Consider the following 72,089-nt stretch of genomic DNA (forward strand, 5'->3'; position numbering starts at 1 on the left):
TATGAGAAAGCAACACACCAACAAATAGGTGTAACCTCCCACGACAGCTTGGAATTGCAACGGTAAAGAACTTATTACATTTTTCAATAGATTTTTTTGCAACTGAGTATTTTATTTACCTTTTGGGGACTAACACAATAAAATAAATTAATCAAAATGTAAATTAAACAATAGATATTAGTCCTCAAAGGGCAAACGAAAAGACACTGTCATTCTTTACTGTATAAGCCTTTATTAGTCAAAAGTCAGTTGTTTGAATGATAACCCTTTTTATACCACATACTTTAACACCTTGTATTTGTAAAAAAACACATTTTGCTCAAACACCTAAAAAAGCTGATTGACACTATAACATTAATTGGCATAGACAAAAAAAGGAAATACGACTTCATATTATAGAAATGTTGATAGAAAACTCATACCCCAAATGAAATAAAACACCTCATTAGATAACTGACCAAAATAAAGCGCTCAATGAGAACAAAACAATTACAGTACAAAAACTAAATCCATTTTACTTCCAGGGCAGGTTGCAAGTAGAAATACATTTTCTTTTTATGAGAAAACCACAACTGCAGTAATAATAACAATCCATAACAAAATGCAACAAAATACAGCCAATTACAAAAAAATATATAAAAAAATAACAATAATAATACTGATTAAAATCTTTGAAATAGATAAGGGTTGTTGGCCTTTAAATCTGTTTAGCCAATTTTTACAGAATTTTTTCCCTAGCTATTTGTTTTGCAAGTATGTTTTCCCTGGTAAAATCTCCTTGAAAAGGGAGGTATACTGATGTATAATTGGGACTCAGCACAACCTCCTGCAAGTATCATCATAATCAGCAGCAGACCAGAACCCCCCAGTCCAGAGGCAACTCATTTAAGAGAGACGGCTGGGAATACCCACTCAGCATGCAATCCCATGGCTTAAATTCAGATGCTACTGGTGAGCTTCCTTTACATCCTTTGTAGCTGGAGGGTGATTGATGTTAGTGCTAAAGCTAAACTTGATAAAACTACAGTTTGTACTTGGTGTATCGATTCCAAATTGTATGTGCTACACATTAAGTAAAAATGATAGATAGGTACATATTGTTCATGTTAACGATGAATCAGATAATGTACATTCTATTTTTTTGTTTTTCTCCAGTTTTATTGAATGTATAGTTTGCTTTACAGTGTTTTGTCAAGCTGGCTGTAAAACAAGTGCAACTAGAGCATGTAAACACTGGGTCCTTCCTTTCCTGGCTGTGAGAATGAAACTGATGAACAGTGTGGAATAGAAAAATACGAAAATAAACCTCTCCAAACTTAGGTCATGCAAAACAAAACCTTTATATTCTCTTCTTAAAATGTAATTTTTTTAGGCTTTGTTTGCAGAAATATGCCAATGCTATAGAAGCTGTCCATGCCATTAGCAGTGAAGCTAGCTGCTATTATGAACTTCCCTGTTTTTTTTTTCATGCATTAAGAAATATTTAGCGAAAGATAACATATTTACAGTACAATTCACATGTAATTACACATATACACAAGAGGCAAGAAAATTCCCATTGGAATGAGTTCAACAGTTTCTTTTTACCTCCACTACTCCTTGTACATTAATGTGTCAACAAAATAGATGTGGCATAACCAAAATAAATCATCACATGAAAAATGTGTTTCCTCACAGCTTTCAAAAAACATGAACGTGGTTTACATTTCCACATATAGTAGGTGTGAGTTCAATGTAATGAGGATATTTACTGCAAGCATGCAAGGGTTTCCATACGGACCAATCATTAGTGCTTTTTGTAAAATTAAGGAAGTTATGTTTTACTGTATGTTACAGGAAAGAATACCTGTCGTTATGTGTGAAAAGAAAGAAATGCATGAGCTATCTAGTGCATTTAAGTAAAATTCAGATCAAATGGATTATTTGGATTATTTCCAATCAAAAGGGCAAAATCTTCTACTTTTACTTGATATGTTCACTATGCCGTTTAAATGCAAATGCTAAACTACTACATCTTCCCCTAAATTGTTTGTTGAGTTGGATAGCTTTATATATTGTCTTCTTGTTTTTCAAAGCTTTGTATAGTATGCTTTTGTAAGACTTGTTTGGCACTTTAAATAATTGAATTCATTGTATTGCTATTGAAAATTTTCACAAAATGTTTTGGTGAACTCCATCTTGAGGCTATGTAGGCCAGGTGGATTTGTTATTTTGCTCAAGACTTACTTGGCCAATTGGGGGTGGGGAAGTTTATCTACACTGAACAAAAATATAAACGTAACATGTAAAGTGTTTGTCCCATGTTTCATGAACTGAAATAAAAGATCCCAGAAATGTTCCATACGCACAAAAAACATATTTCTCTCAAACGTTGTGCACAAATTTGTTTACATCCCTTTTAGTGAGCATTTATTTTTTGCCAAGATAATCCATCCACCTGACAGGTGTAACATATCAAGAAGCTGATTTAACAGCATGATCATTACACAGGTGCACCTTGTGCTGGGGACAATAAAAGGCCACTCTAAAATGTGCAGTTTTATTACACAACACAATGCCACAGATGTCTCAAGTTTTGAGGGAGCGTGCAATTGGCATGCTGACTGCAGGAATGTCCACCAGAGCTTTTGCCAGAGAATGTAATGTTCATTTCTCTACCATAAGCCGCCTCCAACGTTGTTTTAGAGAATTTGGCAGTAGGTCCAACTGGCTGCACAAATGCAGACCACGTGTATGGCGTTGTTTGGGCGAGCAGTTTGCTGATGTTAACATTGTGAACAGAGTGCCCCATAGTGGCGTTGGGGTTATCGTTTGGGCAGGCATAAGCTATGGACAATGAACACATTTGCATTTTACAGATGGCAATTTGAATACACAGAGATACCGTGACGAGATCATTTTTTAAGGTATCTGTGACTAACAGATGTATATCTGTATTTCCAGTAGATAGATTAGGGCCTAATGCATTTATTTCAATTGACTGATTTCCTTATATGAATGTAACTCAGTAAAATTGTAGAAATTGTTGCATGTTGGGTTTATATTTGTGTCCAGTATAGCATGACGTTTGATATCCAGTGGGCTCCATCCATCCAGCCCTTAACACACCATAGGTGGGAAAAATGTGTAGTACTCGTATTGACCACTGAGAGATGAAAATCAACAGAGCTCAACATTTTATTTACAGGCTGTGGACAATAACAAAATAACAAAAACTGCAAGATGGTGCCAGATCTAGATGCTTTCTGTCTAAGATCTGTTTGGACATCTGGGGCTACTCTGACGATATGATCAGATTTTTCGATGTCTCCAATGAGAAATTAAGGACTGAGCGAACAATATCTTACAGTAAATGCAACATGGCACTGGGTTCATTCTGAATTCTGAAGGCTAAAGCCCATATAATGCCATCTTAACCATGACACAATCCATGTTAAAACCATTAATGGGAATCCTAACGACACTATCAAACCTACATCCTTATATGTGACACCACAGGGGTCGTTTGCCAAAAGGAGATGTATGGTTACAACAACAGTTATGTCATGTTTATGAAGTATTATGTAGACTAATCTGACATAGATCAATAGGGTGCAGAAGCTCCTTCAAATCTGACGCCAGGTTCCTGAGTAACGGCGAGTGACGTCATACTTCGGCCCCCTACAGATTAGTATCATCCACTGATTCTGCTTTAGATTAAACAGAAACTCCCCTTTTTAACTTTTAGTCCCAGTAGCTACTCTGTACTGCTTCATTTTCTGCTGTAGTATAACCTGACACTGCAGGTTAGATTTAGTGCAAACTCTGGTTACTTTCTCTCAAATGTGTTGCAAAGGCTAATCGTCATCGGTGGCACAACTACCACTGTGACAGGTAGAATATTGGAGTGTTATCCAACCATATAGATCCTATTAAAGTATTATAATTCCTAATACTATGCATCCAACTTACTGGGGTTAAAAGTGTCAAGATCCAAGATCCAAGATCTGGTCTCTGCTCCATACTACAGATGTAGGATCTTAATTTGATCACTTTGTTGCAGGAGAACTTTCCTGCAGTGCTTGTAGTGTATTTGAGGTTTAACAAGGCTCCTGAAGTTTGTAATTTCAATTTAGAAATTTCAGACTTGATTTTCCCTTCTGAAAAATGTATCAACCCCTACAAAAATGTCCATTAATTATAATCCACATTATAATTCACATTTCCTGTTGCTGCAGGATTCATTTCCTGCTGTAGCAAACAGACTCAAATTAAGATCCTACATCTGTACGGTCTCTCTCTTTTTCTGTATTTTCTGCATCTCTCTCTCTCTCTCTCTCTCTCTCTCTCGGCCCCATGGTGCATCCTGTCCTGTGCTAGCCTTCCATGGGGCTTGGCGCTCCCAATTAGAGGTCCATATCCTGCCTGTCTGGTGCCAGCCCGGCCAGGGGACGGAGACGTTGGAGAGAGAAGCTCTTGGAACTTAGGGGAGCCCATCAGTGAGCTCTGAGGAGATTAGTCACTGCAATGTGCAAGGCAGTAACTGTGATGCTCTCAACCTTTTCTCCTCTCCTATCCTCTGGAATGTCCAAAGGACCCCCCATCTCTTTTTTTTGGCTACCTCTGTATCTGATCTGTGACTTTGCTTCCCTCGGTCATCCAGTGCCATTTGATTATCATGCAAACCCAGTAGGTTCTGATTCAACAATGCACTAGATGTTTCAGTCATAACCACGTTTACAATACAACTTTAATGTCCATAGTTACAGCCAACAATGAAAATGTGTCTTCTGCTCTCTTCATTTAAATCTTGGAGGAATCATAAAGGAATTTGTCATTCCCTAGCATGAATATCAAATGCACTGCACTTCATTGCATTGTTGAATCAAAGCAATACTAGTTTAAACATGGAGATAGTCTGTAAATGCCTGTTTTAATGTATGAATGCATTTGCTCTCCTCTTCACTCTAGACAGAACCAAATAACGAAAAAAAAAGGTATTGTTTTTCTCCTGTAAAGGTACAGTTTGGATCAACATGGCATCAACCCTGCAGTGGACATATCATTGGTTAGTGGATCTGAGCCAATGGAAATGAGTGACTTTAAGAGCAAAATAAAAAAATAAAATGAGGATTACAGGCCTTTTTGGTTGTCTCTTTAGTTCATGGCTATTTATCACACATCTTGTCTTGCCTCTAGAAACTTAAAACCCTTTCTTCAGATTCTAATGATGTTTCTGATCTTCTGGGTTTGATCCTCCGTGACATTTGAAGGGTGGGTGGGTCTGCAGTGTTTTCAGAGGTACTGAGTTTTTTTCTAATCCCGCCCCCCTGCTACAACCCTTAAATAAATAGAGTAAATTTGAATTTAAGACAGGCATGTTTCATAGGAACTATAATATCAGTACCCAACATTCTAAGGGTGATTTTTTTTTTTTTTTTTTTTTACAGTGAGAGAGTAGTACAACAACAGGTCACACAATGCGATGAAATGTTGATTTCAATATCAAACAAATAAACAATGGCGATATCTCTTTTTAATGCACAATATTTTTTCTCTCACATCTTTATAGTTGAATAACTTTAAATAATTCACTATAGTTGTCCTTCCTTCCTTACAGAACACAAAGCTGGATATGAGGCAATGAATACTGTATCTACAGATGAATCAAGCACAGGAAGTTAAAGAAAGAGTACAATTATATTTGCCAACTATGTCCTTGAGGATACTGGATGACAAAATGTTCTGTATATGTCTATTTCTCAAACAATGAGTAATTCATACCTGTGACTCTTTTTATAATAATGCACTAACTCTGGAACAAGTGACACTCTCCCAAAAACACAGTATTTTCAAGAAAAAAAAGAATACAATAATCATCATCTTTGTAACCATAATGAAAACACCCCAAAGAACTGCTCTAAAAACAAACATGAGAAGAGAAATTAAGATAAGTTTGCACTGACTCTGGACAGGAACACAGTGGTCTAACATCCCATCCTGATGGGCCCCAATGTAGACCAGCATTGTACCAGAGCTGATGTCCCATAAAGAGAACAATTTCACTTGAAAAAATCCAAGGAACGACACATAATCCAAACAAGGTTGCTGTACAGAGTAGAACTGGAGAATTCCTGCATGTTATCCATGGGAGATGGGGGGTAAAGCTGGATATAAGGGACTCTGCCGATGCCTGAACACACAATCCACCTCTGATTTGATGAGCTGCAGTAGAGGACGCTGATTACAGAGTATCAATAAAAAGCCAATGAGACTCTGAGACATCTCTTCTCTCAAGACCTTTCGCTTTCTATTTAGCAAAAATATCATGCAGTCTTTAGTTCCAAAATCCCCCAAACGGATTTGATGGTTGTTTGTTAGTTAGTTAGATGGTTCGTTTGTTTGTTTGTTTCAGGAGAAATTTCAAAGGCTTGAAATGTTTCTCTCGCAATTATTCTTAAACATTCAAGTCATTCTAATAATGCTTTATACAGGAGAAAAGTCCTTCAGATTTACACACACACACACGTGTATATAGAAATATAATATATAGAAATATGCATATACATATGTATCAACTTGTACATGTGTATACATATTTTCAACTGTATCAAAGCCAATTTAATGTGCTCTCAAAATATGGCCCATGATTCCTAGTGGGATGCACATCAATTCACATAGTACAACCAGTAGATTAGGTTGAAAAATCCAAACATGATGGGGAAAAGGACCCGGGACCATTTGTCAATGGTGCTGACATCTGCCAGATTAGGGATTTTCAGCTTGAGCTTGGAGGAGCGCCGTCGTAGCCGACAGTTGGCCCTGCTGCGCATGGCGCTGCGGTCCAGTGAGTGGTGGCTGAAGCCATCACGGGGAGCCATGGGCTTCCTGAACTGGACCCCGGAGCTGTCGAATGACATCACTGAATTCCGGGAGTCACTGACACTACTTCCCACGTCTGACGGCATCACCTCGTTATTCATCTCCAATGTGGTGAGAAGGATGTTCCCATAAGCGTCCACCTTGGAGGACAGAGGAGGGGAGAGAGAGAATGTCAAGGTGAAGCAGAACACGGTGACATTACCCCAAACTGGCCTAATAATAATCTACTCCCTCCCACCCACCCACCCATTTCATTTTCATTTCCAATTTTCAAGCTAAAGCAAATGTAATGATGTGGAAGGAAATGTAATCTTTTCATGCCTCTTTAAAGAATTCTGAATTTATGCACTTTTCCCATTTTCTCCCTTATAGCTGATGCCTTACGGTGCTTTTTCACTGAGAGTAAATTGACACAAATTAATTGCCATCACTCTATCAACCATTTTATCAGACCTCTATTAGGCTGCAGTCCCACAGCTCATGTGATTTCTAAATGCATGTACCCCAACTTTTCTTTGCTCCTCGAGGTACAGATTTCTTCTCTGTGTATATGACCTGAGGGTGTTGGTTTGAAACGGCGTGGCAATGGAGTCCTTGCAATGAAAAAAACATTATTCAACATTAAACGCCTATAAAACACTGACAATTAAGCACATCTTAAAAATACAGAATGCATAAACATAAGGTTAACAAGAACAACTTTGCATAAGCATGGCATGTCATATTTCAGACACAGAGACAAGGGGCTTCATTCAGTCAGAGCGTTTTAGCATTTTCCCCTGAATACTAATGTTTCTGCCTGCATACCCATTAAACTTTGTCAAAAGTGGGTGAATGTTGGTAAAAATGCAACTCCCAGGACAGCACAGTGGTAAGACAGAATCAAAACAAAGACAACAACCCGAGAGGAGAATGGGAATGTAGTTCAATGAACAGCTACAGTATATCTCAATGCCAAAAAACAATGTTCATTAAAATCAAAGAGTCAGTGCTGGAGAAAAAGCAATGGAGGATGGCTGTTGTATATGTATCTGGTGGAGGTAGCATCTTCAGGTTTGTGAAAGTACTGTCTTATGTCAAACCAACATAAAGGAATGCGTATTTTGCAGTCTTGTGATGTCTGTGCTAGGGATTCTCAAAAAAACAAACAATGATTGTTTTATGCTAGGATTCTGATTCTGATACAGAGAGAAAGAAGGAAGCTGAAGATGCAAACCTGTTCCCTCAGGCGCTTCTCTTCGTATCGCGGGCGCTCGTTGTTGGTTTTGTTCAGCCGCTCGTGGATTTTCTTCTGTTGCTGGGGGCCCCGGCCAAAGAACACGTAGTTTACGAAGGCATATTCGAGCAGGGCCAGAAACACAAACACAAAACAGCCCATGAGGTAGACGTCGATGGCTTTCACATACGGGATCTTTGGGAGGGTCTCCCTAAGGTGGGTGTTAATGGTTGTCATGGTGAGCACTGTTGTAACACCTGGAAATTGCAAACACAAACATAAATAGATTGTTATTAGATATAAATCAGTAGTCATCACCATTAAAGTAAAATATTTGGTCCAAAGTGCAAGGTAATGATTTTGAGTAGGAGGTTTGTGCGCCTCTAAATATTGTTTGACAAGTTGCCGCTGCTGGGTAGATTTATAGCTTTCTGTTTTCAATGGAAAGTGCAAATTATGAGTGGTAGTAAAGGCTCGTTTTTGTAAGTGGGAGATGGTCACTAATCTGTTTATGGCGATTCAGAATTGTGCTTTGCGTAGCATTTTGTACTGCAACATGTTAGAGCAAACTTGTGAGAAATGTTGAAGACAACCTTGCCCACTGATTTCACTGAAAAAACATTGTGATGCAGAAACACTGCAGTGGAGATGGAGTCTTACCCAGGGCCACCCGAGCTGCAGAGGCATCGTAGTTGATCCAGAAGGAGACCCAGGAGAGGATGGTGATCAGGATGGAGGGCATGTATGTCTGCAGGATGAAGTAGCCTATGTTCCTTTTAATCCTGAAACTCAACGATAGCCTGGGATAGGAACCTTTCACAGTGAACAAGAGAGAAGGAGAGAGGATGGAGTGATGGAGTGATTGAGAGGGGCAGAGGAAAACACATCAGTGCAGAAAAGGAAGAACCGCTGGCACAATTTATGAGTTCCAAAGTCTGCACTTTGACAATGCGCGGGGTAGTCATTTCTCCATTCATTCAGACTGAGCACTTCATTTCCCCAAAGCAATGGATTCCTTTCCAGGGACAAGTTCGATTCCAATTAAACATGGCAGAAAGTCGCAAGCACAGCAGATTTTTCTGCAAGCCCCCCATCTCAGCAGGCAGCTCCAGCATCCCTCTGAGAATTGTCATGGAGAGCTGCTGTGTTTTTCTCTGTTTAGCACTTTCTCTGTCCTCTAAATATCACCAAAATGGGATTTAAAAAGGCCCGTAATTGGAGAGCATGTCTTCTCACTACTTAAGTGAGGAGGAGGAACCCACATGAGACTGTGATATAGCTAGTGGGGTGAACCTATGGCGCTGAACATTAATGCATGTTGCAGAGAAAAATGTCAGCTCGTTATGATGAGACATTAATTGGTTGCATTGAATGTATTGATTATTCAAACAAGCTCAACAACAAGTTGTTAATGAGAAAGATAGATTCCCCTGTGGCTTTGACTTTCCCCTACTTCAGCTAGAGAGAAATGTTTACCGCTATGAATGCATAACTAATTCCCTCAAGGGAGTTTGTATGACCACTTTATCAAAATGAGAGAAAGGGCCTAAGATAGTCATGATGGTTTTAATTTAAAAGGCAATCGACTGTGTGCTACACACAATGAAAAATGACCCTTTCATCTCCCTGGTCTGGTAAATCTTTTAATGAATCAATATCCGGACATACATATTTTATTCCTTTCTGCTATACCTCGTGAATATAAATAAACAAGTGCACACACAAGGGCAAGACTACTTAAAGAATAGACTACTAAATGAACTCAAGTTAACTGTCACATGGAGATTACTTTAAATATTCTGCAGGAGACGTTCTCTGAACTGTTAAGCAGCTAGTTGGAAGTGCTACCCATTGGAATAACATTAATAACACAAAACAGTGAGTGGAACTGGACTGACAGTTTAACTAATCCTACAAGCAAGCCTACATTATATCATTGTTAAGTTGAAAAATAACTAACATGTACATACAGGACCATTAAAATGTATTTCTGCATATGTCTTAGAATGTATTCTTATGGCATTACTACCCCTTCAGCACAGATATGAGGTGTGGAGGCCTTACCTGTGGTAAACCTGACCTCCCTGGACACCAGGCGAAGTGCTACGATGGAGAACTGAGGAAGCTCCAGCTTGTCCACCCCCGTCACTGCAGTGTCACCTCCGTGCCAGTAGAAAACAATGTCGTCTGTGGTGTACCCATCTGTCTCAGGTTACAGAGAATAGGTGGAGAGGATTTGAGGAGAATGAACAGGTTCAGTACTGGTAGAATATCTCACCTTTGACATTAGGGAAGCAGAATGGACCAAAGCAGAGGAGAATAGGCCTTCAGTCCCTTGGTACTGTATATAACATGGTCACCCACTTAGCTAAACTGTATGACAACAACTCAAATCAAAATGTATTTGTCACATGAGCCGAATAGAACAGGTATAGACTCTACTTTGAAATGCTTACTTATGAGCCCGTTCCCAACAATGCAGAGTTGAAAAGCAAGAATAATTTGCTAAAAATAAAAAATGAAATAGTAACACAATAAAATAACAAACACAGGGCTATATACAAGGAGTACCGGTACTGAGTCAATGTGCAGGGTTACAAGGTAGTTGAGGTAATTGAGATAATGTACATGTAGGTAGGGGTAATAGTGACTAGGTAATCAGGATAGATAATAAACAGAGTAGCAGCAGCGTATGTCAAGAGTGTGAAAGAGTAGGAAAGTGTGTCTATGTGTGAGTGTGTTTGTGTGTGGCGTCAATGTGCATGTATGTGTGTGTTTTGTGTGAGCGTATGTAGTGTATGTGTGTGTGCATGTGTGTGTTGGAGTGTTAGTGTAATATGTTGTGAGTGTGTGGGTAGTCCTGTGATTGTGCATAGAGCTGGTGCAAGAGAGTCAGTGCAAATAAAAAGGGGGTCAATGCAAATAGTCAGGGTAGCCAGTTGATTAACTGTTCAGCAGTCTCTGTTTCCTATAGTCCACAATCAGCTCTTTTGTCTTGCTGACGTTGAGGAAGAGGTTGTTGTCCTGGCACCACACTCCCAGGTCTCTGACTTCCTCCCTGTTGGCGGTCTCATTGTCGTTGGTGATCAGGCCTACACACCGTCGTGTCGTCGGCAAACTTAACAATGGTGTTGTATTCGTTTGCAGCCACACAGTCTTGGGTGAACAGAGTGTACAGGAGGGGACTAAGCACGTACCCCTGACGGGCCCACGTGTTGAGGGTTAGCGTGGCACATGTGTTGTTGCCCACCCTCACCACTTGCCTTTCAAAGCATTTTATGGCTACAGATGTGAGTGCTACGGGGCAATAGTCATTTAGACAGGTTACCTTGGCATTCTTGGGCACAGGGACTATGATGGTCTGCTTGAATCATGTAGGTATTAGAGACTGGATCAGGGAGAGGTTGAAAATGCCAGTGAAGACACTTGCCAGCTGGTCAGCGCATGCTCTGAGTATGCGTCCTGGTAATTTGTCTGGCACTGCAGCCTTGTGAATGCTAAATCTGTTTAAAGGTCTTACTCACATTGGCTACTGAGAGCGTGATCACACAGTCATCCGGAACAGCTGGTGCTCTCATGCATGGTTCAGTGTTGCTAGCCTCAAAGCGAGTTTAGCTTGTCTGGTAGCCTCTCATAACTGGGCAGCTCATGGCTGGGATTCCCTAATCCGTGATAGTTTGCAAGCCCTGCCACATCCAATGAGCATCAGAGCTGGAGTAGTAGGATTCGATCTTAGTCATGTATTGATTCTTTTCCTGTTTGATGGTTTGTCGTAGGCGGGACTTCTTATAATCGTCCGGATTAGTGTCTCACTCCTTGAAAGCGGCAGCTCTAGACTTTAGCACAGTGCGGATGTTGCCTGTATCCATGGCTTCTGGTTGGGATGTGTATGTACGGTCACTGTGGGGACGATGTCGTCGAAGCACTTATTAATGTGGTAAACTCCTCAATACCATCGGATGAACCCCAGAACATATTCCAGTTTGTGCAAGCGAAACAATCCTGTAGCTAGGCATTCGCTTCATCGGTCCACTTCCGTATTGAGTAAGTCACTGGTACTTCCTGTTTGAGTTTTTCATTGTAAGCAGCAATCAGGGGGATAAAGTTATGGCCAGATTAGCCCATAGAAACACACTGAATAACAGATTAATCCATGGAAAAACAGACAGTAAAACATTGAATCAAAAGGAAGTATGTTTTGAACTGTGTGTCCTATATCTGAGAGATATAAAAAAGCTCCGATTTTTATGTTTTATTTTTTTACTGTGGAATTACCTGTATAACATTGACGTGGAAATACCCTATTTACTTCCATTCATTTTTTGGCCCAGTAACGGATTACCTCCATCGTGTCCGTGAGAGTCCCATCTTTCCATAGAGTGGTCATATCAATTTCAAGACCGTTTGGACGCTACAGATGTTATCATGAGAAGACTGATTTTTGAGATGTCTCCTGGTATGACAAACACTGTTGTAGCTCTGCCACCTTCCACCGGAGATGTGGAAGGCCGACATTTGTGGATGTGGTGGATTGAGACGCAGCCCATGCAAAACAGATATCTCTAGCTTAAAGAGACAGACTTTGACGTGGATTTATTTTATTTATTATGCCCCGAATGGAGCCTGAAGTTATTTTAACATTTTATATATATATACAGTATCATCAAGGGGCCCAGCTCATAAGGCCCCTTGATGATGTGAGGCCTGAGGCAATTGCCTCTACTGCCTATGGTGAGTCCACCAGTGTCTCCAGGGATCCCTCACAATGCCAGTGGAATCAGTGAGAAGTATGAGATAGCTTTACAGTGCCTTCGGAAGTATTCAGACCCCTTGACTTTTTCCACATTTTGTTACGTTACAGCCTTATTCTAAAATTGATTAAATCGTTTTTCCCCTCATCAATCTACACACAATACTTCATAATGGCAAAGCAAAAATAGTTTTTTAGAAATGTTTGCACATTTATTACCAATAAAAAACAGAAATACCAAATGTAAAAAATAATTCAGACCCTTTACTCAGTACTTTGTTCAAGCACCTTAGGCAGCGATTACAGCATCGAGTCTTCTTGGGTATGATGCTACAAGCTTTGCACACCTGTATTTGGGGAGTTTCTCCCATTCGTCTCTGCACATCGTGTCAAGCTCTGTCAGGTTGAATTGGGAGCATTGCTGCACAGCTATTTTCAGGTCTCTCCAGAGATGTTCGATCGGGTTCAAGTTGGGCCACTCAAGGACATTCAGAGACTTGTCCTGAAGCCACTCCTGCATTGTCTTGGCTGTGCGCTTAGGGTCGTTGTTCTGTTGGAAGGTGAACCTTCGCCCCAGTCTGAGGTCCTGAGCACTCTGGAGCAGGTTTTCATCAAGTATATATCTGTACTTTGCACCTTTCATCTTTGCCTCGATCCTGACTAGTCTCCCAGTCCCTGCCACTGAAAAACATCCCCACAGCATGATGCTGCCACCACCATGCTTCACCATAGGGATGGTGCCAGGTTTCCTCCAGAAGTGATGCTTGGCATTCAGAGAATCTTATTAGTCATGGTCTGAGAGTCTTTAGGTGCCTTTTGACAAACTCCAAGTGGGCTGTCATATGCCTTTTACTGAGGAGTGGTTTCCGTCTGGCCACTCTACAATAACGGTCTGATTGGTGGAGAGCTGCAGAGATGGTTGTCCTTCTGGAAGTTTCTCCCATCTTCACAGAGGAACTCTAGAGCTCTGTCAGAGTGACCATCGGATTTTTGGTCACCTCCCTGACCACGGCCATTCTCCCCCGATTGCTCGGGCGGCCAGCTCTAGGAAGAGCCTTGGAGGCTACTGTGTTCTTGGGGACCTTCAATGCTGCAGACATTTTTTGGTACCATTCCCCAGATCTGTGCCTCGACACAATCCTGTCTCTGAGCTCTACGGACAATTCCTTCAACCTCATGGCTTGGTTTTTGCTCTGACATGCACTGTCAACTGTGGGACCTTATATAGACAGGTGTGTGCCTTTCCAAATCATGTCCAATCAATTGAATGTTCCACATATTTAGAAGCAAACTGAAAATCATATCAACATGGCATGTATTGTGGACCCTTTACCACAGTGAAGTAGGCTATAAACAGCTGTACCGTTATCCTGAATTTTAATTGTATGCCCTCATAATTTGCGTGGATGAAATTTGGAGACCCAAGCTACAGGCTTCTGTATCAGCCACTATCAGGAGTCACCGTAAGTAATACCCACATACATTTATAACTGTCACTTTAGTGTTAGTGGATCATATTAGGTGTATTCTAGTGAGTTTGTTGACAAAATTCTAATAAAAGGTACACTGTATTTAAAGGGATGGCTTAAGATAAATGTACTGAAAACCCTATTGAATGAAAACTACACAAGAAAAGCTACATCAAAATCCCCTGGGAGTCAAAGCTACATCAGAATCACCTGGGAGTCAAAGCTACATCAGAATCACCCGGGAGTCAAAGCTACATCAGAATCACCAGGGAGTCTAAGCTACATCAGAATCACCAGAGAGTCTAAGCTACATCAGAATCACCCAGGAGTCAAAGCTACATCAGAATCACCTGGGAGTCAAAGCTACATCAGAATCACCCGGGAGTCAAAGCTACATCAGAATCACCAGGGAGTCTATGCTACATCAGAATCACCAGAGAGTCTAAGCTACATCAGAATCACCCAGGAGTCAAAGCTACATCACAATCACCGGGGAGACAAAGCTACATCAGAATCACCCGGGAGTCAAAGCTACATCAGAATCACCAGGGAGTCTATGCTAGAGGGTGAAGTTAGACTGTGTGGAGAATTTTGGTCGAATTACTTGGGTTTCATCTCTCAGTAACACCTCAAGCCTGCAGGCATAACACATTATAATGCAGTTAAAATGCATTGTAAGACTTCTCGTTTCAGAAAATATGTGAATTACACATCTGCAACCCATACTGCAAAAGGTTAAATTCCAAATATGTTTTGTAAATATTGACAGAAACAACAAGAAGTAAACAACATGAAATTCAATAGGCTACTAGAGACATACAGTACCGTATGACAGGTCTAAATGTTGGCTTTTATTTTAAATGTACTTGAGATGAATTTGAAAAAAAACTAACTGTCTGGGATCATGGGCTGTCCCTAGCTGTGTTACCCAGTGAAAGTGTCAGGGTGACATTCCTGCTGAGATCCTTGACAAGCCCAGGCAGGCAGTTGTGAGAGGGGGAGGGGGTGTTACTTAGCCAGAGTGGGGAGGAATGGGGGTGAAGACGTTTGTATTAAGTCCACCTACAGCTTTCGATTTCCAGGGTGCAGTTCTGTTCGTCGAGCGGGTACCTCCTCAAGTCCATCATGCAAGCTGCTGTGGTGGTTATTCTGGAAAAAAAGGAGAGCAGAGACATAGAGTGTGAGAGAAAAGGGGGGTAGAGAGAACCACTGTTACCTTGGTAACCTTTGAGAAATGGTAGCTTAGCCTTGACTGCACCATGTGAATCTTTAAATGAGCAATGTTAGGCAGTTGTCTCGTTTTGAAAAAAAGAAAAAAGGAAATGCAATCATTGGCAGTCTAGTGTTGCATACAGACCTGTCCAAGGTCTATTTCTTAGGAGCGAGGGATGAGAAAGGAAGGGGGAAGGAGAGAAAGATACATGTGGGTTCGTTTCTCATAATCTGGCCAACTGTTTGAGACCTTCCATAATAGCCGTGATTTGTGTGTGATAAATTTACCAGTGCAGCACATTTTAATAATTACATCTGCTCTGTTAAATCATACCAGCTTTCACCTGTTTTCAGGCTTCTGGTTTAAATGAAATACGGAGCTCACTGGTTTGCCTGAATGGAAAAAGTAACTGAGTTACAACTCATCACCCCTGTGTGTTAGATGGACTGCCCATTCACAGAGAGAGTTTGATAGGTACACAGTTTGTGTGTTTGTGTGTTTTAGGAGGCAAGGGAGAGTGGTGGGGAAGTTCACCCTTTACAACAGCCTATTTTACATTTGGGATCCATAATTTAAGATGCCTAAGTCCATGCTGTCTTCCAGGTTGCTGGACAATTCAGCATATAGCAAGAGGCTGGTAGTGTGCAGGCTAATACAAGCCACTACAACTACTGTCAAACACAAGTGTATAGAGTGCAAAAGAAAAACAATGTGGAGTGTTTTCTGCAGGGGCTATACAACCATGATGAAAACAGAACACACAGTTCCATACAGTAAGTCACCTTTTGTGATGACGTATTTTTGACTACCTTCACTTTGTTGTGTTAAGGCATGATGCCGTAGCAAAGGTATTCTGACTCTCCCCAAGGCCCAACACACCATAACCTCATCATCACTCCCCTCCGGCTATATCATAGACAAAGGGCATTTCACTCTGCACTGCATATTGTTTTCTATCTCACAGCTTTACTGTACATGACTCCTGTAAAGCAAAGCTGCAACATGTTGGGTGAAGAAACAAAGCCTGTGACCCCTGGGGCTCCGGCTGCTGTGTTGCTTTGAAAGGGCCCCAAGATGCTCCTCTCCCCCCAGCAGCCCCCCAGTCATCTGGGTGGGTCCCTGTGAGAACCTCACTGCAGACTCACTGTCTGGGCTGGTTCATTGATGAAACTGGGACATTGTGATGATGAGGGATTAGAAGGTTTTTTGTTGCCTTTTTCTGGGGCACAGAATTCTGGATGGGAAGTGCGCCGCCTCCTCCTCCTCCTCACATCCCAGCAAAACAAAATAGCCAGGAATAAGTGGTGTGCTATATTTGTTTGTCTCGTGCAGTACAATAGTGACTACTACATTCGTTCTGTTGCACAATAAAAACAATGTTGTGTCACTGTGTCGTGCCTGCTGAAAGCACTCCAGGTTATACTGTAAGAGAAGCTCACATGTCAATCAATCAAATTAACAGGAAAGTATGAATTTTTATGTCTTCCTGTGAATGGTAAAGGGGTCATGGTCTTTACGATAAGTCATAGAGGCTCACCTCACCCCAAATCTAATGGCACAATCTTAAAATCGGTAAAATTATATTTTCACATTAACAAATAACCTTCAATTCATTACATGTTCATCTCTTTTATCAAAATTAAGAGAACCAATAAATACATTTACTCAATAACATTTAATTTTTCAAATTATCTTTCTCAAAAAGTTTGTATATAGTCCCATAAAATAATCTGTACTCTTAATACCTCCCCACCCCACCCCATTTCTTTTGTTGATTTGAATTAAACATTTGGCAATCCCACTTGCAATTCCCCATGACCCCAGCTTTGAATAGCACTGCCCTACAGTCCCTCTGTACTCTACACAGGATTCTGTCCTCACTTTATGATTCTGTCCTCAATTCATTCCTCCACCTTTTCACCAACTCCCTCTGGGCAGCAGGAGAAGCTGCTACCGCTTCCACCCCTCCATCCCTCCCTCCCCTGCACCCACAGCTGATTCCACCAAGAGACATATTAAGTAAGCATTTACCAGCCCATTAGTTCCCCGTCTCACTTCCAAACATCATCAAACTCTCTCATTAATACGAAAGTCCCCACATTAAAAAATACTACAGTTTTATATATATAGAATACAAACAGTACTTACTATAGAATTATGTAGTAAACTGTAGAATACTATAGTAAACACTACAATATACTACAGACCACAAAAACAGTACAGTAAATACTACAGAAATGTCTGCAAAAACACTGTACTCCGCAAAAACACGACAGTAATTACTATAGTACAGTGCCTTCCGAAAGTATTCACACCCCTTGACTTTTTCCACATTTTGTTGTGTTACAGTCTGAATTTAGATTGGATTCAATTTAGATTGAAATTGTCACTAGCCTACACACAATACCCAATAATGCCAAAGTGGAATTATATATATATATAATTTTTTTTACAAATTCATAAAAAATTATAAGTGGAAATGTCTTGAGTCAATAAGTATTCAACCTCTTTGTTATGGCAAGCCTAAATAAGTTCAGGAGTAAAAATGTGCTTAACGAGTCAATAATAAGTTGCATGGTCTCACTCCGTGCGCAGCAACAGTGTTTAACATGATTTTTGAATGACTACCTCATCTCTGTAGCCCACACATACAATTATCTGCAAGGTCACTCAATCAAGCAGTGAATTTCAAACATAGATTCAACCACAAAGACCAGGGAGGTTTTCCAATGCCTTGCAAAGAACCTTTTGGTAGATGGGTAAAAAAAGCAGACATTGAATATGGTGAAGTCATTAATTCAACTTTGGATGGTGTATTCATACAATCAATACACCCAGTCACTACAAAGATACAGGCGTCCTTCCTAAATTGCCGGAGAGGAATTAAACCACTCGGGGATTTCTCCATGAATGAGGCCAATGGTGACTTTAAATCAGTTACAGAGTTCAATGGCTGTGATAGGAGAAAACTGATGATGGATCAACAACACTGTAGTTACTCCCCAATACTAGCCTGAATGACAGATTGAAAATAAGGAAATATTCCAAAACATGCATCCTGTTTGCAATAAGGCACTAAAGTAAAACTGCAAAAAGATATGGCAAAGAAATTAACTTTATGTACTGAAAAGTTTATGTCCTGATTACAAACCTGATTACAAAGACACCTGAAACCCCACCTCTTTAAGGAATACCTGGGATAGGATAAAGTAATCCTTCTACCCCCCCCGAAAAAAAAGATATAGATGTACTATTGTAAAGTGGTTGTTCCACTGGATATCATAAGGTGAATGCACCAATTTGTAAGTCGCTCTGGATAAGAGCGTCTGCTAAATGACGTAAATGTAATGTAAATGTAAATGTTTGGGGCAAATCCAGCACAATACATCACTGAGCACCACTCGTCATATTTTTAAGAATGGTGATGGCTGCATCATGTTATGGGTATACTTGTCATCGGCAAGGACTAGGGAGTTTTTGGGGGGCTAAAAAGAAACAGAATAGAGCTAAGCACAGGCACAATCCTAGAGGAAATGCCTGGTTCACTCTGCTTTCCTACAGACACTGGGAGACAAATTCAACTTTCAGCAGGACAATAACCTAAAACACAAGCCTAAATATACACTGGAGTTGCTTCCCAAAATGTCATTGAATGTTCCTGAGTGGCCTAGTTGCAGTTTGACTTAAATCGGCTTGAAAATCTATGGTAGGCATGAAAATGGCTGTCTAGCAATGATCGACAACCAACTTGACAGAGCATGAAGAATTTTAAAAAGAATAACGTGCAAATATTGTACAATCCAGGTGTGCAAAGCTCTTAGAGATTTACCCAGAAATACTCACAGCTGTAATCGCTGCCAAAGGTGATTCTAACATGTATTGACTCAGGGGGTGAATACTTATGTAATCAAGATATATTAGTGTTTTTCTTTAAATTTTATGTTAGAATTCTTCTTCCACTTTGGCAGTACAGAGTATTTTGTGTAGATCACTGACAGAGAATTACTATTAAATACATTTTCATCCCACCTTGTAACACACATTTTTTGGTAATAAATCAAGGGGTGTGAATACTTTCTGAAGACACTGTATATACTACAGTATTTAATTAGCATATTCCCTGCCTATCCCACTCCCCAATACACCAATTTGTGCCACACATAAGTGAGAATCCTACATGCCAAGTATAGATTGTGTTTGTTACAGGTTATAGAAAAGAGCAGAAGCTCTGAACTATCCGTTCAGACCCCAGTCCTACCTACCTACCTACCTTCCTACCTACAGGTTATGGAAAATTTGCTCTTTTAGTATTTCTTCAGTAAGTTTCCTCAAGGAGAAAGCCTCTACTTCTATGTCAAAGATAATATAACTAAAACACTATAGCAAATACTACAGTGATGTTTGCCAAAAGACTACAATAAATCCAATATTATACCACAGTCCGCAAAAACACTACAGTAAATACTATAGTATAGTACATTCCGCATAAACACTACATTAATTACTACAATATATACTACAGTTTTCTTTTACTACAGTATTTATACAATAGTTAACTGTAAATACTACACTATACTACAGTAAATACTACACTATTCACTATAGTGTTTTTGCTGACTTTAGTAAAGTCTGCAAAAACACTACAGTGAATACTAGAGTATTTATACCATTGTATCCTATAGTATTTGTTCATGTGGGAATGGAGACGACTGCCATATCTTACAGACACTGATAATGCTATCATTATATTTCATATCAATGGGCATGTGCAAAGTCCCCCATTCTTGAAAATAACTAAATCCTTTTCCAGAGGCTTATCTAAGATATATTTAATATTCTAGACAATAAGGAAAGCACATGACAAGAGCTAAATGCCATCTCCACTGATTGTGCAGTGGAATGAGGTAATAGCAGTGGCATAACATAGTCATGTTGCCATTTCAGCAGCATCTGTGCATTTAGCTGTAAGCTTCCTATAATTAACATTTGCAGCTGAATTTGATTTTAGCTTTGAAACATTTCAAAATGGGACTGCCCTGTGGAACAAATCAACAAACATCAGCATTACATAACCCAAAGAGCACTGACTCTCTGTCTTGTCCTCCAAGGCCTCCATTCACCAGAGACAAATGATGCACCAGAAATAGAGTTAATGGAAATTCATTGATTTAAAAAGTCAAACATGTGCACCATATGTACAGTCAGGTCAATAATTATTGACACCCTTAATAAAGATGTGCAAAAAAGACTGTAAAAAATAAAGTATACAAATACTGAGCTATATTGTATGCTCAAAAAAGGGGGATATTATATTATTTTATACTAATACAATTGCTCAGAGAAAGGGATTTTGTTAAACAAGTAATACAAAAAAATCGAAAAAAAGATAAGGGGCAAAATGATTGCTACCCGTTTTCAGTACTCTAGCGTTCTTCCCTTGTGAGGATAACGACACTGAGCCTTTTTCTAAAATGTTTTAGGAGATTGGAGAACACGTTGGGAGGGATCTTAGACCATTCTGCCGTACAGAATCCTTAATATCCTCCATCTGCGCTTATGAACTGCCCTCTTCAATTCTAACCACAGGTTTTCAATGGGGTTCATGTCTGGAGAATGATATGGCCATTGAAAAATTTAGATTTTGTGTTCAATTAACCATTTTGATTACAGCTTGGTGTTATTGTCTTGCTGGAAGATCCGCTTGCGGCCAAGTGTCAGGCTCCTTGCAGAGTCAACCAGGTTTTGGGCTAAAATGTCCTGGTATTTGGCAAAGTTAATGATGCCATTGACCTTAACAAGGGCCCCAGCACCAGTAGAAGAAAAAAAAACATAACATCAAAGATCCACCACCACATTTTACTGCAGGTATGATGTACTTTCTGCGTATGGTTCTGTTTTCAACACCAAACCCACCACTGGTGTGTGGGACCAAAGAGCTACATTTAAATTTCGTCTGACCATAGCACCGGTTCCAATCCAAGTGCCAATGGCATTTATTAAACTCCAGGCAGTGCTATGGTCAGATGACATGAAAAACAGAAGCACATGCAAAAAAGTACCTCATACCTACAGCAAGAGAGCAAACAAAGGATATCAAGGATCTGGAAAGATTCTGTACGGCAGAATGGTCGAAGATCCCTCCCAACGTGTTCTCCAATCTCCTAAAACATTTTAGAAAAAGGCTCAGTGTCGTTATCCTCACAAGGGAAGAACGCTAGAGTACTGAAAACGGGTAGCAATCATTTTGCCCCCTTTATCTTTTTTAGATTTTTTTTGTATTACTTGTTAAGCAAAATCCCTTTCTCTGAGCAATTGTATTAGTATAAAATAATTAAATATGCCAATTTTTTGAGCATACAATATAGCTCAGTATTTGTATAATTTATTTTATACAGTATTTTTTGCTCTTTATGGACCTGACTGTATACACTATGTCAGATATTAGCATGTCATGTCATTGTCAAGGCAGGCTATAACTATTTACAATTGAATTCTGGCTTCAGCACTTCAGCAAAATAATTCAAGTTAGTTGTGTTTTCATCAGTGATTCTCTGGACTGTTAATTTCTTGGAAGGAAGGAAGGAAGGAACGTTAAAAGGCGGGAGGGTCGTGATACTATTTAGACACAGACCCATTTCCTCCCATGCCTCACTGTTCCCAAGGTCTCTTCCAGTCCTGTCTTACAGGCCAGGCTTTAACCACTTTAGGTACAGTAGAATTCCAATGAAAGTTAGCTTTACCTGAGTCCATATAACACGGTGCCATCAGGATGCAGTCGAATCATACGGTTCTTTACTGTCACACCATGCAGAAAGGACTTCTTGTCGTTAAGGAAGTAGGTGTCTGGGAGCCACAGCTGGTCCGCCACGCGGTTATCCAGAGTCAGGTTGAGGGGCAGCTCAGCGTATGCCAAACGCTTGTCTCGCCAACTTTGCTGGAAATACATTGTGATGGTATAATCCTGTGAAAAAGGGGAGACAGCACTGTCAGATTGAGAAGAACTAGTTGTTATGCATGAACAAAAGCTCCAACTATGCGAAGTACAAGTTACCCCTACTGTACTTGCCCTATCCAACTCCATGCTCCAACTATGGGAAGTACAAGTTACCCCTACTGTACTCGCCCTATCCAACTCCATGCTCCAACTATGGGAAGTACAAGTTACCCCTACTGTACTCGCCCTATCCAACTCCATGCTCCAACTATGGGAAGTACAAGTTACTCCTACTGTACTCGCCCTATCCAACTCCAAGCTCCAACTATGGGAAGTACAAGTTACTCCTACTGTACTCGCCCTATCCAACTCCATGCTCCAACTATGGGAAGTACAAGTTACCCCTACTGTACTCGCCCTATCCAACTCCATGCTCCAACTATGGGAAGTACAAGTTACCCCTACTGTACTTGCCCTATCCAACTCCATGCTCCAACTATGGGAAGTACAAGTTACCCCTACTGTACTTGCCCTATCCAACTCCATGCTCCAACTATGGGAAGTACAAGTTACTCCTACTGTACTCGCCCTATCCAACTCCAAGCTCCAACTATGGGAAGTACAAGTTACCCCTACTGTACTCGCCCTATCCAACTCCAAGCTCCAACTATGGGAAGTACAAGTTACCCCTACTGTACTCGCCCTATCCAACTCCAAGCTCCAACTATGGGAAGTACAAGTTACCCCTACTGTACTCGCCCTATCCAACTCCAAGCTCCAACTATGGGAAGTACAAGTTACCCCTACTGTACTCGCCCTATCCAACTCCAAGCTCCAACTATGGGAAGTACAAGTTACCCCTACTGTACTTGCCCTATCCAACTCCAAGCTCCAACTATGGGAAGTACAAGTTACCCCTACTGTACTCGCCCTATCCAACTCCAAGCACCAACTATGGGAAGTACAAGTTACCCCTACTGTACTTGCCCTATCCAACTCCAAGCTCCAACTATGGGAAGTACAAGTTACTCCTACTGTACTTGCCCTATCCAACTCCAAGCTCCAACTATGGGAAGTACAAGTTACTCCTACTGTACTTGCCCTATCCAACTCCAAGCTCCAACTATGGAAAGTACAAGTTACCCCTACTGTACTTGCCCTATCCAACTCCAAGCTCCAACTATGGGAAGTACAAGTTACCCCTACTGTACTCGCCCTATCCAACTCCAAGCTCCAACTATGGGAAGTACAAGTTACCCCTACTGTACTTGCCCTATCCAACTCCATGCTCCAACTATGGGAAGTACAAGTTACCCCTACTGTACTCGCCCTATCCAACTCCATGCTCCAACTATGGGAAGTACAAGTTACCCCTACTGTACTTGCCCTATCCAACTCCAAGCTCCAACTATGGGAAGTACAAGTTACCCCTACTGTACTCGCCCTATCCAACTCCAAGCTCCAACTATGGAAAGTACAAGTTACCCCTACTGTACTTGCCCTATCCAACTCCAAGCTCCAACTATGGGAAGTACAAGTTACCCCTACTGTACTTGCCCTATCCAACTCCAAGCTCCAACTATGGGAAGTACAAGTTACTCCTACTGTACTCGCCCTATCCAACTCCATGCTCCAACTATGGGAAGTACAAGTTACCCCTACTGTACTCGCCCTATCCAACTCCAAGCTCCAACTATGGGAAGTACAAGTTACTCCTACTGTACTCGCCCTATCCAACTCCAAGCTCCAACTATGGGAAGTACAAGTTACCCCTACTGTACTCGCCCTATCCAACTCCATGCTCCAACTATGGGAAGTACAAGTTACCCCTACTGTACTCGCCCTATCCAACTCCAAGCTCCAACTATGGGAAGTACAAGTTACTCCTACTGTACTCGCCCTATCCAACTCCATGCTCCAACTATGGGAAGTACAAGTTACCCCTACTGTACTTGCCCTATCCAACTCCATGCTCCAACTATGGGAAGTACAAGTTACCCCTACTGTACTCGCCCTATCCAACTCCATGCTCCAACTATGGGAAGTACAAGTTACCCCTACTGTACTTGCCCTATCCAACTCCAAGCTCCAACTATGGGAAGTACAAGTTACCCCTACTGTACTCGCCCTATCCAACTCCATGCTCCAACTATGGGAAGTACAAGTTACCCCTACTGTACTTGCCCTATCCAACTCCAAGCTCCAACTATGGGAAGTACAAGTTACCCCTACTGTACTTGCCCTATCCAACTCCATGCTCCAACTATGGGAAGTACAAGTTACCCCTACTGTACTCGCCCTATCCAACTCCATGCTCCAACTATGGGAAGTACAAGTTACCCCTACTGTACTCGCCCTATCCAACTCCAAGCTCCAACTATGGGAAGTACAAGTTACCCCTACTGTACTTGCCCTATCCAACTCCAAGCTCCAACTATGGGAAGTACAAGTTACCCCTACTGTACTTGCCCTATCCAACTCCATGCTCCAACTATGGGAAGTACAAGTTACCCCTACTGTACTCGCCCTATCCAACTCCAAGCTCCAACTATGGGAAGTACAAGTTACCCCTACTGTACTTGCCCTATCCAACTCCAAGCTCCAACTATGGGAAGTACAAGTTACCCCTACTGTACTTGCCCTATCCAACTCCAAGCTCCAACTATGGGAAGTACAAGTTACCCCTACTGTACTCGCCCTATCCAACTCCAAGCTCCAACTATGGGAAGTACAAGTTACCCCTACTGTACTTGCCCTATCCAACTCCAAGCTCCAACTATGGGAAGTACAAGTTACCCCTACTGTACTTGCCCTATCCAACTCCATGCTCCAACTATGGGAAGTACAAGTTACCCCTACTGTACTTGCCCTATCCGACACCATACACATACTACCATTACATGTATTATCATAATCATTATGTGCACAGAATATCAGAAAGCGCTAACAGTGATTTTCTAGGATACAATGGAACCATAATGAAAGGAAAGACTTACAGGGAAGTGATTTAAAGGCCAAGTTAAGATTAATACGTCCTCCGATGACAGTACAGTCCTTCTGAATATTGCATGATAAATGCTGCCAATTATTCTGGGAACCTCAGTGTCCCGAAATCTCAATATAATTGTCTTAAAATACAAGTGAACCATAATGTACGTCACATATTATAAGCGGACTGAGAGCTAATCTGAGTAGTTATTCAGCTGGACATGACCTACATTCTCTCAGTCTTACCCTATGAAAAGGCTAGTCCATATCTTCCATAAGATTATATATATTTGCAGCATCCTGAAAAAATATAATTAAATAAAAAAATCAATTTTCATGAAATATTTGTTTTTACATGGCTTTTGTCTGATTGCAATTTTTTGGGGTGAAATTTGTTATTCTTTTGCTATGACTATGTTGGCTTGCTGACAAAGTACAAAAATGAACAGCTAAAATAGACAAGTTATGGTGTTAGGCATAACACACATGTTGAGATTATCAAGAGTTTTCCAAGTTGACAAATGTCATATTGTTTTCTGTCTGTCTTTGTTCACCAGAAGTTTGTTCAACCTTTTCAGCTTTGAACTTGATGCTGCCTTCTCAAATGTCCAGGGAAACCAAAATAACATACAACATAAGCTAAAACTTGCTGTGTCTTTAAAAACACAGGGGTACAAAATACATCTCTACAATAACTTCAAGATGAATAAATCAAAGGGCCTCACTTGCATGTGCTTAAAAATAAAGAAAACAGCTAGATACATTAGTGACTACCTCTAACAAATTAAACATGATATCTGCTGTCACTTGAAACTGGATGAAAATCCTCTTGTGACCCCAAATGGCACTGTTGTAGGGAGAACAAACCCAAAACCCAACAGCAAAGCTCTTCTGGCTTGTGGGTGGAGTGAACTCTGAGTGTGACTGTGCCACACTAAATACAATTATATTTTTTTAAATACAAGGGAGAGGAGAGCGACAGAATGATGTCATTGCTGAGACACCAGCCATATTGTCTTCTTTAAGGATGCACAAGACTGTGCCTGATTTCTCACTGCTCTCTAATGAACACAAGTTAAGGCGTAATATAATCAAGCAAAACAGATGCACAACATGTCTATGGTTATCTAATGTTGGCAAGGGCAAATATGACTGATTGAAATGGTATTGCGTTGCAAACACTCAAAGACCCTTGGATCCTTTCTTGATTTCTTGATACTGTAACACGGCTATAGTCTCTTGCACATTGTTAGATCATCTTTATGTGGTCAGATGATATTATTATATTATTTTGTGAATAATCAAGAAATCAGGAAAGGGTCCAAGGGTCATTTAATTAGTTCAATTTGAGTGTTTGCAACTAGGTACCTGTAAGGTTCAGCTTTTCTTTTCTTAGTCAACCTTGTGTCCTTTTTCTTTGTGTTTTTAAACGTAGCCCTGTTTCTTTGTGTTTTTAAACGTAGCCCTGTTTCTTTGTGTTTTTAAACGTAGCCCTGTTTCTTTGTGTTTTTAAACGTAGCCCTGTTTCTTTGTGTTTTTAAACGTAGCCCTGTTTCTTTGTGTTTTTAAACGTAGCCCTGTTTCTTTGTGTTTTTAAACGTAGCCCTGTTTCTTTGTGTTTTTAAACGTAGCCCTGTTTCTTTGTGTTTTTAAACGTAGCCCTGTTTCTTTGTGTTTTTAAACGTAGCCCTGTTTCTTTGTGTTTTTAAACGTAGCCCTGTTTCTTTGTGTTCTAGAACGTAGCCCTGTTTCTTTGTGTTCTAGAACGTAGCCCTGTTTCTTTGTGTTCTAGAACATAGCCCTGTCTTTCATTTTTGTTCATTTATTTCACCTGAGTTCGTTTCTCACCTGGTCTCATCAGCTCCCTATTTAGTTCAGTTCTTTCTGTTTATATGGTTGTGAGGTACTGTTTGTTTTTGACTGCCTACCTGTGTTTGACTATTGCCCGCCTGTGACCATGATTCCTGCCTTCTGCGAAGGCTTAATAAACATCTGCCGCGCTCTGCGTGTGAATCTACACCTCTTTCTCCTGAGTATTCATTACAGTACCCTTATAAATAAGAATTGACACATTGAGTTGATGTTCTGTATGGACAGTGCTACTGTAAGAGAAGGTTTTGTAACTCACCATGTTCACTTCTGAGATGGAGTCAATGCTAGCGATGTTGATGCTCATTCCTACGATGACTGGGGCACCTGAGGGAACACAGGAGGCCGTGCAGTCACACACAAACTCACACAGATTATTTACACTGAGCCAGAAATACACTTTTGGCCTCTGTTTTAAAAATAACGTAGGAAAACAAATTCTCTTCACATGGTGGGTTATCTCAGTGAATTATCATGATATTACTGCATGTACCATGATATAACTATTTTTTGGGTGATGCATTATGCATGAAACTAGAACTGGACATTTATGATGTGGGAGAGAGTATCAGTGAATCAAACATTCTCTGAAACCTGTGGGAACAAGCCTCATATGAGCAGGAGTAGGCCATTGATGGTAGCGAGATAGACAAGAGGAGACACAGGAAGAAAGCATGAAGGAAACAGACCAGCATTACTTAAACCTTGAACCCATTTACCTTTCTCATACAGTATGTGCAAAGTGACCAAAAGGGCGGCAGAATAAAGTGCCACAAAAAGACTAAAATGCAGAGGCAAATGAATCGTAACATCCAATTTTTGGGAGGAAAGAGTGTCTCTTTAGGGTCATTGTGTTTAAACAGCCATATAAAATCGGACTAAATCTTTCTTTAATCTTCATAAAATTTGAATCTATATGACATTCAGGTACACCATGCTAATTTCACGCTCAATATTCTCGCCCCCCTCAAATCATGTAATCGTATTATCTCATCCTACCGCTTTCTCCTTACAAGAAACTGAAACATTAAAGTGAAAGGGATGTCAAAGTGTGTTGATATTCAGCAATGTCAAAGAGAATAATTAAAGGAAATGTTCCTTCAGTTTTAGTTACATTCAGATATAACTGGCCTTCAGTATAAAGTGGCCTGGATTCTATAACGGACTGTAGATCTGTGTTGAGTCGGTTAAAATAACAAATTAAAACGGCATTATGTGCGTGCACCTGTGGGCCTAGTCATAGTACTAGCAAGGCTTACAATTATCCACATATACTGTATACTCAACTACTGTGTATGACTCATTTACTCAATTTGGCCTTTGTCTTAGTAGTGAGGAGTTAGTCAGCCCTGTACAGAGCCTTGCCCCGAGGAGTGCTTTAACCTTCGTTAAAATCAAGGATATTAGAAGAAACCGGTTGAGAGACCTTTGCTCCCATAACAAATAGCAGTTGTCATTGTGTATTCGTTAAAGCTAATGTTGAATCTTTGGGTTTAAGAAGTGCTGTGCTGAACATGTGACTGCAGGGCGTGAGAAGAGTGCACATCTTGTGTATAATCTTGTGTTCAATTAATAATTGATTTGAAAATGTGTGCATATTTAACATAAATTCAGATAGCCTAGCGGTTAAGAGCTCTTGGGCCAAAAGGTCACTGGTTCGAATCCCCGAGCTGACTAGGTGAAAAGTCTGTCAATGTATGCTTAAGCAAGGCACTTAACCCTAATTTCTCTGGATAAGTGTGTCTGCTAAATGACTAAATTGTACTTTAAGAGCTCTCTGTCTAGAAGATGAGGGCATGTGTAGGCAATTGTTTTGGAAAACTGCAGAAACATACTGACAGTACTCACACTAAAAATATATTCTGAATGTCACTTAACTTGTGAATATCTCTGGATAGGAGCATCTGCTTAATCAATGAACATACATGAGGATACAGTTTATCTACATACAGTAAGTTGGTGTTAGAAACAGAATGTAGCTAAATCTGTAACCTGACCTTAAAATGGATAGGCCTACATGTAAAAAATGTAAATAAAGAAGGCATTTTAAACGTTCTAGAAGTTGGGCTATTTCATACTGTAGGTTTTTCACGTTCATGACATCTGGCGATAACTCATGCAGCGCCAACTTTGGAGCTCAAAGCAAGGACACCCCCCTCCCCTCACCCCAAATGTTCACTCCTTGATCTGTAAAAAACCCAAAATCTCTGCACAAGGGAAATGTGCCACCCTCAAAATGAATTCAGTAGCCATTTCCCAATTGGCAGAACACTGAATCATGATGATCAGGTGAAAGAGAAATGAAGTGTAAGCACAAAAACAATGACCAGATGCACACATAAAAAGCTGAGAGTAACATCCAAACTTTAGTTGCGGGACTTCTCCAAAGCTTCCCCTTTTTTCTAGTAGTGGCCAGGGAAGAACCATCTCAACCACTGGGTTCAATGCAAGTTATTACAACAGTATGATTTAGGTAAACTACTATTTCCTTGAGCTAAGAGTGATGTAAGTAAAAGAGGTATACAGCTAGCGTGTGTAGCTATGTAAATGTCATGTACCGTGCACTAACAAATAAGCAGATAAGCTGTTACAGTAAGGACCTAAACAATCAATTGAAAAACATGTTTTACTTCAACATCTGTTTCAATGATCTTTCGTTATCGTTCACACAATTGAGAGCTTCCAAAGTAGCCAATATGGTCCAGTAAATTAATTATTTGATATAAGAAAAAATCTGCACAGACCAGTGCTTGGGAGAGTTGCTTGAACAGTTACCTGGGCATTGTCTACTTCATCAGGTGTGTTTTGCTCACAGAGTCACAGATTTGCTTATGAGAAACAAGCTCCCTGCAGGCTTTTGAAATGGCTGGCTTGCCACCAACAGCAATGTTTTTTTAGTTGCATTAATATTTCAGAGGGGGTTTAGACACAACAGGACAAGTGCTGCAACGTTGGGCATTGAACAAAATAATCTCTCAAACTACACCAGGCAAAGGAGACCCATCCAGCAAAAGGTGTTCCATCTTCCCTCCAGAGAAACGACACACAGACAAAGAAACAGAGAGAGGACTGTGGGAAAGATGTACCTAAGAATATGGCTACTGTAACTGCATCTCAGAATGCCTTTCAATTCATTTCCTTTCAATTTGTGCTCATTTTTCAAGGGAGTGAAATTAATCTTGAAAACAGGGATTTTCAGAGTCTGTGTAAAATCCCTTATTGTTGTTTATGTGTACTCTCTTTCCTTCCTTCAAATAATCTGCAGATGACTCCCGGTCCAGCCTACTCAGGAACGATCTGACAATTACCATGTTTCTCAAAATACTGGCACTGAAATATTAACCAGCACAGCACTTGACTTAGAGTGCACATCTCTCCTCTTTTTTTGTAATCCTATTTTCTTTCCCCCTCTTCTCCAACTCCAGCTGCCATGACAAGGCAGTCCACATCTCTCTTCAATGCCCTGCAGCTTTGTCATATTCCCTGACCCATCTCTTTCTGAGAAAAAAAAACAGAAAATGTGGGGCCATTTTCCATTGCGCTTTGTGAAGGCAACCAGTAACAATTTTCCCCAGAGATGTCAAAGTACATTCGTTTGCTGGTTGTAAACAGAAAGCACCAGGATCTCTCTCTCTCTTACTGCATATGTTGTACTCTGCTTCAACGAAACAGAGGGATCCACTTTGCCACAGTGGCTTTCTCAAAATAAAAGCACTTACCTGCAGATGCACTTTTGCGAGCTGTAAGGAAATATCGCTTCAGCAACAGCAGCCTGAGCGGCTCAGATATGTCTGCTTTTATCAATTCACGTGTTCTCATTGGAACACATTTCAGAAAATGTGGTATCTGAAAATAGAACAAGCAGGATATTAAATCAGATAATTATGTGTTAGTGTGTGGGTGTGTGCATCCATTTGTTCGTGCTTGTGTGTCTGTGTGTGCTAATGTGTGTGTGTGAGTGAGATGGGGATATAGCAATGTCCAGAGCCAAACCCAAACTACTATTAGCAATTATCCCAGCAGAGTGTGTCAGCACTTTCCACTGCTTTCCCAATAAGCCGCATCTAAGCCACTGACTGCTGTGACCTGATGCTGTTCGCCGACATCAAACTCTGACCTGATCTCCCAGAGTAGGGACTACTTCCAGCTGAGTCTCATAACTAGCCGGGTATTGACGTGGCACATTAAAGGAATGTGGAGTATAGAAAAGAGCCTTTAAAAAAAGTCAGGCTTGAATCCAACTCCGCGTCCAGCATCCAGGCACTTCATCTCCTGATCTTTGATTGTCTGCCAGTCTCCTCTCTCCCCTCTGATCTCAGCACATTCCCCCTGCCAAGGAGGGCACAGCCCTCTTAGGAACCAAACAAATTCTACCACTTGGCCATAGTCTTAAATTAAATCTTGAACAGAAGAAGAATGGATATTCTTAATCCATGGTTTACAGTTGTTTATCCCAGAGTCTTTGATAGTGGCTGTGAGTATCTGATGCAGCTATTGGCATAGGTGGGTGTGGTCCCTATGGCAAGAAGCATAGTAAGTGCACTGCCTGTAACTCAGTTTAAATTCGTCACCACTGAGGTTAGTATCGATGCGAATGCAGACACAGACAACAACATTAAAATGTTTAGCAATCCTGTCAGCAACATTGAAAAAAGCATGAGTACTTTTAAAAATGTGTCTATTTTCACTAACATACAATGATAAAACAGGAAGAAAACATTAGCACTAAATTCCTGTGTCTGCCACTGAACAGGAATCATCTATGGACAGCACCAGTGAATGAGAAAAACCTGTTTGTTTGTCAATGGAGCTGCTGCATTGTAGACCCCTCCAAGCCCTAGCACACAGATTCCTCACACCTCTCTGCCTTTCTCTGTTTGACATTTTGCCTCTACTCTCTCTACTTATGTTGTGCTCTTGGGCTTCTCTGAGCAGATCCACTGCTTCCTCAAAACTTCAGTTATTTTCCTCAATTTTTACACTCAGCAGCCTGATGGCCCCATCATCTGTGTCCATATTTAAATGTCAAAGGTGAAGCAGGTGGCATCATGGAGTGCCTGGGCTTTATTAACCCTTTACTCTCGTGGGAATTGACCTATATGGATAGGGCTAAATTGAAATGTTTCTTATGGAAGAAATGTGCAAAACATATGCACAACCACAGTAGCAATTGAAAGGAAAGAGTTTAGAGATAATGGGAAAAGTATTAGACTAAAGGTGAGGACACAACAGTTCACCTGACACAAGACTGAATCCAAACATTACACAGTTGATTTTATTAGCATTGGGATACATTTTGCCACATTTGTCGATAACAAAATCTGAAAAGACTCTGGATACATTTGGTAACTTGATGAGACTATTCCTGGAAAATATGGGGTAGGTGACAAAGACAAATAAAATGGATTGTGGCCACACTGTTCCTAAGTAATTTCAATGCACTTTTATGACTAAAAGAAGAGTCTTCAACTATAAAGTGCTTTTTTTTAGCTTTCCTAGCTGTGCTGTTGAGAAACTAGAGCAAGCACACTTATAGTTGTTTAATTTGGAATACAACCCTGTATCCCCGCCATCACACAATTACTGTTGTTGTTTACACAATCCAAAAACGGACCATTATAAATCACAATCTGGGTCAGGTGGGCATCATTTGAAAGCTTGTTCTATTGCCAACATGACGAGCTAAGTCACTTTAATAACTCTACCTACATGTACATATTACCTCGTCTAACCGGTGCCCCCCCCCACATTGACTCTGTACCGTTACCCCCTGGTATATAGTCTCGCTATTGTTATTTTACTGCTGCTCTTTAATTACTTGTTAGTTTAATTCCTTATTCTTATCCATATTTTTTTTTTAACTGCATTGTTGGTTAGAGGCTCGTAAGTAAGCATTTCACTGTAAGGTCTACACCTGTTGTATTCGGCGCATGTGACGAACACCATTTGATTTGAAGTTATAAAATATGATCTGACAGTGTTAGTCTTTCACAAGGCAATTCAGAGCAACAGATCATAGTTGTGGTGCATTCAGGTCTGTGTACAACGGCAAATAAACAAACATAGTCTCATTCTGTTCAGAACAAGCTAGACTATGACGCCATGTCATCTTGTAACTAAACTGTACATCAAACACAGTGATCAATAATAGTTGACACTGTATATGACATGAGTTTCATGATTTGGAAATGTGAAGTGCACATTTGGACTCACGGGAGGGATGGAGGCAACTTCTTGTCGTGCGCGGTGTTCAAGTTCAGAACAGCTGTCAGTCAATATCCATACAGAGCTGTGAAGCACAGAGCCAGAGCTCTGACGTCATGTATAGGATGATACTGTACAGCCACAACGTTCCAATTTAGGATATTATCAGTGCCCAAATCTAACATTTTCAACCTGCATATGGGTAGGAATGTAAAGGGTTAAACAGAGGGCTCTGTCCCTGGAATACCTCAGGTGGATGGGGCCGTTTAGACTGGCTCCCTCTTCAGGGACAACAATCCCTTCTCAGTATGTTTTTATCCCTGATGCGGCAGTGTTTTCTGTCATACAGGTAAGGACAATAATAATGATCTGAAATTGCACAACAGTAGGAGGTTGGGGACGGAGAAGGAATCCCTTGCCGTAGGTACAGTATATCTGCATGCTAGAAAAAGAGCTGGTTTCGCAGTAGCTCAGGTAAGATTTATGATCCTAATTATCTAAGTAGGGCTGGGGCCAGTGGTGGAGCTGGAATGCATGTTGGTGATACGAAATTAGAACCTCAGGACCTACACGTGTCAGTACAAAGCCCACACCTCCCACTACACCCTGAATACACTCACAACGTTCATTTGCTTTGACTCCATTTGTAGGCCGATATGTGCATTTGCGAGGCACAACAAAAAAGAAACCAAGCCAAGCGTCAAGCAGTGCTGCTCCCTAAATTCCCTTTCTCCTCTGTGTCTCACTCACTCAATTGCATTCTGACCGCTCCCTCTACAACGAGTGTGCACACAAGCTCCCATTAGGCCTACAGAAATAAAGGCCTATAAAACATATCTAACTGATGGGATACACAAGCTCCCATTAGGCCTACAGAAATAAAGGCCTATAAAACATATCTAACTGATGAAATACACAAGCTCCCATTAGGCCTACAGAAATAAATGCCTATAAAAACATATCTATCTGATGAGATACACAACTACATTACTTGCCAAATGACGACAGTTCATGACAAATGCAAAATGGACTGGTAGATTGAAGTAGGGAATTATTGGATCCCGTCTATTTTCCGCTAAGGCTACTTTGCGAACTGCTAGTGCCATTTAGAATTGGTTAGCCTAGGGCTAGGCTATAACCCTCCTAAACATAGACACTAGCAGTTCGCAAAGTTCACTGAATATAGGAAAAAACATTTGCTTGATAAAGATGAAGAGCTTATTTTCATTAGAATCATGAAGCCTAGGCCTAGTCACCAAACAGATGTTGTGGCCATAATTCATCATCATGCAGTGTCCAATGTGGAATTATCCATTTAGACAATTCCAAAGAATAGGCAGAATAAACTAAATGAAACGTCTGTATATGGAAAATAACCCTGAAAACATTGTCTTTCAACTCGCCAAATTGAGCCACGTTTCAAATGATCACTCTTTGGGAATAACTGTTCCACTAGCAACGTTGAAATGTTCTGATATATTTTATTCTGTTATATTACATCACGTTTTTTAATATAAAATAGGAGTGTCTTGACTGTGATAGGGGCTCAGGAAATAAGAGTGTCTTGTCTGCAAAATGAACAAAACAAGGATATGCCATTACATAGACATAGGCTTTAAGCAAAATCCACTGCCTTTTTGAAGACTGTGTTCTATAATATAACCAGTTGATATTACAGTTTCAATGAATCAATCTTAAATTACACAAAACAAATTATTGCGTGAATATACTGTATATGGGGCAATTTAGCAATTAGGATTTGTTATCTGTAATGGTTATGATAAATTAGGCATTGTTGTGCACTGTTAGCATATAGATAAATGTGCCATTTTTTTTCTGGCCTTGTGTGCAAAAATGATTGTGGCATAACCAAAAATATAAATTCCGTGTGAAGAAACAGTGTAGAATTGAAGGAAATGGTTAAAAATATATAAATAATTACTGTATATATATATATATATATATATATATATATAAATATCTTTTTTTTGGCACCCCCACTTTCAGACAAAGTCAGGAGCCCATGGGTACATACACATACAGTACACATACAGTACACATACAGTACACATACAGTACACACCCATGAAGTGCCTTCTACTGGCTTCTCTCTGCCTTTCTACCATCTGTTTTTCTGTTGATCACCAGAAAAGAACTGTGTTGTATAATGCCTTACAAGGAATACAACTATACATAGCGGATTACTTTGAAAGGTGTCATCTCACTGCTATTTGTCAGGTGGTGTCTGCAGTAGTAGTCTTTCTAGATGATCAGGATGTTGATGTTGTTGCCCTTTGGCTTTGTGCCCATTTCATGTTACTCTGGTGTAATTGCATTACTTGTGAGGTTTGTGTCGATCATGTTATTCCATGGATGCAGTCAATTAAACACTGAAAACACATTTGCTGGATAACGCCATTGCACAAAAAATACCACTCTGCCTCTGATATAAAAAACGAATAATTGACTCATTGCTTAGCAACAGAGGGTTCCATGGCAACTGCGAAGCATTCTCACTATAACATTACAAGGGAAGCACGGTGCTTTACATACATTGTGTTGAATTTGCACTCACTTTTGTGTTCAATGGCCACTGCTGTCATGAAAGCTCCTTCTTGAGACAATAAACCAATAAACCTGCATGCTGTGTTGCCATGCAATGCTTTTTATGCATCAAATGTATGACTTTGTAGTTGTGTGCCAACATGCATACCAGTGGAGGCTGCTGAGGGGAGGAATGGCTCATAATAACGGCTGGAATGGAGTCAACGGAAAGGTATCAACCACATGGAAACCACGTGTTTGATGAGTTTGATGCCATTCTATTGACTCCATTCCAGCCATTATTATGAGCCGTCCTCCCCTCAGCAGCCTCCACTGATGCATACTCTTCCCGAGACATAGGCCAAGGGATTGAATATCCATCATACCTGATATTTGTCATCCTCAATAGATTGTTGACATTTCCAACATGTGTAGCTGGAAGCTATGAGTCATAATTAAGGGTTGGCTCATTACGCTTTAATAGTCATCAGAAACAGCCACACTATCAAGAGTACTGTGGAGACGAACAATGGAATCGTATATAATTAGTCCACATCGTCATTTGTCATTGTGGTTATTATCATGATATATTGGTTAATATTATTAGTAGTAGCAGTAGTGACAGTCGATGCAGTAGTGGAAGCAGAGGTGTATTGGTATTGACAGCTGTGCTACATAAGTGGAGTTCTCAATGTATACCTATTTACACGCTGGAAAGCATGTCTTCAAATGACTCTCCCTCATACAATGTTCATTGCTTTCCTCAACCACTTATGGTAACAGAACCTCCCATCACCAACACACCTGTCGTTGAGAAGCCCCTGATTGGCAAGCTACAGGTGTAGGATCTTAATTAGATTACCCTGTTGTTTCAGGAAAGTTCCTGCACAACAGGCCAAATTAAGATCCTGCATCTGTAGTTTAATCTGGGTCTGGGAAAGCCGACCAATGACTGCATTAGTAAACCAAAATACTTCATTGTCTCATCAGAGCCACAGAGATCAGACATACAATTAACGTTACTAATGCTAATGAAATAGCCTTCTGAGTTGACATGATCGTGGATGGATGAAGGGAAATCATTCCACTAGTTATATAGTGACGTCAGACATAGAGGGCACAGTGAAGACAGAGTACATAAGAAAGAGAGAGGGAGAGGGAGAAAGAGGGACAGAGCATGCAGAAGGACACCGGCCCCATCCAACAAAACTATCCAATGACTCCAGAAAGCTGAGTTTCAGTAATGAGATGGGCTTTTGAACATGCTTCCTGGAATTGGGGCTGGTGGCATCAATCTCTGGGTGCCGTAAATGGCATTTCTTTCCTTGTTTATCTATCTAAACAATTGGATAGCCGCATCCTGCCCTTGGCCGGTCCCTCCCGACCCGCTCAAGTACACATCTCCCATCAATCACTGGGGGTGCAAAAAGGGCGTCACTGGGGGCATGAGGAGGGGAGTCGAAAAGGAGAAAAATGCCCTGCGTGCAAGATGCCTTGACAGTGTGCGACTTTTGGTTTCTGTACTTCGCAGTCCGCTGGGATGCATTTGGGTGTAATTTCCATCAGCGCTTCTTTTCTCTCTCCAGTTCAAAGTTGCTGAAATTGAAGATGAAGCAACTTTCATCGCCTGCATGCCATCCCTCACACCCTGCCCCCCATCCCTGCCCCCTACACCCTGGCCCCATCCCTGCTCCCCACCCATGCCCCCCATCAATGCCCCCCACCCATGCCCCCCACCCATGCCCCCCATGCCCCCCACCCATGCCCCCATCAATGCCCCCCATCCCTGCCCCCCCATCCCTGCCCCCCCAGCCATGCCCCCCACATCCCTTTTCACCTTCTACTCCCTCTGCAATAAATCATTTGCTGTTCTCTCTTCAACAGGATAGATATCAATCCTGTACACCCGAACGTCCATCCTGCTGTTCTGACAACTCACTCCTGTTTTGTGCTGAATGGGAATTCATTCTGCACTGTTACAGTCGGCCCATCATTTAACATGTGGAGACACACCAAGAACAGATAGCCTCCAACATGCTAGAGGTGTTGGGTGAAATTTAGATCGGAGCATCATGGGAAAATCTGTATAAAACATTTACGGGCTGTTACCGATATATGAAGTTTGTACGGATGGGCTCGTATGCATTAAATACGAGTCATGTTTATAATGGACACCCTGCAAAGCACAGGAATCACTCTCTCTCCACACTGTATGTAAAGAGTAAGTGTTCTGTGTGAGCCATTCTGCTTTCATAAACAGACTTGAGGGGGCGTGTTTTATGTGATACTGCTACAGATAATTTAGCAAAGAAGATGAACAACAGCTATTATGATAGCTAGGCCTCGCCTTCTCAGATGGAAGACACGATTGAATCTCATGAACAACTTTTGCATTCGGTCAGTGAGATGTACATAAATACTGTACTGTACTGAGCATCAACGTCACTGCAATGACTGTGCTGTTTCATGACTACATTTACTGCTCTGCCATTACAAATGAGATCAGGCTGCAGCTGGGACTCATTTGGGCTCAATGGGGAATGAGATCAGTAAAAAGAGGGTTGCGTGAGAAGGAGGGGGACTGACTGGTGGCCGTGCTCTGATGCCATGGCTGAGGGGTGAACTGGCACTGAGAGTGTTAGAGTGTTGGAGTGTGTGCCTGGGTCACCCATAGTGGGAGCCCAGGTGCTTATGGTTATGGCTGAATGACGCATCTCAGACTCCTACTCCACATGGCTGGAGGCCCTAACTGTACTCCACACTGTACAGGATCCTGGAACTCGTCCTTGGACTGGAACCAATAACACTAATGGCCAGGAGCTTTACAGTAGACTGAGACCAACCCCCAATTCAGGAGCATTACAGTAGACTGAGACCAACCCCCAATTCAGGAGCTTTACAGTAGACTGAGACCAACCCCCAATTCAGGAGCTTTACAGTAGACTGGGACCACCCCCCAATTCAGGAGCTTTACAGAGACTGAGACCAACCCCCAATTCAGGAGCTTTACAGTAGACTGAGACCAACCCCCAATTCAGGAGCTTTACAGTAGACTGAGACCAACCCCCAATTCAGGAGCTTTACAGTAGACTGAGACCAACCCCCAATTCAGGAGACAGTAGACTGAGACCAACCCCAAATTCAGGAGCTTTACAGTAGACTGGGACCACCCCCCAATTCAGGAGCTTTACAGTAGACTGAGACCAACCCCCAATTCAGGAGCTTTACAGTAGACTGAGACCAACCCCCAATTCAGGAGCTTTACAGTAGACTGGGACCAACCCCCAATTCAGGAGCTTTACAGTAGACTGGGACCAACCCCCAATTCAAGAGCTTTACAGTAGACTGAGACCAACCCCCAATTCAGAAGCTTTACAGTAGACTGGGACCACCCCCCAATTCAGGAGCTTTACAGTAGACTGGGCCCACCCCCCAGGACAGGAGCTTTACAGTAGACTGGGACCAACCCCCAATTCAGGAGCTTTACAGTAGACTGAGACCAACCCCCAATTCAAGAGCTTTACAGTAGACTGAGACCAACCCCCAATTCAGAAGCTTTACAGTAGACTGGGACCACCCCCCAATTCAGGAGCTTTACAGTAGACTGGGCCCACCCCCCAGGACAGGAGCTTTACAGTAGACTGGGACCAACCCCCAATTCAGGAGCTTTACAGTAGACAGACCTACCCCCAGGACAGGAGCTTTACAGTAGACTGAGACCAACCCCCAATTCAGGAGCTTTACAGTAGACTGAGACCAACCCCCAATTCAGGAGCTTTACAGTAGACTGGGACCAACCCCCAATTCAGGAGCTTTACAGTAGACTGGGACCAACCCCCAATTCAGGAGCTTTCCAGTAGATTGAGACCAACCCCCAGGACAGGAGCTTTACAGTAGACTGAGACCAACCCCCAATTCAGGAGCTTTACAGTAGACTGAGACCAACCCCTAATTCAGGAGCTTTACAGTAGACTGGGACCAACACCCAATTCAGGAGCTTTACAGTAGACTGGGACCACCCCCCAATTCAGGAGCTTTACAGTAGACTGAGACCAACCCCCAATTCAGGAGCTTTACAGTAGACTGAGACCAACCCCCAATTCTGGAGCTTTACAGTAGACTGGGACCAACCCCCAATTCAGGAGCTTTACAGTAGACTGGGACCAATCCCCAATTCAAGAGCTTTACAGTAGACTGAGACCAACCCCCAATTCAGAAGCTTTACAGTAGACTGGGACCACCCCCCAATTCAGGAGCTTTACAGTAGACTGGGCCCACCTCCCAGGACAGGAGCTTTACAGTAGACTGGGACCAACCCCCAATTCAGGAGCTTTACAGTAGACTGGGACCAACCCCCAATTCAAGAGCTTTACAGTAGACTGAGACCAACCCCCAATTCAGAAGCTTTACAGTAGACTGGGACCACCCCCCAATTCAGGAGCTTTACAGTAGACTGGGCCCACCCCCCAGGACAGGAGCTTTACAGTAGACTGGGACCAACCCCCAATTCAGGAGCTTTACAGTAGACTGAGACCAACCCCCAGGACAGGAGCTTTACAGTAGACTGAGACCAACCCCCAATTCAGGAGCTTTACAGTAGACTGAGACCAACCCCCAATTCAGGAGCTTTACAGTAGACTGAGACCAACCCCCAATTCAGGAGCTTTACAGTAGACTGGGACCAACCCCCAATACAGGAGCTTTACAGTAGACTGAGACCAACCCCCAATTCAGGAGCTTTACAGTAGACTGGGACCAACCCCCAATTCAGGAGCTTTACAGTAGACTGGGACCAACCCCCAATTCAAGAGCTTTACAGTAGACTGGGACCACCCCCCAATTCAGGAGCTTTACAGTAGACTGGGCCCACCCCCCAGGACATCAGCTTTACAGTAGACTGGGACCAACCCCCAATTCAGGAGCTTTACAGTAGACTGAGACCAACCCCCAGGACAGGAGCTTTACAGTAGACTGGGACCACCCCCCAGGACAGGAGCTTTACAGTAGACTGGGACCACCCCCCAGGACAGGAGCTTTACAGTAGACTGGGACCAACCCCCAGGACAGGAGCTTTACAGTAGACTGAGACCAACCCCCAGGACAGGAGCGTTACAGTAGACTGAGACCAACCCCCAGAACATCAGCTTTACAGTAGACTGAGACCAACCCCCAGGACATCAGCTTTACAGTAGACTGAGACCAACCCCCAGGACATCAGCTTTACAGTAGACTGAGACCAACCCCCAGGACATCAGCTTTACAGTAGACTGAGACCAACCCCCAGGAGATCAGCTTTACAGTAGACTGAGACCAACCCCCAGGACATCAGCTTTACAGTAGACTGGGACCAACCCCCAGGACAGGAGCTTTACAGTAGACTGAGACCAACCCCCAGGACATCAGCTTTACAGTAGACTGGGACCAACCCCCAGGACATCAGCTTTACAGTAGACTGGGACCAACCCCCAGGACAGGAGCTTTACAGTAGACTGAGACCAACCCCCAGGACAGGAGCTTTACAGTAGACTGAGACCAACCCCCAGGACATCAGCTTTACAGTAGACTGAGACCAACCCCCAGGACATCAGCTTTACAGTAGACTGAGACCAACCCCCAGGACATCAGCTTTACAGTAGACTGAGACCAACCCCCAGGACATCAGCTTTACAGTAGACTGAGACCAACCCCCAGGACATCAGCTTTACAGTAGACTGAGACCAACCCCCAGGACATCAGCTTTACAGTAGACTGAGACCAACCCCCAGGACAGGTTTCGGGGAGTCATCGAAGAAGGTTTGTTACATGGCAGCTTGTGAATCTGGCTCCACAGGAGGGCCAGCCGGGCAACAGAGGCACCTACACAGGAAGAGAGCGTGTCATCCCCACAACCTTTCAGTTGTAGGGATGAAAACTAAGAATGGGCATGCTGACAAATACGACATAGTAACCCCCTTGGGCCTGTACTGAACTTCCACTAAATATCACAGTCTTTCATGCCATATTGTCATTATTTGTCTAAAGACAATGCATCTCCATTTTATATAACTTTCATTCCAATGTCTGCTCTCATATATGAAGGTAACCTACCTACCTCCCCCACCAACACACACACACACACACACACACACACACACACACACACACACACACACACACACACACACACACACACACACACACACACACACACACACACACACACACACACACACACACACACACACACACACACACACACACACACACACACAGGGATGCCTAGCTCTGGGCCCAGGGGTGAGAGGGGCATGTTCACAGCACCAGTGATATGTCACCTCCATTTCAAGCATTGTTAGCGGTGGAATCCTAGACGAGCGGTGATGACAGCTAGATTTAAAGTACGTTCTCCTGGGGGGAGGGGTGTGGGACGAAGGGGACTGCTAAGCTGGGCACTCTCGCCGCTTGGCACTGACTCGGCCGGGGCTTCGCTTTTTGTTTTGCGACTCTTGTGAGAGATCATTACACTGAATTCCCCTCTGTAAGATCCAGAGCACCGCACACCTACCAAATCAATGGCGGTGGGAGAGACAAGAGGCAGAGACACAGGCAGAGGCAGAGCCATGCTCCGGTCTCCCCGCCCCCTCATCCACAGCCAAGCACCAACACGGCCCACAGAAAGGACATCCAACAGCATCATTACACAGCTGTAGAGAACAAACTAGCACTCTAAACAGAGATTCACAACAGAAAGAGATAACACAACATGAGAGAGACAATTTATCTCGAAGCAACCCACAATATCCATGTGTGGCAGCATAGCAGCATGGTCTTTAACAAAATCAAGTATTCACTGAGAGGTCAACTATTAGCAAAGTGATAAAGAAAATGACTTATTGAAAGTACAGTATTGGAAGAACAGGTATTGTGGTTTAGTTAACCCACGAAACAACAATCACCAGAGGATAGAGAACAATGTGTGATGCCCTCATACTACAAAACAGGGCTCATTGTAGCAGTCATCTCCCTTACTATGACAGCATTACACAATACCTTCCATTTTGTTACATTTTATAATATAAATGCTATATAGGTTGCATTTGGCATGTATAATGCGCAATAACTATTAATACAATACGAATACATCCATGTGCTTTATACTGCCTAATAAATGATTCATGCTTTATAAAGGTGTCTCATATGTCTTACAGATGCATGGTGGGAAGGGACCAGGAGGACCCAGAAGCCCTGGGTCAGTGTTGTTCTGTGGACTGGCCACCCCTGTCTGTGGCTAGGGCTGTTAAATCACATCTCTAACGAGTTCTGCTCCCCTCAGGCTGCCATTTGTCTGAGACAGGTCCATCCCACTTATATATAGGTCCTGCAATGGAAATTGCCATATAAATCAGATGCGTATGGCCCACCTTGTTTAAGTTCTTAATTCAACCTTGAGATAATAGTACACAGTTGTCTACAGTATATGGAAGCATGAAGTATAGTACGGCAACACATTTCTATAAACACACACATATTACTACAACAGACTAAGCTGCTCAACAACCTCCAGCTAAACCCTGCAGCAGAATCAAGTTGACAAAACATGCTACAGCAGAGAAATGCCATATCCATTCCTACATACAATTACACAGAAGGCTGTCAGCATGTAATGATATTGAAGATGGACATGTAGACAGAGTGAGATACAACTGCGATAATTCCCCCTTTTAAAAACAAATTTGCCTATAAATTACTTGACAAAGCTTTTAAAAGTAACTGCCAATGGCGCTCAAATGGTAGAGGATGTAGCTAACATAGAGAAAAACACTTACTGGTACATTTACAGACCACTGGTTTTTATTAGATTTCACACAGTCCGTTGAGGCCACTTAAAACTCCCAATGGTGAGCAGCTCAAAGATAATGTAATTAGGGGTTTTCAGTTCATGGTGTCATTTCTATGGGCTCTCCCTATTTAACCATCGCCTTAATTATTCAGCACTTATTTCCTGATATGACCACCTGACCACTGTGATCACATGATGGTTTGGCAGACTGGACAACCTTGTTTGGAATTTTTTTCAAGACAAAATGATTATAATGAACTAATAAGTGGTCATCATGTTATAATTGACTATGAGACAATGTCAAGCTTTCGAATTTGGATGGACTTTGAATTATGATTTTATTTTTTGGTCCTGTCCTCAATGAAGATCACAACATTTAAAAAATACTACAGGTCTAATGGTTTGTCAGAAGTCATGGCTGCCTAACAGTATTGAACTTGCATTGTGTGTCTTATCATAACATATTTTAAAACCACCAAAAGACAACATGTACTGTACTTCAGCAGCTACAGTAGCATTCTATCCCCATGATTAAGGTGGACTGAAAAGTGAGATATAGCCATCTGGGATGTACTCTTTAGATTCCAATCTTGGTGGTAGCCGACTAGGATAGAGATCTCAGTACAAAATGATCCTCTGATGCAAAGAGATAGGCAGCCTCTCATTCAGTCGGAGCTTGCTTGTGAGTGCGTACGTGAGTGTGCGTGCATGCGTGCGTATGTGTATGTGTGTGTGTCTGTGTGTGTCTGTGTGCTTGTGTGCGTACGTGTATGCATGTTCTGTTCTTCCCTGCATGAGTGGCGTGTGTGTGACGGAGAGAGTGGTCAGGAGTGTGTATGAGGGAGTGTGTATGCATGCATGTATTTATGTGAGAGAGGGAAAGAGACGGAATGGTGACTAAGATGGGGATGAAAAGGGTTAGAATTAGACTGTTAGTTCTGTGTGTGTGTGTGAGAGAGAGAGAGAGAGAGAGAGAGAGAGAGAGAGAGAGAGAGAGAGAGAGAGAGAGGGAGGGAGGGAGGGAGGGAGAGAGAGAGAGAGAGAGAGAGAGAGAGAGAGAGAGAGAGAGAGAGAGAGAGAGAGAGAGAGAGAGAGAGAAAGCGTGCCTGCATTTATGTGGGAGGGGCTTTAGTACTGTCCACATGCTCCCAGCGCTGTGACTTCCCTACATTGACAGAGGGATGGTGACGTGTCCTCACATCGTTGAAATTAAAACAAATTAAAGTGCAACACATTAGTCACTGTTGAAACCATACCACATCTTTCTTACAGACCCTATTTTCAAACCACAAAACTAAAGGGGCGAAAATCCCACTTGTGTATCCTGGCCTTGGGTTTTCATATCCTGGCCTTGCGTATCCAGGAAACTGCTTCCCTTTTCTGTTTTACTAAGTAAACTTTGGGACATGTTCTGTATGAGATGACCTTAAATGGTCTCTGTCATCATGAGACCGCCCATGTGTGGGGTCACATGGGGCTGTCTTTGTTGAAAGGCCTGGCTCCAAATGAGAAACCACAATCTCGTAAAAATCAAGGTTGTTGAAAGCTGACATGATAATAGAGGTTGTAAATCAAGCCTTTATAGAAGGTAATCACTTTAGTGGCAGCAACGCTGAGACAATAGCTGATTCCATTTCATTTTTATAGTGGGAATTTTATATAAATCCATACAATATCTGTCCATAAGTGCATAAAAACATGTGTTCAATTAGAGATGGCAGTGTACTTTATGATTTAAGAGATTCTTGTCTAAATGTAAAACAGCAGTTGACAATGGCCTACATTTGCATATTGACTACACAACAGCATTTACGGGTGAGTGAAAACAAACAGCCCATGGGCTTGGTAGCATTTTAAAAGGCAATGAAGAGGCTTGAAACAACACAAATAAACAACATTTCTAAAATGCACTTCACTTTCTACTCTAAGAAGAGACAGAGACAAGAGATGATTACCATCATAAACTCTCTCTCTCTATCACGTTATTTCATTTCCTTCTCTACATATTTCTTCCTATTGTCAAGTAACATTAGCCAAAGCCAAATCAAGAAATGTTTACAGAAATATAGCATTACAATGAATTTAATGCCATCTATAAACCAACCACTGACCTTACCACCATGGCCATCATCAAGCACTTTGATGTATTATTTTCCTGTGCTGTTTGTCTGTCTAGTTACCTCAATGCATAATCAGATTCAACAGAGCACCAGGGTGGTTTGGATTCTGCTTAGCAAAGGCTCTTTCTCAGTCAGACAGTACATGACATCCATGGGCTATTTGTTGAGAAGTAAGAGCCAAAGCCAATCATCTACACAAAAAAAATTAAAGGAGTACAATTGTTTTATTTATTTAGGAAAGTCAGTTAAGAACAAATTCTTATTTACAATGACGGCCTACAGCTGCCAAACCCTCCCCTAATCCGGACGACGCTGGGCCAATTGTGAGTCTCCCGATGGGACTCCCGATCACAGCCAGCTGTGACACAGCCTGGGATTGAACCAAGGTCTGTAGTGACACCTCTAGCACTGTTGTGCTGTGCCTTAGACCGCTGCACCACTCGGGAAGTCAGATGAGAAAAATACAAGGCATCACCATCAGCAACTAACCCAACACTGAATACTACAGGAACATATCAGAGGAGAGTACAGTGAGTTGGAAAAGCTGTCTTTATTGTTTCATTACAGATGTACAATATCATCCGTATGATTTTTCTAGGCTGTGTCACAATACTATTTTAGCATACTGTGGTCTCACCATTTTGCTTACCTTGCTAATCATACTCTGGACTGTATGTAAATAAACTGCAAAATTGGACCCAGATACGGATAGAGAAAAGTCACAGTAGCCCTTCAGCCCTACAGTTGTCATTCACACTACAACATAAAGGTTTACTAGTTTGTCCTTAAACAAAAGCATAGAGAATGAAATCCCATTGATATGATCCCCCTGAGTAGTGGAGGGAGGTGGTTGTTGGGGTGGTGGTGGGGGGATAGTGTGTGAAAGCCTGGCGTTGGGTTGTGTTGACCATTTTAGGGCTCTGTCAGTTGAATTCCAGTTTGGCTCAGAGATCAATGAAGAGGAGAGAGGACAGGGGGCTGTGTGGAGCGAGTGCCGCCTGGGCTTTTCATACGGAGCTACCAGAGTTAAGGCCACCACACATCTACTGGTTCCCACGGCAGCACCCTGGGCAACCGTTTAAACTACAGCCTCAAACCTCAACAAGGATAGTGTTCTAGGCCAATTTACTCTATTCTGGTTTGGGCTTGGAGTTCTCTATTCTGGTTCAGACTTACAGCACAATAGCCACACTGTCAGAGTCCAGCATGGGGCACCAGTTAAAAGGCAGGCCAAGTTCTTTTGGCTCTCCGGAGATGAAGTTGATCAGCAGTTCTGTCAGAAAAGAAGTGGCTGACTGATGATGGAGTTATCAGGATGTGATGGACTACAGCTCCCTGGCCTGAGGCAGCCGTGGCTGGAGGAAGAGGCGCTGCCACTGCCTGCCCGGGACACTCAGACTAACAACTTAGTGTACCAAAGTGTGGAGGAGCAATAGGAACTGACTAGGGCTGCAAAGCAGGGATAGAGCTGGACGAGAAAAAGCTTCCTGCACTGTTTTTATGGTGATCTCAAGTGTAGACCATTAAGCAAAGCATCATTCAAAGGTTCTGCTCCCACTAATGACCAGCAGGCTAAATGAGAGAGAGAGAGAGAGAGAGAGAGAGAGAGAGAGAGAGAGAGAGAGAGAGAGAGAGAGAGAGAGATGAGAGAGAGAGAATGAGAGAGAATGAGAGAGAGAGAGAGAGAGAGAGGGAGAAAGGGAGAGGGTGAAGGAGAGAGAGAGAGAGGGAGTGAGCGATTGAGTGAAAGAGGGAGCGAGCGAGAGAGAGAGAGGGAGAAAGGAGAGAGAGAAGAGAGGAGAGAGAGAGACTAGTGTTTCAACCCATTATGTTGTTCTCTATGGTTATAACAGTATACTAGACCCTACTATTAATTGCTTTTGGCACAAGCTGCATCAAAGCCTCTTTCTGAAGTTTGTTGTCATTTTCTATTCCAAAGACTTTGTGTACATGCACAACCCTTGGTTCACAATCCTTCAATATAGAAACATAGTGTTAGACTGGTTCTCTATGCGTGTGCCCCACTTCTAGAGAAGTATCCATCTTCCATATGTGGTGATGAATAGATGCATAGCAATGAGATGGTTGCAGTCACCTCAAAGCATCTGCCTTTGCTGTTCCAAAGGCTAACATTTCAACTGGGTTCAGGAAAATAACGACCAATAGCCTACATCGTTGATGAAGGGGAGTGGGTATTCAGTTTCAAGCACAGCACAGGTACAGTATATCTCACATACCTCCAAAATCAGGCCTTAGACGGATGTCATACCCCTTCAGCAACTTGTCCACGGTGGCCTTGGCCACAGATATTCCAGTTTGTCCAGTGGAGGTGCTGAGGAAAGACATCACAGTTTTAAGACCCTGTCAGGAGCCTTGAGTGGAAACTCAACTTGAAGCTCAGTTAGCCGACTTTTGAATATGTTTCAAAATACACTTGCAGCCTTCAACGTGCTCAATATTCAATACCAAACCTAAAAGATGATTTCAACATTTCTAATTGGTAAGCCTGTTGTCTTGAGGGGATCTGAATTAGGCTACACCTGACTGCTAAAGATTCCCTTCTTATTCACCTCTATCATATCTAAATGCATGTCAGTGTCAGTAGGACCATGAGAAAACAGAAGTATTTTGAGATAATAGCTCTAATTAAACGAAAGGCCTGATATGTTAGTTGTTAACACTGAATAACATGAGATGTTAGTTGTTAACACTGAATAACAATGTAATTAACCACACGATTAATGAGGCAATAACAAGTATGAAATCAAAGAGCAGATTTTGTCGATGCTTGTATGCGCGTGTGAAGTGTAATTAATGCGAACTTCCAGTATATTACCTGTCACGAAAGGCCTCTATGAAATCGAAATGGCAAAATGGAAGACCCAGTTTGGGGCCCCCTCTACTTGATTAGCGGGTGAATGTTGTCAGTCTCTTTAAAAATAATGCATTGTAGCCCAGCTGGGAATATACCATGATAACGTGGTGAATATAGAGCTTATTTTTATCGGCCTACATGTATGTGTTCATTTACACTGAACATGATAAAGCCTATATTGGTCAAGAAATCGTCCATCTATAGCTAAGCCTACTTCACCATCTCCCCTAGGGCGGTTACAGGTGCTCAAAATACGCAATATTGAAGAACTGAAGAGTAGTATGAATATTGAATTTAAAAGGTTTAATCTAATTTAAAAACTCCTTATGTGTTGAAGTGATGATGACCTAATTTAAATGACTGACAGGCGTTTTGGTTTGATTTACTCCTGCTGATCAATTATGAATCGGTAGTAAGCCTATACAGTCTATAGTTAATATTCATGTCTTACATGAAGGTAAGGACGTGGCTTACATTCCTATGGCAACATCCATTAAACAGCTAGTCATGCTGATTGATCAATGATATGGCTAATTTAATGGACCCAGCCTTAATACTGCCTAATTATCGGGTATGTTCAGTATGACTATCTATTTAATAGGATTGATACTCGCCCCAGCCAATTAGCCGCTATTTACCATTTGGATCAAGGAGTGCATTTTACAATAGACAGCATGCACGCGCACCTTTTGCTCCCACACACAGGCGCGTGCGCCGCAGAAAAGGGTTTCGTATAAGTGCAATATGAGTAATGTCGCCTTAATGTCGGTGCCGTGAAAAACTGGTTTCAGTGTGTTTTTAGCTTCCTATACGGCAGCTTTATGATAAGCCTTTGCTCTTATGGAAATACATCTTAGAATGCTATCTTACCTTTGAGCAAAGCAAACGAAGGACAGAGCCGCCAAAGCAGAGAAAATTCCACATAATTTATCTTCTTGAGGACCCAACATTTCCACAAATCCTTATATAGTTTCAATAATCCAACCGCCTGTGGTCCAAAGAAAAATGTGAAAATAAAGTTTTAAAAAAGCAATTCAAAGAAATTGCTGAAAAAAAAGATATGATACATTTGGTCATGTAATGGCTTTATAAAAAAACATGCGTGTGTTTAAACCTCGTAATTGGTACCAGCTGTTTTCCCAAGCTATGGAAATCCGTGCAGGTCACAGACCCCCTCAACCAACACCAGAAGATCCGACATCTTGCTCAAAACTGCCAACAGAAGACTTTCAAAAAAGTGATAACAAGTCGTCTTCCTTAAAAACTAAAAAGTCCGGCAAAAATGAGAGACGATTGATAAAGAACAGCAGCGCCTTGTTGATTAAATTGGCAGTTGCAATTTCCCAGTCCAAACATGCGGAATTAACATGATTCCAGCGGTGCTACGGCTCTAGAGATTGTTCCACAATATAGGCTATGATGTGTTTAAGGATTTGTTTTAGCTGTAAACGTTGCGGGGTGAGGGGCAGCGGAGGGTAAAAAAAATGACAAATGAAATCTTCATTCCCTTTTTGTTGCTGATGATGATGTAGAGTTGCTTCTCTCAACTCAAAGTCACTGAAGAAAAAAAAATGCACAGAAAAAATGCACTGGGCAATATCTAATGCAGACGTCAGGGCAAGCTATATCACCCCTCTGGTGAAAAAAAATAGATCCCGAGAAATATGGATGACCCGTCATATATATCGGCCAATGCATGTATCACAACATCGGATTTAATGTCAAATAGGAAAACCCATTGAAAAGCCCAGTCACCTCCGTTGTCCAACCTTATCTCTCGATTGAATACCTTAACATGTTTCGCTCATCTTCTCCCCGAAGCGGAGAGCAAATAATGACACAGATCGAGAAACACCCGCAAGAGCATTGTTGGTGAAAACAAGTGTTGAAATTCCCTTGTAGCCTACACTATTTCGTGGGAAATAAGTTCTGCCTAATGCATTGTATAAAATGCTCATGTTTAATGAAATAAAACAAATCTAAAATCGAAGGAGAAATTTCAGCAGCAGCCTATCCACTGAATCGCCAATGAATGAAGAGATATGATGCCCATATGATTATATTCCCCCTGCAACCCATTAGGATGCTGCGAGTGTGTCCCGATGCGTTTTCATGCATTTATACCACTTTACCACATATTTGAACACACAGCAACACTCATAGGCTACTCACTGAAGGAAACACACACACATACACACTCGTGCAGCCACTTGAGCATCAATACTTTTAATAGCATGAAACAATTGTATAAAGTATTTATTTGAATGATAATCATATCATTACTCATATGCACATCACATGCTACAATCGGACAATATGTATTTTATACAGAATAGTAGGCTTTCTGCAGGGATCTTATGTGCTGTCCAGTTGCTAAGCAACCCAGCAACCACTGATGCAGTTGTGGTGTTTTGAAGGCTATGTGCAAAGGCTCATTTAAAGGACCACTGCCACTACGGTGTGGTCTCTGGGACAGAGGGGGAGACTTTGACTGATGTATAGGCCCATGTGTGAACCATACTTCCAAATATTAACATATTTCTGAACTAACAATTAGGGTTCAGTGATGTGATGGGTCAGGAATACCTTATGAATGATATTTTCATTTAATTACATCTTGTTATCTTTGTCAGTGTTTTAACAGAGACAAACTTGTTTTCCCACTGCGCAGTAATTCACTTATTTGGCCTCCCCTGCGTTTTAGAGATGACTGAACTCGCTGCGATGGCTACAGTTTCAGTCACCTTTTTGTCTCAGCTTGTTTTCAAACCTCACCACACTCTTGTGTTTTGTCAGAGTTTTAACAGAGACAAACTCATTTTTTGACTGCACAATAACTAAACTAGTTGGCCTCCCCTGTTATGGCTACCAAACAGTTTATAACTCCCCACCTCATCATCATCATCATCATCAACATCATCATGACAGTAACATGGTGTAATACATGGGGGGAGCGTTGAAATAGAACAAAAATAATAGAACAAACGTACTGTAACTTATTGTGCACACCAAGTAGGACAAGAGTTTGTATTGAACCTCTGTGCTAGCGAGACACTCTGTCAGTGGTGCTGGATTGACTGATATTGAGGTCAAACCAGCAACTATTTGGGCTTTCTAGGCATCATCAACTTGATTGGTGATGATAAAGTACACATGTTAAAACAGCTAAACAATATCAGTGGACAGCTCAGGTGGCTGGTGGCACCTTCATTGGGGAGAACGAGCTCGTGGTAATGACTGGAGTGGAATCAGTGGAATGGTATCAAATACATCAAACACATGGTTTCCAGGTGTTTGATGTCATTCCATTTGCTCCGTTTCGGACATTATTATGAGACGTCCTCCCCTCAGCAGCCTCCTGTGGTGGACTGCGCATTGTCAGATGTGTCAATAGCTGACGCAGATCTTAATTAGCAGCAAAGCCTTTGTACACTTAGGCCGCCCTTAATCCATTGGCAATATATCTGGAAACATTTCAGTCATTTTTCATTTCAGCCTCTACATTTACATTTTAAAAGTTAATTATATTTGTTGCATGAACAATTTCATTCAACTATACAGTCTTGAAGAGACCAAGATGTTGAATATGTATATTGTTTATAATTCCATTTAATTTATTCATTTTCCTATATGATTGTAAAAATATCAACTTAAGAGTCACTCTTGAAGAAAAAGAGAGAGAGAGAGAGAGAGAGAGCGAAAGAAGGCAAGGTAGTTATTTTTCCTGACCCAACGAACAAAGCCAAGCCTGCTGTTTAGACATGCATCACTGAAATGCATTGTTGGCAACACACTTTTACATTGTAAAACATCACACATTTTGGTTGTTGAATCTCAACATTTTTGTGTCAAACATTTTCAACAAGTGTTTTATTACATTTAGGCCTATGAGTTTCTTACTACTGTATGTGCTGGTATATGGTTAGGGTTGGCATATAGTAGACTAGATGCGTTAAAAATAAAATATTCTTGTCACTTTGTTACACACTATTCCATGATATCTTGCAAGGAGATGATTAGTTCATTGAACATTATATTTTTCCTGAACCAACAAAAAATATGAAAAGGTGGAAAATAACTATTTAAAATTCATTTAAATTGATTTTCATTTTATGTCCTTTCAGACAACCCTTAACAGGTCTTCAGCAGGCTGGGTTGTGTTGTGGCAGAGGAAGGTCGAGGGTCAGCATCGCTGGAGTGCTAGAATGTGGAAAGAGTGAGAGAGCATCTCACACAATGTGGCAGACGGATCCCCCTGGGCAACGTCTCTGGGGGACACAAAATCAACGCTTCTGTCCACTTGTCTTTTCTCGCAAGCCCATCCATGCAGGCTGGAACCCTGGGCTCCGGGGTCACCTGACCACAGCACCTGGCTCTTATTGGCTTCTGTGGTAGGGCCATCCAAGCCTCGAGATATGTATGCTCTCTGCTCTTTTTCTCCTTCTCTCACATGTTGCATAAGGCATGTGAGTTACTGGGTCACCCCAGTCCTCCGATATAAATAGTATCACATTCTTAATGCATTGCGGCCTTCCAGTTACTTGCTCTCTCTTTTTCTCTTGTTATTCATCTGTTCCAAACATTCAAATCACACCAAAACAACACAAACAAGATCTTAATGAAATATTGAAGCTGTGGAATCACCTAACTACTGTAGGTAGATTATGTGTGGTTTTCTGCTTTACCACCCTGTGGAGAGAGGAATAACGTAATATTCCTCTCTCTGTGTTTTGCTAATTGCACTTAAAATTTAGCCTAGGCATAATGACATACATAAAACCACGTTGCACTTCTCTCTCAACATCTCCTTTACTGTGGTGTGTTCATCTAGAAACTATTAAATTGCAATGTTTCCATGGGATTAGCGGTGGTGACTTTGTCACAAGAGAAAAAGGTCCGATGGTGCTGAAGAGAACAAACAATTTATGGCGGCGATCAGAGATTCAGCACCATGGACGGCGCCACAATGGGACTCCCGAAGTTCAGCACCACAAGATAATGGACAGCGATGCCTAAGCCCAGCCAAGAATCCCTGGAAATAAATACAGGAACACCTAATCAGGAAGGAAGAAGCAAGAAGAACGAAGGGGAAGGCATCCCATGAACTTTGATCTGTTTTCTAGCCTGTGTCATCCATATTGCTTTCCAACGTTAATCTTTTGAATGGTAAAGAATAGGGAAAACATTTCCTCCATCATTTTTTAAAGGCCCAATGCAGCCGTTTTCATGTCAATATCAAATAATTTCTGGGTAACAATAATGTACCTTACCTTAATAGTACCTTAATAGTTTTACATTAAAATGGTCAAATGGCAAGAACAATTGCTTTCTAGTAAAAACAATTTCTCATTAAGAATTTTGCTAGGACTGTCTGGGTGTGGTCTGAGTGAGGGACCTAATTGGAGGGGAATAACTGGAGGGATGGTAACCTGAAAACTAGATGTTATCTCTTTGTTATTGGTCTATTAACTTATACCACCTGGTGGTATGTCACCTGGCAAGCCAAAACACCACCCATGCAAAACCTGCTGATTAGAAGGTCCTGTAAACTAAATTGTATTTTCAACCAGCAACTATGAGGAAATAACACTGTACAGTATGATACATAACACAGGCAAAACTGAATTTTGACTGCACTGTGTCTTTAACTAGGCAACATCTACATGCTACTCCATCTCATTCCTTACAGAGAGGTCCCTTGATCATGCTTGATAAAAAATAGGGGGCATTTCTACAGACTGTCTTTGATTAGCTAAAAAGCTATAATTTTCTTCTATTTACAAAAAACAGCCCAGATAAACTTGTGTTCATCTTCTCTTTCAAGCCACTCAATGGTTCCTGTGATACATCTGTTTTAGCAGGGTCACATTGGCCCGATAAAGGTATAGGCAGGGTGACATTGGCCCGATAGAGGTATAGGCAGGGTGACATTGGCCCGATAGAGGTATAGGCAGGGTGACATTGGCCCGATAAAGGTATAGGCAGGGTGACATTGGCCCGATAAAGGTATAGGCAGGGTGACATTGGCCCGATAGAGGTATAGGCAGGGTGACATTGGCCCGATAGAGCGATAGATAGATGAATAGGCAGGGTCACATTGACCTGATAGAGGTATAGGCAGGGTGACATTGGCCCGATAGAGGAATAGGCAGGGTGACATTGGCCCGATAAAGGTATAGGCAGGGTGACATTGGCCAGATAAAGGTATAGGCAGGGTGACATTGGCCCGATAGAGGAATAGGTAGGGTGACATTGGCCAGATAGCGGGATAGGCAGGGTGACATTGGCCCAATAGAGGGATAGGCAAGGTCACATTGTTGTGTAAAGGGCTCTAGTCCATCTCTCCAGGGTTAGACCGTCATTTGTCTTACTGTTTTCTCTCCTCCATAAGGAACAGAGAGTTCCAGTAGACCTCTATGGAGCAACAGGGATTGAAACAGGGATTGAAAAACACTGCTTTTTCTCAAGTCACACCTGACAACTAGCGCCTGGGCGGAAGAAAGAGAGTAATGTGAAAATCAATGGTTGTATAATTGATGTATGCTCTGGGCTTTCTGCTCAGGGTATTATCTCACTGATGAGTTTCCACATGCACTCACTGACCCCGCTAGTCTCTCCCTGGTCCCTGTTGCAAGGCCTGATGGGACATGAGGGGTTCAGTTCACTTTATTTAGATAGAACAGAAATCGTAAAGGCCAGAAATAAACAATGTGTTGTACTGTAGGCCAACCCTGTGACAGCCACAGCCAGCTGAATCCCCCCATAGGGGTCTTCTGCTCTAAAGGGGACTTCATTGTAACTGTGACCTTAAAACATGCTTTGAAGAGGTTTCGAATCAGGTCATTTGTTTGAGTGCTATAAATGCAATGGTACGGCAAAATGTGTAGTGCAAATAAAGAGGAACTGAAGCAAAATGATAGAGAGAAATTACTTTAGACTTGATCTTGTCTGTATGTACTTTGACTGCTGCAAAATGAAATGCCTTTTGAGGACTGAGTCTGAATAATAACATTACAATTCAAAATAAATGACCACAGTGACACATTTCCACAGTGTATTTTAACAGTGTTATTTAATACATGCTATGAGATGCTACTTGGACATCAAATGTCATGTACAGTACTGTGAATAGTCTTAATGAGCCAAACAATGTCACTCGTTTGGGGGTTCCCATCCACGTATATCCACTGCCATTAAAAGCTGCACTGACAAACATTTAACACAGCCATTTAGGTCACATCATTGGATTACATATAGTTATAGTCGGTACGCTGTTACTGTCATTACGTTAGGCTAATGTTGGTCAGAGAGAGAGAGAGAGAGAGAGGGAGTTAAGGGGCAGATGAAAGAAAATACAGTAGATCGGAACCAAATGGATGAGCAAGTTTTGACAAAGCATGAACAGAAAGGGTAATGAACGAAATCGCCAGGGAGAACAACAAATAAAAACGCTGGGTGCATCCAATCATGCGTTATGAGGCCTTCAGATCTCACCGCATTAGTTTGTGCAACTACCATGGTAACTAACTCATTAGTTTGTTCAATTACCATGCTATCTAACTCATTAGTTTGTTCAATTACCATGCTATCTAACTCATTAGTTTGTTCGATTACCATGCTATCTAACTCATTAGTTTGTTCAATTACCATGCTATCTAACTCATTAGTTTGTTCAATTACCATGCTATCTAACTCATTAGTTTGTTCAATTACCATGCTATCTAACTCATTAGTTTGTTCGATTACCATGCTATCTAACTCATTAGTTTGTTCAATTACCATGCTATCTAACTCATTAGTTTGTTCAATTACCATGCTATCTAACTCATTAGTTTGTTCAATTACCATGCTATCTAACTCATTAGTTTGTTCAATTACCATGCTATCGCACTCATTAGTTTGTTCAATTACCATGCTATCGCACTCATTAGTTTGTTCAATTACCATGCTATCGCACTCATTAGTTTGTTCAATTACCATGCTATCGCACTCATTAGTTTGTTCAATTACCATGCTATCTAACTCATTAGTTTGTTCAATTACCATGCTATCTAACTCATTAGTTTGTTCAATTACCATGCTATCGCCCTCATTAGTTTGTTCAATTACCATGCTATCGCACTCATTAGTTTGTTCAATTACCATGCTATCGCACTCATTAGTTTGTTCAATTACCATGCTATCTAACTCATTAGTTTGTTCAATTACCATGCTATTGCACTCATTAGTTCGTTCAATTACCATGCTATCTAACTCATTAGTTTGTTCAATTACCATGCTATCTAACTCATTAGTTTGTTCAATTACCATGCTATCTAACTCATTAGTTTGTTCAATTACCATGCTATCTAACTCATTAGTTTGTTCAATTACCATGCTATCTAACTCATTAGTTTGTTCAATTACCATGCTATCTAACTCATTAGTTTGTTCAATTACCATGCTATCTAACTCATTTGTTTGTTCAATTACCATGCTATCTAACTCATTAGTTTGTTCAACTAACATGCTAACTAACATGCTATCTAACTCATTAGTTTGTTCAATTACCATGCTATCTAACTCATTAGTTTGTTCAATTACCATGCTATCTAACTCATTAGTTTGTTCAATTACCATGCTATCTAACTCATTAGTTTGTTCAATTACCATGCTATTGCACTCATTAGTTTGTTCAATTACCATGCTATCTAACTCATTAGTTTGTTCAATTACCATGCTATCTAACTCATTAGTTTGTTCAACTAACATGCTAACTAACATGCTATCTAACTCATTGGGAGGCTCCTGGGTGGCGCAGTGGTCTAAGGCACTGCATCTCAGTGCAAGAGGTGACACTTCAGTCCAGGCTGAATCACATCCAGCCGTGATTAGGAGTCCCATAGGGCGGCGCACAATTGGTCCGTGTTGGCCGAGGTAGGCCGTCATTGTAAATAAGAATTTGTTCTTAACTGACTTGCCTAGTTAAAGAAAGGTTAAACAGTTATTAGTTTGTTGAACTACCATGCTATATAACTCATATATTTATTTAACTACCATGTTATCTAACTCATTAATTTATAAAACTACCATGCTAACTCATTAATTTATTCAACTACCATGCTATCTAATTAATTTGTTGAACTACCATGCTATCTCACTCATTAGTTTGTTGAACTACCATGCTATCTAACTATTTTCAATAGGCTCCAAATGGGAGCACAAAAAACATGCAGTCATTAAAAATGATATTTTTATATACTTTTTGATTGTGTAACATTTCGTCCTTACAAATACTGGAACAGCAATGAGGCCAATACATTGCAATGTTGTCAATGGGGTGGCAGGGTAGCCTAGTGGTTAGAGCGTTGGACTAATAATTGAAAGGTTGCAAGTTCAAATCCCCAAGCTGACAAGCTACAAACCTGTCATTAACCCAGGCATTTAGCAGTCATTGAAAATAAGAATTTGTTCTTAACTGACATGCCTAGTTAAATGAAGGAAAACTGAAGAAACATACAGTATATGTCAGGCACACAGAATACCTAAAGTATGTGCTGGTGCCACCACAGGCTCCCTCCAGACACCATTTAGTCTACCTGTACTTCCCCATACCTGCCTGACCCACAGGCCCAGCTCCCTCCAGACACCATTTAGTCTACCTGTACTTCCCCATACCTGCCTGACCCACAGGCCCAGCTCCCTCCAGACACCATTTAGTCTACCTGAACTTCCCCATACCTGCTTGACCACAGGCCCAGCTCCCTCCAGACACCATTTAGTCTACCTGTACTTCCCCATACCTGCCTGACCCACAGGCCCAGCTCCCTCCAGACACCATTTAGTCTACCTGTACTTCCCCATACCTGCCTGACCCACAGGCCCAGCTCCCTCCAGACACCATTTAGTCTACCTGAACTTCCCCATACCTGCCTGACCCACAGGCCCAGCTCCCCTCCAGACACCATTTAGTCTACCTGTACTTCCCCATACCTGCCTGACCCACAGGCCCAGCTCCCCTCCAGACACCATTTAGTCTACCTGTACTTCCCCATACCTGCCTGACCCACAGGCCCAGCTCCCTCCAGACACCATTTAGTCTACCTGTACTTCCCCCATACCTGCCTTACCCACAGGCCCAGCTCCCTCCAGACACCATTTAGTCTACCTGTACTTCCCCATACCTGCCTGACCCACAGGCCCAGCTCCCCTCCAGACACCATTTAGTCTACCTGTACTTCCCCATACCTGCCTGACCCACAGGCCCAGCTCCCTCCAGACACCATTTAGTCTACTTGTACTTCCCCATACCTGCCTGACCCACAGGCCCAGCTCCCTCCAGACACCATTTAGTCTACCTGTACTTCCCCATACCTGCCTGACCCACAGGCCCAGCTCCCTCCAGACACCATTTAGTCTACCTGTACTTCCCCATACCTGCCTGACCCACAGGCCCAGCTCCCCTCCAGACACCATTTAGTCTACCTGTACTTCCCCATACCTGCCTGACCCACAGGCCCAGCTCCCCTCCAGACACCATTTAGTCTACCTGTACTTCCCCATACCTGCCTGACCCACAGGCCCAGCTCCCTCCAGACACCATTTAGTCTACCTGTACTTCCCCATACCTGCCTGACCCACAGGCCCAGCTCCCTCCAGACACCATTTAGTCTACCTGTACTTCCCCATACCTGCCTGACCCACAGGCCCAGCTCCCCTCCAGACACCATTTAGTCTACCTGTACTTCCCCATACCTGCCTGACCCACAGGCCCAGCTCCCTCCAGACACCATTTAGTCTACCTGTACTTCCCCATACCTGCCTGACCCACAGGCCCAGCTCCCTCCAAGCAGCTCACTACCTGGCCTCAAACACTCAGCTGTCCTCTGTGCCAGGACACTGCACATCTCACAGCATCACATGACATGTGACCTACTCCAGAAATGAGCTAGGACAGCCTAACATTTGATTCTTGTTAGTGACAGAGAATGAGTAAGACAATGCAAACGTGCAGAATGGTATGTCTGTGGGGTCTTCCCTTTACTCAACCCGTTCCCTATCAATTTATTAACCTTTCATTATACAGACATGACACCCATTAACTCAAAATACATAAATAATTAAGTGTTTGTAAAGGGCAAACAGAAGGAAAATCTTTGCAATGGTCCATCATTATTTAACCATGTTCAGAGAAGTCAATGTGGTGTCGATGGAGCAAATTTTTTGCACAATGGTATAAGTACAAAGTCAAGTAATGTTAAGTTACTTCACACACATGCGCACAGGCTCAAGCGCCAAATCTCATGTGTACACACACACACACCTCACTGGCTATTGACCCAGATGAACAGGCAGGGGACTGCTGCACAATCATCAGTGAAGTGACAGGTGTGTGTGTGGGTACATACCTATCTGCGTGGGTGCCTGTGATTTCTTTGGAAATATTTTTCTCTCCCTCGCTCTCTCAGTCTCTCTCTCCTCTCTCCTCTCTCTCTCTCTCTCTCTGTCTCACTCCTCTCTCTCTCTGCTTCTCTCTTCTCTCAATTCAATTTAAGGGCTTTACTCTCTCTGTCTCTCTCCCTCTCGCTCTCTGTCTCTCTCCTCTCTCTCTCAGTCTCTCTCCCTCTCTCTCTCAGTCTCTCCCTCTCTTTCCCTCTCTCTCCTTCTCTCTCCCTCTCTCTGTCTCTATCCCTCTCTCCCTCTCTTTCCCTCTCTCTCTCCTTCTCTCTCCCTCTCTGTCTCTATCCCTCTCTCTCAGTCTCTCCTCTTTCTCTCTCAGTCTTTCTCCATCTCTCCTCTCAGTCTCTCCTCTCTCTCTCTCGGACTCTCTCCTCTCAGTCCCTCTCCATCTCTCTCCCTCTCAGTCTCTCTCCTCTCTCTCTGTCTCTCTCCTATCTCTCTGTCTCTCTCCCTCTCTCAGTCTCTCTCTCTCTCTCTCAGTCTCTCTCCCTCTCTGTCTCAGTCTCTCTCTCTCTGTCTCTCTCTCTGTCTCTCTCCTCTCTCTCTCTGCTTCTCTCTTCTCTCAATTCAATTTAAGGGCTTTACTCTCTCTCAGTCTCTCTCCCTCTCTCTCTCTCTCTCTTTCAGTCTTTCTCCCTCTCTCTCTCAGTCTCTCCCTCTCTCTCCCTCTCTCTCTCCTTCTCTCTCGCAGTCTCTATCCCTCTCTCTCTGTCTCTCCTCTTTCTCTCTGTCTTTCTCCCTCTCTCCTCTCAGTCTCTCCTCTCTCTCTCGGACTCTCTCCTCTCAGTCCCTCTCTCTCTCTCTCCTATCTCTCTCTCTCCTCCCTCTCTCAGTCTCTCACCCCTCTCTCTCTGTCTCACTCCTCTCTCTCTGTTTCTCTCTTCTCTCAATTCAATTCAATTTAAGGGCTTTACTCTCTCTCAGTCTCTCTCCTCTCTCTCTCTCTTGCTAAGTCCCTCTTTCTTGCTAAGTCTCTCTATCTCCCTCTCTCTCTCAGTCTCTCTCCTCTCTCTGTCTTTCTCCCTCTATCTCTCAGTCTCTTTCCTCTCTCTCTCTCAGTCTCACTCCTCTCTCTCTCAGTTCTCTCTCTGTCTCTTTCTCAGTCTCTCTTCTCTTGCTCTCGTTGACAAGCTGAATTTCAGCCAGCCCTTGTTTAGTATACATGCTGAGCTCTAACTGTGATGTGAACCTGACTTAAAGGGGCAATGAGCTACATCTGGACACCCTCTTAACCCTCTGTTCACAGCTGGCATGTTTAACACACTGTTGGTCTTGATGCACATTTCACAAGGGATGGATCAGCCATGTTAAATAAAGACAATTCTAATGGATTTCCTTTCAATCACATTTAGACTAAAGATAGTTATCATACTCTCATTCCAGCTCAAGCTTGATTTTGAACAAATTCATCAAGGTGTTTATATGCTAATATAATGTAAATTGATGAAAACAATGGAAATCAGCAATGTGTCATGTCCAAAAATTAAGCATGTATCAAATGTACTAGAATGTATCAAATGTACTAGAATGTATCAAATGTACAAGAATGTATCAAATGTACTAGAATATATCAAATGTGAGAAGGCTTCTGTAAATAGAACCTTCCCTGCCTATTGTTTGCCTAACTGTATTCTTGCAAGAAAGGGTTAATGAATTCCTCTCACAGATAGATATTGCCATGGAAACAGCTGCTGACTGCTTGCAGCTTGTATTCGGTACACACAGGAGGAAAAAAACAATGGTGCTGGAGGTATTTTAAAATTCAGTGAGCATAGGCTTTCCAGCAGACATAACTGCATTTAAGAAGAAGAAAAAAACTCAGAAGCATCAGCCACATGAGTGACTACCTCCCCCCCCTCTCCATTTCTGTCTCGTTCAGATTCAGAGGTGTGCGACTGCGACTGGAGCTGCATGTGGGGATAACCATGGAGATACCCAAAGTGCATTCACAATACGAGGTCCAGGCAGTGGAGAAGTAGGTGGGACATAATGCTTTGTTCTATATTCTGTGGGCATACTATAGGCTGTGGAATTACAGCGTTCATACACATGGCCAATAATAACAGAATACTTGATAGATAAATGAATTCACGGGCTATGAGGGAGACGTTAGGGAATGTGCCTGGCGGTCAGAGTGAGTGAAGAGGGGCGGAGAGATGGGGCGGAGAGATGGAGGGCTGTGATGACGTTCACACCCTCTCTCTCCCCCCCTCTCTCTCCCCCTCCCTCTCTCCCCCTCTCTCCCCCTCTCTCTCCCCCCTCTCTCTCCCCCTCTCTCTTCCCCCCCTCTATCCCCCCTCTCTCCCCCCCCTCTCTCCCTTCTTCTCTCTCACACTCATGCATGCACACACGCACGGGCACACACACACAGACACATTTTTTGTTGTTATTCTTTACTTTGATGGATACTCCTAATGGTTCCATTATAAATAAACAATAGTGGCTACATAAATCTCATCTGAATAAAAAGAGTCCAGAGTTGACAGTCCTGAGTGGATTTTGAAAGTCTTGAATGTGTGTTTCCTGTGCCATAGATCACATCAAGTGAATACAAAAGAAACATGAGGACTGTACAATGGAGATGAGAGACAGAAATCAGACCTGCACATAACCATCTAACCTGGTACAGGCAGAAGAACACATGTTTTCAACTTTAAGTGCCAAAGGCATGTTAATCATATCTAGTGCTTCCCAAATGGACTTTTATGCTTCAATCTGCAAATCTGGCCCTATAGTTTTTACAGCATTCAACGTTGGTACAGTACTTACAGCAATATAAATGTATTTGGAATCATAAATATTTTGAGATGAATTTAAAAGCTTTTTAGGTCCATAGGGACTGGTACTGTCGTGCAAAGCATGGGTTTGTGGGTGAGGGGACAGAGCACAGTGTGTGTAAAAACCCATCCCTCTGGTGAATTGCAGAACTCCATGAGACAGGGCTTTCTGTCCATAAGTGAGGACTGAAGGTGTTGGGGTTAGCGTCCGCACCTTACTATCCCCTATTCTAACCCTGACCCACGGAATTCCCTCTGTGGCCCAAACACGTTCCTAACATTCCACCACATTCCTAACATTCCACCACATTCCTAACCATTCTCCACGTTCCTAACATTCCACCACATTCCTAACATTCCACCACATTCCTAACCATTCTCCACTTTCCTAACATTCCACCACATTCCTAACATTCCTCCACTTTCCTAACATTCCACCACATTCCTGACATTCCCCCACTTTCCTAACCTTCCACCACATTCCTAACCTTCCACCACATTCCTAAACTTCCTCCACTTTCCTAACATTCCACCACATTCCTGACATTCCACCACATTCCTAACATTCCTCCACTTTCCTAACATTCCTCCACTTTCCTAACATTCCACCACATTCCTGATATTCCCCCACTTTCCTAACCTTCCACCACATTCCTAACCTTCCACCACATTCCTAACCTTCAACCACCTCTCTTTCTAAAATGATCATCCAAAATTGTTGCAACCCCTATTCTATTACTAGCGTATTCAAACTCTCTTTCGCATCATCTGAGATCCACAAAGATTGGAAAGCTGCCACAGTCATCCTCTTCAAAGGGGGAGGCACTCTAGATCCAAACTGTTATAGACCTATATCCATTCTACCCTTTCTTTCAAAAATCTTCGAAAGCCAAGTTAACTTCTTTGGGATAGGGGGCAGCATTTTCACGGCCGGATAAAAAACGTACCCGATTTAATCTGGTTACTACCCAGAAACTAGAATATGCATATAATTAGTAGATTTGGATAGAAAACACTCTAAAGTTTCTAGAACTGTTTCAATGGTGTCTGTGAGTATAACAGAACTCATATGGCAGGCCAAAACCTGAGAAGATTCCATGCAGGAAGTGCCCTGTCTGACAATTTGTTGTCCTTCTGTTGCATCTCTATCGAAAATACAGCATCTGTGCTCTAACATGACACTTTCTAAGGCTTCCATTGGCTCTCTGAAGCCGCCAGAAAGTGGAATGGGGTGTCTGCTGTCTCTGGGCAAAATATAGGAGCAGAGTTTGTAAGTGGTCAGCCTGGGGACAGTGAGACTGGAGATGCGCGGTCACAAGAACTCGCCATGTTTTTCTTTCTCTCTTTGAATGAATACAACGTTGCCCGGTTGGAATATTATCTCTATTTTATGAGAAAAATAGCATAAAAATTGATTTTAAACAGCGTTTGACATGCTTCTAAGTACGGTAATGGAATATTTTGAATTTTTTTGTCACGAAATGCGCTCGCACGTTACCCTTCGGATAGTGACCTGAACGCAGAGTGCATTCTGACGAAGAACAGCAAAGGTAATCCAATTTTTCTAATAGTAATTATGAGTTTAGGTGACCCCGAAGTTGGCGGATGTCAAAATAACTAGTCGTGATGGCCGAGCTATCTACTCAGAATATTGCAAAATGTGCTTTCGCCGAAAAGCTATTTTAAAATCGGACATAGCGATTGCATAAATGAGTTCTTAAAATAATTGTTATGTATTTTGTCAATGTAAAAAGCTGTTTTGCTAATGTAAAAAGCTGTTTTTTGATATAAATATGAACTTGATTGAACAAAACATGCATGTATTGTATAACATAATGTCCTAGGGGTGTCATCTGATGAAGATCATCAAAGGTTAGTGCTGCATTTAGCTGTGGTTTGGGTTTATGTGACATATATGCTTGCTTGGAAAATGGCTGTGTGATGATTTGTGTCTATGTACTCTCCTAACATAATCTAATGTTTTGCTTTCGCTGTAAAGCCTTTTTGAAATCGGACAATGTGGTTAGATTAACGAGAGTCTTATCTTTAAAATGGTGTAAAATAGTTGATTGTTTGAGAAAATTGAATTGTGGTATTTTAGTTGGTTTTGTATTTTGCGCCGTGGATGCCATTGGCTGTTGGCTAGGGGTTCCGCAGGCGGAACGGGGTTCCGCTAGCGGAACGTCTGTCCTCAAAAGGTTAACAAACAGATCACCGACCATTTCGAATCCCACCGTACCTTCTCCACTATGCACTCTGGTTTCCGAGCTGGTCATGGGTGCACCTCAGCCGCGCTCAAGGTCCTAAATTATATCATAACCGCCATCAATAAAAGACAGTACTGTGCAGCCGTCTTCATTGACCTGGCCAAGGCTTTCAACTCTGTCAATCACCACATTTTTATCGGCAGACTTAATAGACTTAGCTTCTCAAATGACTGCCTCGCCTGGTTCACCAACTACTTCTCAGATAGAGTTTAGTGTGTCAAATCGGAGGGCCTGTTGTCCGGACCTCTGGAAGTCTCTATGGGGGTGCCACAGGGTTCAACTCTTGGGCCAACTCTTTTCTCTGTATATATCAATGATGTCGCTCTTGCTGCTGGTGATTCTCTGATCCACCTCTACTCAGATGACACCATTCTGTATACATCTGGCCCTTCTTTGGACACTGTGCTAACAAACCTCCAAACGAGCTTCAATGCCATACAACACTCCTTCCGTGGCTTCCAACTGCTTTTAAATGCTAGTAAAACTAAGTGCATGCTCTTGAGTCGATTGCTGCCTGCACCCTCCCGCCCAACAAGCATCACTACTCTGGACGGTTCTGACATAGAATATGTGGACAAATACCTAAGTGTCCAATCCAAAATTAAATCTAGAATCGGCTTCCTATTTCGCAACAAAGCCTCCTTCACTCATGCTGCTAAACATACCCTCGTAAAACTGACTACCCTACCGATCCTTGACTTTGGCAATGTAATTTACAAAATAGCCTCCAACACTCTACTCAGCAAACTGGATGTAGTCTATCACAGTGCCATCTGTTTTGTCACCAAAGCCCCATATACTACCCACCACTCGACCTGTATGCTCTCATTGGCTGGCCCTCACTACATAGTCATTGCCAAACCCACTGGCTCCAGATCATCTATAAGTCTTTGGTAGGTAAAGCCCCACCTTAGCTCACTGGTCACCATAGCAACACCCACCCGTAGCATGCGCTCCAGCAAGTATATTTCACTAGTCATCCCCAAAGCCAACACTTCCTTTGGCCGCCTTTCCTTCCAGTTCTCTGCTGCCAATGACTGGAACGAATTGCAAAAATCACTGAAGCTGGAGTCTTATATCTCCTTCTCTAACTTCAAGCATCAGCTGTCAGAGCAGCTTACCAATCACTGTACCTGTACACAGTCAATCTGTAAATAGCACACCCAACTACCTCATCCCCATATTGTTACTTATCCTCTTGCTCTTTTGCACCCCAGTATCTCTGCTTGCACATCATCATCTGCACATCTATCATTCCAGTGTTAATGCTAAATTGTAATTATTTCACCTTTGTGGCCTATTTATTGCCTTACCTCCCAACTCTTCTACATTTGCACACACTGTACATAGATTTTACTATTGTGTTACTGACTGTATGTTTGTTTATCCCATGTGTAACTCTGTGTTGTTGTTTTTGTCACACTACTTTGCTTTATCTGGCCAGGTCACAGTTGTAAATGAGAACTTGTTCTCAACTGGCCACCTGGTTAAATAAAATAAAATTCCACCACATTCCTAACCTTCCTCCAGTTTCTAACATTCAACCACATTCCTAACATTCCACCACATTCCTAACCTTCCACCTGATTCTTTGTGACAATTAAGCCTGCTATGTCAAAATGAGTAGGTGAGAATACATGGTGTACATGTACACAGACATGCATCCACGCACGCACAGAGATAAATTACCCGAAAGATGTCGCTATCATAAATATTGTTCATCTTTCTTTCTTTAGAAAGAAAGTATCAAATATTGATTGCAATCAGCAAAGAAATGTCACAATTTCACTGCGGATCAGTCGATTCATGACTTGAGCCCAGGCCAGCGCGTCCATTACATCTGTTTCTGAGCCGTGTCAGCCAAGGTTAATTAGGAAGGGATGGATTTCAGCATCTGCCTCCGACACACATTAGGAGAGAACTCTAGGAAGGCGTAATTACAGCTCTGCAGGCAGGTCACAATGGGTTAATCATTCGCTAGAGTTCCTTTTGGGATCCCATCCTCATGTGGGAATTTCTAATTGACGAGATCGCTCATTGCTGCCCCGTGTTACAAGATTAGGTTGCTATTGTGGCTTATCGTGGAGGTGCTGTAAACAGAGCAGTGCATCAAATGAGAGAGATGCTCTGTGACATTGTTGGGCAGGTACAGTAGGCCTACACTATTAGAGAAAATGGTTACAAAATGGTTCTTCGGCTGTCCCCATAGGAACACCCTTTTTGGTTCCAGGTAGAGCCCTTTTTGGTTCCATGTAGAACCCTCTGTGTAAAGGGTCCTATGGGGAAGAACCCTTTAAGAATCTAGATAGCCCCTTTGTTTCTAAGAGTGTATGATGTGATAACCACTAGCCATTATCATAGGGTCCAGAGAAACAAGGGGACCCAAGGCTCCTCCTATTAGTCTGTAGAGAGCTGACAGTCTACTGTAGTTTGTAAAGACCATACAGTGGCTCGTACTGTCATGATGATGTATGAGTGTGTTTCATGTATGGAAACCATTATGGGACAATTAGGTGATGGTCGGTAGGGGAAGGTGGGGGTAAGATCGGTTCTCTGTACAATGAACATCGTTCACGTTGTTAATTTGACGGTTGACAGTGCTACAGTAGAAAACCTCCGTGTGCCTTCAGTTTATGATCATGTAGGAGAGGGAAATTGAATCGTCATACGTGCAACCAAGCATGCATCCCCTGATCAGACATCTGTTGTGCTACGCATGGTCATCCCTCAGGGCAGCCATCAAGAGGTCACAGAGGTCAACAAGAATTACAATCACAATCATACAGTATATATCGACAAACATATTAGTCAGAGTGCGAATTATAATGTGACATTCAGGGGGTCTCAATTTTGCACTTGCACCCAAAAAATAATGTGCATTATAGTATTTTTTTAATTACCTTTTAATCTGCCATGATCACAGCCAGTCATGATGTTTTCATCTGATTGTCAAACAAACTACCGTAAATTCCGGACTATAAGCCGCAACTTTTTTCCCAGCTTTGAACCTTGCGGCTTAAACAATGACGCGGCTAATATATGGATTTTTCCCGCTTTAAATTTTTTGTTGTTGTAAAAAAACACATTCTGTGACGTGCTCAGTTTTTTGGCGGCATGAAGCTTTCATTAGACCAATGAAATTGCCGAACGGGTTAAAGTCTAACAACTTTTTGGTTTACTGTTTAGATTAAATCGAGCGCTCTCAAACTTCCCATCATTCTGATTACGGTAGTCATTTTGTCACCCTCATCATGGCAAAAACACGGAGAAATGCATATGATGCAGCTTTTAAGTTGAAGGCGATTGATCTGGCTGTTGGAAAAGGAAATAGAGCTGCTGCACGGGAGCTTGGTCTTAATGAGTCGATGATAAGACGTTGGAAACAGCAGCGTGAGGAATTGACTCAGTGCAAAAAGACAACTAAAGCTTACTGCTCATTTTTAATTTTTTGTTATAAGCCGTGTTTCGTTAAAGCCAATTTATTTTTGTTACAAGCCGTGTTTCGTTAAAGCCTATTTATTTTTGTTACAAGCCGTGTTTCGTTAAAGCCTGTGTAAAGTTAATTTGTTTCAATGTACCGGTAGGCACCTGCGGCTTATAGACATGTGCGGCTTATTTATGTTCAAAATAATATATATTTTTTAATTCAGTGGGTGCGGCTTATATTCATGTGCGCTTAATAGTCCGGAAATTAAGGTACTTTAAAAAAAACGACTTCAAAAAGTAGGCTACCTGCGCATGTTTGTCCACTCCAAAATAATTCTAGCAACCAAACAGTGCACTGTGCACCTGATGAATGGAAAGAGACACCTGTTACAAAACACCAACAAGCGTAATGGCATTCAGCGATAGTCTTTGGGTCTGCACTCTTGAGTCTTGCTGACAAAATGAGCTTTTTTGTAGAAATAAAAGTTGGGACTCCTGAAAAAGGGCTGAGACACGGGACTGTCCTGGGATGACAAGTGCAGCAACATGGATCTAAAAAAAAATAAACCTAACACAGAGGTGGGGGTGTAAGGGAGTGCATAACTGGCGGCAGGGAAGTCAGGCGCAGGAGAGCAAAACTGGGTAATCAGCAGAACAGTTTGATTCATAAAACCACAACAACAAACAAATGGGTACAAAACCCGTCGCGCACCAGAGAAAACGTGCACATGCACTTACAATAAACAATTCCGCACAAAGACATGGGGGGAATAGAGGGTTAAATACACAACATGTAATGAGGGAAATTGAGACCAGGTGTGTGAGAAGACAAGACAAAACAAATGGAAAATGAAAAGTGGATCGATGATGGCTAGAAGACCGCTGAGCGCCGCCCGAACAAGGAGAGGAACCGACTTCGGCGGAAGTCGTGACAGGGGGTGTTTGTTTGGAATAAGCTTTAATTTTTATATTTACCACCGCAGCAGTACAAATCACATTTTGAACCAATAGAACAATGATTAAATTAGCATTATTTAGAGACCCCCCCCCCCAAAGTTTGACTTTGTTGCATTTATGGGGACTCATGTCTCATTCAGGGGGTCTGAGACCCCCCTGGGCCCCCCATAATTCGCACTCTGATTTTAGTGTTCGCTAAATGACTTAGGACAAGATCATTTTGATTGGAATAAACTATGAAACGAGAGAGGGGAGACTTAATTGTCCTAGCCATACATTTCAAACAGACACCACCATATTAGCTGTATACTAAACGCAGCCTGTTTTGTTGTTTAGTAATGAATCACCTTGTACATTTACAGCTCAGCAAGGTTACCCCGACACAAAAGTAATCTCATAATTTGTTATGACCTCGCCAGAAATTGTAGATCAGGATATTATTCCATTTTCTTCCAGGAAGGCTGTTGTAAATTGCCATCATCATAAAATATCCATCTGGACTTATTTGTTGGTAGATGAAAGACAGCATATTGAAAAATGATGTACATATTGTTGTCCAGCAAATGTGCTGTAAGACTAGATTTGAGGCCTGGTATTTTATAACAAGGGCAGATGAACGTAAACATTTATACCCTCTGTGTTTACAGGGTCTCTGTTTTGTTGGCAGGGGTGCAGTGTGTGCAGTTCTTTACTGTTCAATGTAAATCTGACATTATACGGTTACATCAGGATGATACAGACACCATTGGTCTCAAATATAATGTTGTCTCCTACAGTAATGCACAATAACTTTGCTTTATAGCTTAATCAAAACAGGCTATGAAAAAGTACAGCAAATGTGAAAATTCCAAGGTAATACGGGTCACCATGTCTACAATCTCTTTGGGAAATGAAACAGTACCATTGTAGCACGAGATCAGAATATAAAGCATGTAAAACAACCAATCCTGAGCATCTTGATAGAGTCATGTAGGAAAACACAGCCATGTATTTCAATCCATTCATCTGCCCCCACAGTGAGCTTAGCTGTATTTGGAGATGTTACTCAGGGATGACATGCTTTTCACATTTCTCTGTGGCGCTGTGGATGTGGGGGTGGGGGTGTGAGATGGAGGGGTAGGGGCTAGTCTAGGTGGACAGTAGAATGGTCACAGCCACTGATACAACGTTTCTTTTGTCAGAGAGGCTACTAAATGAATTCAGACAGATGTGATTTTAACCTGGTCTATCTACTGTACTGTCTATGCTTCATTGACCACGTTCATCACAGTTGAATCAATACACTGATAGATTGGGGGGGAGGGGGCAGTTAAACAGGCCTGCTCGTCTCCCATAATACCTGATGACTGATGATTCATTCATTTGACAGGCCATGCAGACCAAGGATGGATTACACAAAACAATCACAGTCTGTGTTGGGCACAGCTAGCATATCGATGAGGAGAGAGAAAGTATTTTTATTTTTTTTAAATTGGAAGGATCCCATCTTCCTTGAAACAGCCCTCAAGTGCAGAGAAAAACAAATAATGGGAATGAGCGACATATTCCTACTCAATCAAACAAACAGCTTTCCAAATGTGACCGTACAGTGTTTACATAATGCCATGGTGATGGGACTGAGATCCTACTGGAACTGTTTGGTATACCAATAACAATACTCTCATAATGCCAAACACAATGACTCAGACAGAATTTCTTAATTAATCTATATATTTCCAAAGGTGTGATTTTCAATGATTATCGGAGGAATACAGGGCGGGCTCTGTGTTGTTATAGCAGAAGGCATGGAGATTCCCCCCTTACATTTCATACTGTGCTGTTGTTCTGCGATGTTTTTACTATCATTTCTAGCTAGCTAAATTTCAGTCAGTGATCCCCCCCCTCTGCGAAAACTGGGAACCCTTTCATGCAGTAAACAATAAAGGTTTTTATATTTTTCCACCATCCAGCATCAACTTCAAGGCGAGGGAAATGTCCACCATGTCTTTTGTTCACGTCAGGAAACAGAGTGGATGAGGCAGGTATCCCAGCAGAGCAGCACCGGAGGCCCTGCCAGGTCAGAGTGACAGTGACACCATGTCAGGCTCCCCCGTGTGTGTGTGAGGCCGAGGCGAGCCGTTCTGATGTACGGACTCAGCATGTAGAGTCCTCTGAGAGTCCTCGACACACACTGGCCCATGGAGCGTTCTGACGCGTTCATCTTACTGCTGCTTTGTCCGGGGACTCCGGGACCTTGCCTAAGGTCAATTAAAGTCCCCAAGAAAAATCACTCTGCATAATATTGTTATGAAAATAGAAAGGGGAGGCCTGGGTTAGGATCAGGAGAAGATTATTTGGTCACTGTTCACATCACACAGGTAT

At 42.1% G+C, this 72,089-nt stretch overlaps 1 protein-coding gene across 1 annotated transcript; it reads right to left on the reverse strand.

Annotated features, from left to right (window-relative positions):
* Window positions 1–5,495: 5,495 nt before the first annotated feature.
* LOC106563397 (gamma-aminobutyric acid receptor subunit beta-4) lies at window positions 5,496–50,928 on the reverse strand. The gene is made up of 10 exons (XM_014128913.2): window positions 49,733–50,928; window positions 48,225–48,319; window positions 27,560–27,627; window positions 22,250–22,470; window positions 15,363–15,445; window positions 10,142–10,279; window positions 8,738–8,890; window positions 8,078–8,334; window positions 7,365–7,454; window positions 5,496–7,001 (listed from the first exon to the last, which is right to left on the reverse strand). Exons 1-10 carry the CDS (start codon window positions 49,810–49,812, stop codon window positions 6,648–6,650), a joined length of 1,539 nt encoding a protein of 512 aa, XP_013984388.1. The 5' UTR covers window positions 49,813–50,928; the 3' UTR covers window positions 5,496–6,647.
* Between the last annotated feature and the right edge of the window lie 21,161 nt (window positions 50,929–72,089).

Source organism: Salmo salar, chromosome ssa11 (assembly GCF_905237065.1).
Source record: "Salmo salar chromosome ssa11, Ssal_v3.1, whole genome shotgun sequence".
Lineage (NCBI taxonomy): Eukaryota > Metazoa > Chordata > Actinopteri > Salmoniformes > Salmonidae > Salmo > Salmo salar.

Excerpts from the sequence above, each read along its gene's own strand:
- LOC106563397 (XM_014128913.2), bottom strand. The coding sequence starts at position 49,812 with ATGTTGGGTCCTCAAGAAGATAAATTATGTGGAATTTTCTCTGCTTTG. Across the intron at positions 27,628-48,224 it reads TCTAAGGCCTGATTTTGGAG|GTGCCCCAGTCATCGTAGGA; the intron begins GTATGTGAGATA and ends GTGTTCCCTCAG. Across the intron at positions 22,471-27,559 it reads CCATCTCAGAAGTGAACATG|GATTATACCATCACAATGTA; the intron begins GTGAGTTACAAA and ends CCTTTTTCACAG.